This window comes from Hibiscus syriacus, unplaced genomic scaffold (assembly GCF_006381635.1).
Source record: "Hibiscus syriacus cultivar Baekdansim isolate YM2019G1 unplaced genomic scaffold, ASM638163v2 tig00112044_pilon, whole genome shotgun sequence".
NCBI classification, from domain to species: domain Eukaryota; kingdom Viridiplantae; phylum Streptophyta; class Magnoliopsida; order Malvales; family Malvaceae; genus Hibiscus; species Hibiscus syriacus.
This window is the reverse complement of record NW_024063242.1, coordinates 761869-833957: the sequence shown is the minus strand read 5'-3', so window position 1 is coordinate 833957 and position 72089 is coordinate 761869. Positions and strand designations below refer to the sequence as shown.

Below are 72089 nucleotides of genomic sequence, written 5' to 3'. Positions count from 1 at the left end.
GAAACTAATGTCTAATCTCTCTTTTGATTATGATCTTAGCAGATTAATCTTATTTACTTATAATCAATTGGCTATGTTTTTCAAAACCTTGTTTAAAACATTTCAGAGTCTTTTTGATTTAACAAAAAGGGGGAGAAGTGTAAAAGTGTTAAAAGGGAAGAAGTGTTAGAGTAAGGGGGAGTAATTTCAAACTTGATTTCAAAATATATTTTCAAAATCTTAAATTTACACAAATGTTTTGTTATATCAAAAAGGGGAGATTGTTGAAAACATTTTGATATTTCGATATAACAAATTAATATAAATGAATTTTAAGATTTTACAAATGATTTTCTAAGTATATTCGATTTAATTACTCAAATATCAAATTATTACTCCAAGTCTTTCAAGATCAATTTCAAACCTTACTAAATGTGTAAAATTGTGTTTTATACTTAATATATTTTTAAAACAATTTTCACAAAGTATTTTGAACCAAAATCAAGCCTAAAATCAATTTTTCAAAGTGATGCACAGATGCACCAATCCATGCATCGATGCACCATGGAATAAATTGAACATCAAATGCATTTTATGCATCGATGCGCATATCATGCATCGATGCACTCAGGGTTTTATGAAAACATCGAATGCATTTGATGCATCGATGCACCAGCCATGCATCGATGCACTCAGGTTATTTTGAAACATCGAATGCATTTTATGCATCGGTGCACTCTTAGTGCACCGATGTACTAAGGGTCCAACGGTCAAAATATTTGAATTTTACACTTGATGCATCGATGCACCTTGGGTATGCATCGATGCACTGACGCTCCCAACTGATTTTATTAATTATTTTCACACTTAAATGGCTCTATTGACTCCACTAATCACCCCCAACATTCAGAATCAATTGAAGGAGTATTTAAACAAGCTTAGAAGCCATTGATTAACAACAAGAAACAAGAATCAAGTGAGAATCAAAGAGAAAGCATCAAACTCATTGTTTGAGCACTTCAAGCCTATTTTTCATTCAATATTCATTTTTCTTTCAAGAACACTACTTGTACTCAATTGTATTCATTCTTGAGTGTTCTTTTCTTTGTTCTAGAATTGTGCAAACAATCTACCTTGTGAGGTTTTTCTTGTAAGTTTGCAAATTTGTGTATTTCTCTTTGAGAAAGAGTGTTCTCAAGAATTGGGGTATATTCTTGAGGGAGTTGTAAGGTTATCTCTTTGGCCTCAAAAGAAAGAACAAATTAGTGAATTTGTTGGAAAATCCTTAGTGTGGATAGCTAAGGTAGTGGACGTAGACTTTGGTTGAGAAAGTTAAGCCACTCTAAATCGTTGTGCAACTTCTTTCAATTTTCTGCAAAAACTTCCAACAACTTTTTAATTGCCAATTCACCCCCTCTTGGCCGATTCCGTCAATCGATTAACTCAACACTAACCACTAGGACAAGTTCTTTTTTGGTTTAAGGCATAATACATATTGTATATATCTTGTTTCCTAGTATAATCTTAAACTCTTAACTATAATATATTTTTATCTTAACTTAAATATTTTAATTTTATTCTTATAATACTTTAAAATATATATTCAATAAATTAATAAAAAATAAAATAAATATTTTTATAGTTAAGAATTTAAACATATATTTTAAATATATATTATTAACTTAAATAATAAATTTGGCATACTTTAAACAAATATATATATATATATATATATATATATATATATTTGAAAAATTAAGAAAAGTAATAAAATATATATTTTTATAGTTAAGAATGTAAATATTTTAAATATATATTCTTAACTTTAATAATAAACTTGGCCTACTTTAAATCAAAATATATATTCTATAAACTAAAAAAATAAAATATATATTTTTTATATTTGAGAATTTAAATATTTTAAATATATACTCTTACCTCAAATAATAAACTTGGCCTATTTTAAACTAAAATATATATATTCGATAAATTAAAAATAATAATAAAATATATATTTTTATAGTTAAGAATTTAAGATTATACTAGAAAACAAGATATACACAATATGTAGTCTTCTTTAAACCAAAAAATGAACTTTGCCTAGTGGTTAGGTTTTTCCCTTCTCACTTAATGGTTGTTGGTTTAAATCCGTTGTGCCCCCTTTAGTACTTTTAATTTTCTTTCCACCACCAGAGGGAGACAAATATATTAAATCATTCAATCGAGTGGCGACATATGTCATGATATTTGATATTAGTGACATGATTTGATTTGAAGATTAAATTTAGGACCAAATGAGATAATATATAAGTAACAATGACCAAATATATAATTATACCAATTTTATTAACTACCACATCAGGACTTCCGTTAAATGTTAACGGCAAGTGGCCAATTTGACAAGAATTCAAAAATGGTAGTCAAAATGAAAAGGGGCTATAGTTGGGTGGTCTCTGGTATAGTTTACCCATAATTAAAATATTTTTTTTTTACAATTTCATGACCGAAAGTAAACACCTATGGATTTAAAGTGACCATTTCGATAATTTACCTAATTAATAAATAACTGGCCTGAAATCTTTTAAATTTTGAAAAAGAATTCTCCAAAAAGTAAAACTATTATTAAATTTGAACTCTTACGAGTAAATAATTTATCCATATATAAAAAAAAAGTAGTCCACTTTCGACTTTCGCTCTCACCTGCGGATTCAACTCTCAAATGGAGGTCTCAATTAATTTATTTTATTGATTAAAAAATTATTGTTATTCTAAAAGATTATAAATTTAAGTATTGGTGGTCGCGACTATAGTAACTATAACACAGATATTGAACATCAATAATTATAATAGAGTGATTAAATATTTATTATCAAATGATTAATAATATTTAAAATATATATCATTTTAAAATCACTTACCTTAATTTACAAAAAAACTCTCAAAAAGAGAAATTGTCTTTCATCTTCGCATCCTTTAACCTCGCATCTAAAGATAAATGTTATTCTTTTTAGTTTTCTGTCAAAATTAGGGTTTTGTTCCGATCATTTGTTTTGATGATCATCAAATATGATTATGTGTCGATTAACCTTCGCTTATTTTCTCTCAAGTTTCAAATTTTTGCTTTATTTTTTTGCAGTTTTCGGTTATATTTTGTTATTGATTATTTTTCGGTTTACGTTAATCGTAAACGATGCCTTCAGTCGTATCACATCAGTGGCAAGAGAAGGCGACTAGGTTTTTTTTCTTCCTCAAGTTCCTTTTACAGACAAATCTTCTTTATATTATTTTTTATTTTCTGTGTTTTTACGACATTAGCATTTTTTATTTTGAATTTCGATTGCAGGGTGAAACTAAAGGAAGCTATCCAAACAGCCGGGACGTTTGTCGGAGAAGTCACTAAGGATGCCAAAGGCAATGTCACTAACGTGGCGGAACGATTTGGTTCCATGGTCAAAACCTGATGGATGATTCTCCGTCAGCCGACGACGAGACATGTCGTGCAAGAGAGCCTTATATCCGCTGCCGCAACGACCGAAACCTTTATGAGAAAAGGCATCACTGGGACTAAAGACAAGGTTGTTCATGTTCGACCTAGTCGAGTCAAGCTGAGTCAATTTTTTTTACTAAAAACAATTAGGGGTGAGAGTTCTTGAGGCATCACTAGGACTAAAGACAAGGTTGTTCGAGTCATTTTATATCAAAGATGAACTACAAGCTTTGAAGGTTTTCAATATGCCTAAATCTGATAAAATACGATGCAAAGCTCAAACGCTCGCAGGAGTTGGGCAACTTGAACATGGACTAGATTTTCACTTCCTCAGTGTACCAAGACATTGTCGGTAAAGGTGGGTATAAGGGCTAAGGCCCGCGAGCTACCCGTTTAACCCGCAGGTTTAATGGGTATAACTGCGGGTAACCCGCGAAGCCCGCAATAGCCCTCTTAATTTAAAATTTATAAAATTTTAGAGAAAATAAACTTAAAGAAATTTATAGAAAAAGAAAATAAATTACCTATAAATATGATGTTACTTATAACCATTGTAGTGCTTAGATTTATTAGGGCATTTGTCATAATTTTATCGCTGTTTGATTTTTTTTCATTTATAATGTATTAAATTATTCTTCATTTTAAAAAATAAAAAGTAAAAGATTTATATAGTATTTTAGTTTTATAAAATTTACATTATTATCACTTTGGTATTTAAAGATTTTTTTATTTAATTTTGACCTTTATTTTTTTCATGAAGTATGCTATCCATTTCGTTCTTTAATTATAAAAAGTAATGTGATATTCTAATAATATATCACATGACACGTAATATTTGGATTAAAAATAAAAAAGAAAAGTAAAAGAAAAAATTGAAAACATACTTTTAAACTTTTAAAAGCTTTTACAAAAGAAAATTTGTTAGATTTGTATAATGTTTAACTTTGTTGAATTTTTTTGTTTGAATTTCAGTTTGCAGACATTTTTGTGTCTTCATATTATAGCATTGAATAATCGTGTTTTATAAAAGTATAATGTGGTTATTGTTTTATTTGTTTTTCAATTTGGTGATATAAGTGAATATTGTTTTTTTAATTTGAGTTTAAGTAATTATATCATTATATATATATATATATATATGTATATGTATATATTAATGATTAAAAAAGTAAAAAAAATATTATTTTATAATCATTTCCGGCTATTTAAAATAAAATTTAAATATTATTTATTTTTTTACGGTGCTACCTTCCTTTTTCAAGTTACTGGATCATTTTTAAAGGTGTAGCAAGTTAGAACCTTATTTTTTTTATTGCATTTAAAGCATTTAAAATTATTTTTTAACGGGCCGCGGGTAAACCTGTTTAACCCGCAAGTTAAATGGACGGGCCGCTGGCCTTAGCATTCAACACTGTTTATGATTGCGAGCTTTTTAAACTGCTCAGTTTAATCCCGCACCGTCAAAACTCGCGGGCTAAACGGATGGGTAGCCCGTATACCCACCTCTAATTGTCGGTTTCTCAAGAATTGTTCAAGGAACAATTACTTTTGACAGCAATTCCTTTGTTACATTTGCATCTAGCATTTTGCATTCCCATTTCTGTATTTTTGCATTCATATGTACATCTTTGCATTCGCATCTATACATCATACATTGCATCTCAACGTGCATTAATCCTGAGAGTAACTCACGAAGAATCTTGTGATAGAAGTTTTTGAGGTAAATTGATGTCACCCCATTCGTACCTAGAAAAGAATTGAGAGCTATGGATGTGATGTTAGCACCGTTTGAAGTTTGAGGCACATCAGTCAGATCTGTGGGGCATCGAAGAGCAAGGCCCAGAATTTGTTTGACCCAGGGGCATTGACCTTTAACGTGTAATGAGACATTCTGGTGTCAATCAGGAAAAGTTCTCACATCCACCATGAAGCCTTATTGCACTAACATTGCCCTGTTTGAACGTGTTCCCTTATTGCGCTAACATTGTTCTTTCTTTATTTTCTTAAAATAGTTGAACTTATGTCATTTTCTAAGGTTATGAGCAATAAATCAAGTTTTAATCGTGTAATTCTTTGAATATCAAATAGATTAAAGATTATTTTACTACTTCATTAATTATAGATCTTTGACAAGTGACAAGGTTAGACCTTTCGTGTTCTCTCCACAACCAAACACCCTTACTCATTTCCTTACATGGCGTGTGCTCATTACCAAAAAAATCTAACCTCGACATCACCTCCATTTGAAGTTATGAAGTCATACCCTTATCCTCCTTGGGCCACCAAACATGTACTTTTACTTTTCTAGACATAGTTGATCTTTCTTTAAGACTACATTTTCCAAGATAGATGGCTTCAGATTCACACATTTCCCTTCCTAGACACAGAACTGACATTTATCTCCAACCTTGATAGAACCTGGAGGTATAAAGTAAAAGGTGTTTGTGTGTACTAGAACCATTTCTACAAGAGAATGAGATAGGGTATTTTAGATCAAGTTTTTAAAAGAAAAAAAATCTCAAATAATTGGGGAATACTTGTAGCCGGAAGAAGAAGTAGAAAATAATTCTATCATGCATTAATGACATTGTTTTCATGTTAATAAAGTTATTCCTGAATACTCGTCCCCTGAGGATACTTCTTTCATAAGGACCTCTGTGTGTGAAATGATGAAAGACTTTCTTTCATTTATCCTTCTATATATGTATACATCCCTTGTTGTCCCCACTTGAGCCTATAGTATTTTTCTTTTGATTCAACCTTAACCAATGATCACCCTCCACACTGGGGGCAAGGTGAAAGAAATCTGCTTGCTAGAATGAAAGCCATCAATCCAGATTTTGTTACAGAGACAAATAATGGTGAAATAAAGTGAGAAATAACAAGATATCGCAAGGTGGACCAAATACAAAGTGCTCGAAAATCAAATCAAGCTGACAACACATAGATAAAAAAGAGAAGATATAGTAAAAAGAAGAAAAAAACATAAAAAAAGAAAGAAAGAAGAGAGAGGAAAGAAACCAAAGAGAGATAGAGAAAAGAAAGCAAAAAAGAAAAGAATAAGAAAGAAAAACATATAAAATACTTCAAGACGAGTGGCTCAATAATCCTCAAACCATAAGGTTGATCAAGTTCGACTAGTTCGAAGATCCATATTCAATAAGAAGATCAAGAATGCAATGACATAACAAGATGGAGATGAACTCTAGAGTGAAACCCAAAAATGATTAGTCTAAAGGGATCCAGGAAAATGAAGAAAAAGAAATGGTTGTAAGCATATTCAAATCAGGCAAAGCAAGATTGAAGATGTTAGCACAAGTTGATCATTGGTTTGATCTCCCTTAAACACTTGTTTAGGCCTATTTATCCCTTTCTTTCATAACCGTGAGCCCTAGCCTATGTTACGTTCCCGAAAAGTCCCTTCTAATCATACATGGATTTCTAAGTGGAGAGACTATCTTCAGATTTCATTCCGCTCCTTAGGATTAATTTTATTTTCAAAAAATAGTTTTCTAAAATCTTTAATGCATGATAGAGAAAAATAACAAAAGGAGGGTTCAAGACGTAAAATTTTAGACAACATCTTGAAACCAAAGGAGAATTTGAGTTTAAAACCTAAAAAGGTAGCTCAAATTCGAGAAGTGAAAAGCAAAGATCTTTTACTCTTGAGAATTTGACCAAAGCAGGGTTTCGGAGCTGGGACAAGCTTATTCTAAGGTGATCATTATTAAGCTTTTGTTCGACAGTTGTGAATTCAGATATTTATTACTTATATGTCCTATTATGTGACATATGTTGGACTGTAATGGTATTTTTATCAGATTTTGCATAGAGATATTGCTGTTGGTACTATATGGAGTGGTCAATGTTACTAGTTTCTTTGTCACGATAGGCTAAAATTTTTCTTGCTGGACAACTTCTTTGGTCTACATGCTGTTGGTCTCAGATTATCCTTGTCGTAACCGGTTTTCGTCCGGGCACGAAATATTACTTGGCGAGAAAATTGATGTGAATAAATGGTTTTGAAAATAATTTGGGAGTCGCCATCGGCCTTTTGGGTCAGGTAGGTCGAATACCTAAAAATTATCTTTTAACAGAGTTTTAAAGAAAACATTAGTTAAAAGATGAACTGATCTGCGTTTATAATAAAAAATTCTTTCTTTTTAATAATAAAAAGGGATTCGTGGTCGGTTACGTTTAGGGAAGGATTATCACCCCTACAACGCCCAAAATTGGTACTTTTTAATTATAAATTGTCTCTATTATTAGAAATTCAAAATATATTTAATTTATTATCCTATTATTTCAAAATTATATTTATGAGAAAAAAATAATTTATATATATTTATAAATAAAATGTTTATTTATTGAGAAATATCAGAAAATGACTTCTAGGTGCCTTAAGACAGCTCTTTTCTTCGATATTAATAAATATTAATATAATAATTTAAATAAAATTAAATTATAATTTTTTATAATATTTAATTTTAAAATACCAGAATAGGACATCCAGTTGTATTAAGACTGCCCTTTTCTTCGATATTGAAAAATAAATATTAAAATAATTTATGTAAAAAAATATAAATTATTATTTATTATATTTATATGACTACATAAAATAATATTTAAATATATAAACAAATAAAATTAAAACAATAAAAATACAATTAGAACTATATATTTAAAAGCAGTAAAATAAAAGAAAATATTTAAAATTAGTGATTAAATTATAATAAAATTAAAATTAAATACCTAATTCATAATTAATTATTTAAAATTATAAGGATTAAACATGCTATTTTCCTTATTTATTAATTTAGTGACTAAAATAAAATTATATAAAATTCGAATATCATATTAAAATAAATTAAAAATATAAACTCAGGATTAAAATATTATTTATTAAAATTAAGGGACTAAATATGTTATTTATCCTAAATATTTATAAATACGTTTAAGGGCTAAAATATAAATAAATAAAATTTAGAGACCAAATTAAAAGGATTATAAATTTGATTTAGTGACTAAAATGTAAAGATTACATGTTAGGGTGGCTGCGGACGGGATTTAACCTTTAATTAATTACATAAATAGCCCTCCCCGAAACGACGTCGTTTGGGAAGGGCTATTTAATGCCCGAAACCGGCTGGCCCGAAGGGCCAGCTCTCATTTTTTTTCTTCTCTCTCTCTCTTCTCTGAGAGAATTCTAAAACAGAGAGAAGCACACCGGCCGGCAGCCGTTCGCCGGCGTTGACCTCGCCGCCGGCCACCGCATCCGGTGGCCGGGAAATTTTTTTTTACACCTAAAGATAGATCGGACCATCCCATTGATGGTTCCGATGACCGTTTTCCTTAAAATATTCCCGATCTGAGCAAATCTACAAAAATACCTTCGGTTTTCGAAGGTTTCCGATGACGTGTGAGGGCTTCGGTGATGTTGCAGTAAGTATCTCTCCGTCTTCTCCTTGCTTATTTTTGGGTTTGTGGTTGCTGGTTGTTGTGAGTTGGTCTCTATTTTTGTATCTTTGCTCTCGGGTTTGCTTCTCTGTGGCTGTTGTGGTTGCTTTTTTTTTGTTCTCCGTTCTTCCTCTCTCTCCTCTTTTGTTGGCAGGGGGCTCGGTGGCTTTTATAGCCACCACCGGTGATGGCTTCGGACCGGTCCAAAAGGGGTTCTTCGGTGAGTCACCGGACTTCCAGTGGTGACTCACCGTTTGGGGGAGACGTGTGCGGCTGGAGTGTCTCTTCTGGAAGCCTTCGACGAGATGTGGCAGCGGTGGAGATGGTGGGAGCAGCTGCGGCGGCCGCGTGGCCCTAGGGTAATCATACCCTAGGGTTTGCATCTGGAGGTGTGTGGGCCGTTGGATCTCTCAGATCCAACGGCTGAGATGATGAGGCGGCTAGGGTTACATCAAACCCTAATCTGTTAGGGTTTAGTTAGGCCATCTGAATTTGTAATTGGGCCAGATAATATGGGTCTGTTTGTAATTATTTTTTTAATAATAATAATATATATAATAATTATAATAATAATAATTATAATAATAATAAAATGGGTAAAAAATTTAGTATCTTCAGCTGCCCCTCTTTGCTCATTCTTGTATTAACAAGAATAGGGCAAAGACGAAAAGATAAAAATTTTTATCCATTTGGCTTCACTTGATTATGATGGAGATGTTGAATAAATTCTTCTCTTTCTTCATATGAGTTCTTCTCATTATGAACTTTTCGCTGGGGATGATGTTGACCTATTTCCTTTTGTGATATAGTCGTTCAAAAGGTTGAATAAGCTCTTCTCATTATGAACTTCTTCTTTCTCCTTGAGATGAGTTCTTCTCATTATGAACTTTCTCTGGAAAGGTTGATGCTAATATATCTGCTTCTGTGATAGAATTATGTAAAAGGTTGAACAAGCTCTTCTCATTGTGAACTTCTTCTTCCTCTTCAGATAAGTTCTTCTTATTATGAACTTTCTCTGGAAATGTTGATCCATCAAGTGATGAATTTGAACAAAAGGTTAAACAAATTCTTCTCATTATGAACTTCTTCTTCCTTCTTCAGATGAGTTCTTCTCATTATGAACTCGAACTGGAAAAGTTGATCCATCAAGTGATGGATTTGAGCAAAAGGTTAAACAAATTCTTCTCATTATGAATTTCTTCTTCTTTCTTCAGATGAGTTATTCTCATTATGAACTCGAACTGGAAAAGCTGATCCATCAAGTGATGGATTTGAGCAAAAGGTTGAACAAATTCTTCTCATTATGAATTTCTTCTTCCTTCTTCAGATGATGAGTTCTTCTACCTGGCAATGTTAATCCATAAAATAATGAATTTAAACAAAAGGTTGAACAAATTCTTCTCATTATGAACTTCTTCTTCCTTCTTCAGATGAGTTCTTCTTATTATGAACTCGAACTGGTAATACTGATCCATTGAATGATGAATTCAAGCAAAAAGTTGAACAAGTTCTTCTCATTATGAACTTTTTCTGGAAAAGCTAATCCATCAAATGATGAATTTGAATCTTTGCTAAAATCTTTGAAATTCCTGTCAAAATTCAACATGGATGAGAATGAATGAAAATGCACCTATTTTTGCAAATGCTTAAATATGATGCATGAATGTTAAGTTATTTGATTTCAGATTGGTGAAATGAGTATTTCTTCAGTTGTAGAAACCCAATAAATCTTTCTTCTTCAAATCAGAGAATCTATCATCTTTGATAAATGTAAATGTAGATATGCCTGAATTTTTGCATAATGTCATCAAACCACTTGAGAATAAAACTCAATAGTATAGGTTCTTGAAAAGCTCGCACTCATGCAACATTTTGATTCTGATGAGGAGAGTAAACTGTTATACTTGAAAAGAAATGGGATTCTCAGAGGCTGAGGCTTCAATAGCCATGAAGAGATGTGGTTCAGATTCATCAATTACAAAATTGACAGATTTTATATGTGCTGCTCAAATGGCTAATGCTGCTGACGCACTTCTTCCGGTAAAAGGTAGGAAGCCATTATGCAATGATCCCAATTACAAGAAAAGGCGAAACTTGGGCTATGATTTTTGGGAAAGAAATAAGTAGAAGAAGCTTGAAAAAAAGCTTCTTAATGAAGACGATCATGCAGTTCATCTTTTAATTCCAATGATTGGTTCTGTGGTTCCTACCAAACCAGATCAGATAACTCAAAGAACACTTCCAGAAGATGTTATCGGGTCTTTTTATTTGTACTATGAGCACATTCATCTTTCAAATCCAATGATTGGTTCTGTGGTTTCATACCAAACCAGATCAGATAACTCAAAGAACACTTCCAGAAGATGCTATTGGGTCTCTTTATTTGTACTATGAGCACATTCATCTTTCAAATTCAATGATTGGTTTTTCGGGGTTCATACCAAACCAGATCAGTTAACTCAAAGAACACTTCCAGAAGATGTTATTGGGTCTCTTTATTTGTACTATGAGCACATTCATCTTTCAAATTCAATGATTGGTTCTTCGGGGTTCATACCAAATCAGATCAGATAACTCAAAGAACACTTCCAGAAGATGCTATGAGCACATTCATCTTTAAAATCCAATGATGGGGTTTTGGGGTTCATACCAAACCAGATCAGATAACTCAAAGAACACTTCCAGAAGATGCTATGAGCACATTCATCTTTCAAATCCAATGATTGGTTCTTCAGGGTTCATACCAAACCAGATCAGATAACTCAAAGAACACTTCCAGAAGATGCTATGAGCATATTCATCTTTCAAGTCTAATGATGGGGTTTTTGGGTTCATACCAAACCAGATCAGATAACGCAAAGAATACTTCCAGAAGATGCTATGAGCACATTTATATTTCAAATCCATTGATTGGGTTTTAGGGTTCATACCAAACAAGATCAGATAACTCAAAGAACACTTCCAGAAGATGCTATGAGCACATTCATCTTTCAAATCCAATGATGGGGTTTTGGGTTTCATACCAAACCAGATCAGATAACTCAAAGAACACTTCCAGAAGATGCTATGAGCACACGGCACTTGTTCCACTTGAATCTGATGAGGTGGAAATGCTTCTAGGTTTCCCTAAAAAACATATACAAGGATCTGTATAGAGACATGTTCCATGGTGGTATCAAAGTTCTGTCTCTTTTCTCTGGGATTAATGATGCAGAGGTTGCCTTTTACTGTCTTGGCATACTTTTGAAAATAGATGTGCAAGAACTGAATGATGATCGCTTGGAGCAAATGATGAGTAGTTTTAACGGACTCGACCTTGTTATTGGTGGCATCCAGCATAACAACCTTACTGGAAAAATAAACATCATTCATGGGCTTGAAGATTTTTGTTGGTGCATTTACTTGCAATGATTGCTACAACAAACTGTCTCTTCTGCTGCTCCAATATATCCCACTCTTTTCGAATCATGGAACGGTTTAGTTGACAGTAAAACTTGTTATCTTCAACTTTTGGAATACTGTAACCAATGTTACCCTATATAACCAGAGTGCAGATAATGACTTGTTCATGGCTTTATGATGGTGATAATTTGCTTACTTTGTATTCCATGCTTTTAAAAGTATTAACATAAAGTGATATTCATAAATCTTTAACTTATTTCAAAATTATGTTAATCCATTTACAAAATAAAAGAATAAATTGAATTTTCGAAAATAAATTGAATCTCAAATAGATAGAATTGTATTCAAAGTTATGGCAAGCATAAGAATGATAAAAATTCAAATGACTCAACAAATTATTAGCATAAGTATTTCTAAATTAATCAAATTGACACAATTTAGAGTAATGATGTAAGCTTTTGTCTGGAAGATCTCAAACGTTGTTAAAATGCTTGTAGATGTGAAGTTTCTCCCAAACTGTCAAAATCTTAAGAGGGTTCAATTGCCAGATGCCTAATATTAATATGCATTTGAGCCGCCCATTCAGGTTTTCAACTCAAATCCTTCCTTTGGTTACAAGATGCCCTTTGCGGGTTTTCATCTTGACACCCTTTTTTTCCTTTTTTTCTTTTTCATCTTTTTTTTTTCTTTTTTTCAAGCATAATATTTCTTGACAGAATCTGAGTTTATTGGATTTCTCAGAATTTTTCCATCCATTTCTGCCAAGATCAATGCTCCTCCGGAAAAGGCCTTTTTCACAACGTATGGCCCTTCCCAATTAGGCATCCATTTCCCACGGAAATCTTTATGTATAGGCAAAATCTTTTTTAGTACTAGATCACCCTCTTGGAATTCTCTTGGATGTACTTTTTTGTCATGAGACTTCATCATCCGTTTCTGATACATCTGTCCATGACAAATAGCTTTCAATCTTTTCTCCTCAATAAGGTTCAATTGATCAAATCTAGCTTGGATCCATTCGGATTCATCCAATTTTGTTTCTCTCAATATTCGAAGCGATGGAATCTCAACTTCAATTGGTAAGACTGCTTCTATCCCGTAGACTAAAGAAAAAGGTGTTGCCCCAGTAGATGTTCGAACAGTAGTTCGGTATGTATATAAAGCAAAAGGTAACTTCTCATGCCAATCTTTGTAAGTTTCAATGGTCTTTGTAATAATTCTTTTGATGTTCTTATTTGCCGCTTCAACTGCCCCATTCATCTTTGGACGATATGCCACTGAATTTGCATGTTTGATCTTAAACTGTGCACAAAGTTCGGTCATCATTTTGTTGTTCAAGTTCAGAGCATTATCTGTAATGATCCTTTCTGGTAGGCCATACCGACAAACTATCTCTTTCTTTATAAATTTGCAGACTGTGGACCTCTTAATATTGGCATATGAAGCAGCTTCAACCCATTTGGTAAAATAATCAATTGCCACAAGGATGAAACAATGTCCATTCGATGCTTTTGGTATGATTGCCCCAATGACATCTATTCCCCACATAGAAAATGGCCAGGGTGATGTCATTACGTGTAAAGGAGATGGGGGTACATGAATCTTGTCTGCATATATCTGGCATTTATGACATTTCCTTGCATAATCAATGCAATATGTGTGCATGGTAGCCCAATAGTATCCATATCTCATTATTTTTCTGGCCATGGAAAGACCATTTGCATGTGTTCCACATATTCCACTGTGTACTTCTTCAATGATGCTTCTGGCTTCGCTGGTATTTAAACATCTCAATAGCATTTGATCATTGCTTCTTCTATACATAATCTCGCCATCAAGAAAATATCCAGCAGCCATTCTTCTCAAGGTTCTTTTATCAATTTCAGATGCATTTTGTGGATAACTTTGATTTTTGATATATTGCAGGATATCATGATACCATGGTTTACCATCTACCTCTTCTTCCACACTATAACAATGTGCAGGAATTTCATATACTTGCATTTTGATTGGCATCATATCAACTTTCTTAGTTGCCTGAAACATAGCAGCTAATGTAGCCAAAGCATCTGCCATTTGATTTTCTTCTCGAGGGAGATAATTGAAGGTGACTTTCTCAAATTCTTTCACTAATTTGAGGGTAAAATTTCGGTATTCCAACAATTTGGGATCTTTTGTTTCCCATTCTCCTCGTAATTGATACACCACTAACGATGAATCTCCATATATCTTGAGACATTTGATTTTTCTTTCTATAGCTGCTTTCAATCCCATGACACAAGCTTCGTATTCCGCCATGTTATTGGTGCAAAAGAACTCCAGTCTACTTGTAAAGGGATAGTAAATATTTTCTGGAGAAATTAACACTGCCCCGATTCCTCGTCCCAAGACGTTGGATGCTCCGTCAAAGTAAAGCTTCCAAGATGCAGATGCATCATTTGTTCTAACTTCTTCATTCATGGATATGCACAACAAATCTTCATCGGGAAAATTGAAACTCAAAGGCTGATAATCATTTGATACACGACTGGCCAGAAAATCAGCTATGACACTTCCTTTTATCGCTTTTTGGTTGACATATACAATATCAAACTCAGATAATAACATTTGCCATCTAGCCATTCTGCCTGTCAAAGCTGGTGATTCCATTAAGAATTTCAAAGGATCATGTTTGGATATCAGCCAAGTAGTATGATATAACATATATTGTCTGAGTCTTCTAGTAGCCCACACCAAAGCACAACATAATTTTTGTATTGGTGGATATCGAATTTCACAATCAGTAAATTTCTTGCTCAGATAATAAATAGCTTTTTCTTTTCTTCCAGATTCATCATGTTGTCCTAGTACACATCCCATCGAATTTTCAAAGACCGTCAAATAGAGAATTAACAGTCTATCAGGCATTGGTGATACTAAAATGGGGGCATTGGATAAATATTTCTTAATAATATCCAAAGTTTCTTGACATTCATCATTCCAGACTTCAGGATTGTTCTTTCGAAGTAATTTGAACATTGGATCACATTTGTCAGTTAATTGAGAAATGAACCGAGATATATAATTTAATCTTCCCAAAAAGCCTCGAACTTCTTTTTTTGTATTGGGTGGTGGAAGATCTTGAATTGCTTTTACTTTATCTGGATCAATCTCGATTCCTTTTTTGCTGACCACAAATCCCAAAAGTTTCCCGGAAGTTACCCCAAAAGTGCATTTAGCGGGGTTGAGCTTTAATTGATACTTCCTCAATCTCTGGAAAAGCTTTCTCAAATTTTGAATATGTTCTTCTTCCGTTCGGGATTTGGTAATCATGTCATCTACATATACTTCAATCTCTTTGTGCATCATGTCATGAAACAAAGTTACCATTGCTCTTTGATACGTTGCCCCTGCATTTTTCAATCCAAATGGCATCACTTTATAGCAGAATGTGCCCCACATGGTTACAAATGTTGTTTTTTCCATGTCTTCAGGATTCATTTTTATCTGATTATATCCTGAAAAACCATCCATGAATGAAAACCATGCGTGTCCTGCAGTATTATCCACCAAGGTGTCTATGTGGGGTAATGGAAAGCTATCTTTCGGACTAGCTTTGTTGAGATCTCTGTAATCCACACACATTCGAACTTTCCCATTTTTCTTTGGTACGGGAACAATGTTGGCTACCCATTCTGGGTATTTGGCTGCCTGTAAGAAACTTGCATTAATCTGTTTCATCACTTCCTCTTTGATCTGCAACAATATTTCTGGCCTCATTCGCCTGAGCTTTTGTTGGACCGGTTTATATTCTGGATTGATTGGAAGCTTGTGCATTACTATATCTGTACTCAAACCAGGCATATCTTGATAAGACCAGGCGAAAATATCTTTGAACTCTTGAAGAAGATTTATCAATTCTTGTTTTATATAGATTGTCAGAGTAGTACCAATTTTCACCTCTTTCATTTCTTCATCTGTTCTCAGATTCACAGTCTCAATCTCTTCTTTGTGAGGTAGAATTTGTTTATCTTCTTTTTCTACCAGCCTTAATAATTCAGTAGGAACATCACATTCAAATTCATCCTCACACCCATTGATTTCTTCCAGACATATGGGCTGCTCTAAATTTATCTCTTGATTAAATTTAGGAATAAACATGCTATTAACATGGTGACACCTGCAAATTTAAATCGGACATATTTCCGAAAGAATATAGTAAATTTATGAAATAAATAAATGTAAAAATGTAAGAAAATGTAAAAAATGATTGTCATCTGAAAATTTTAAAGAAAATTTCTTATATTTAATATTAGGTTAACATAATTTCCTTTACAATATAACAAAAAGTTTTCATACTTTTGGGCTAAACATAAAGATTAGTTCTGAATATTACTCTGCGTTAATATTAAAAACTATAGGAAGGTCTTCAGTGGTCCAATTGTTGAGTGTTTCTCCAGGAAAACATGGGTGAATCCTATCCAAGTATTTGCCAGTCTTGTTGTCATTCATGATCATATTGATAAATAATCCATTCATAGCTTTTTCAACTATGCTTTGATCTTTCGTCAACTTTTCTTCTTTAAAGGCCTCAACAAGTTGTTGTTCTACATTAATTGTTCCCCCTGATCTGAATGTGGTCTTCAATTGTGGGAAAGACATGTGTTCCCAAAGGATTTCTTCCCCTTTCAACCTTGTCTTTCTGTCTTCACACCTTCTTTTCATCTCTTTGTTCTTCTGAAAATTGGGCTTAAATCCAAGCCCAAAACGATCTTTCTTCATCTTTATACTTACAAGAACTGAAATCCCTTGAAGATTCTTTCCTAAACCTTTCCCAGCTTTAGCTCCGATGCCTAAAGTTTGTCGTACCGTCATCTTGGTGCAATCAGATAATATGGGATATGGAATTTTGCTTCCTTCTGCAATAAAGGTTGCATTGACAAATTCAAGAGCTCGGAAAGAGCATTCAAGAGCATCATCATTGATTTCAATATATGGAACATCACTTGTTATGGACGCAATGATTTCTTCTTCAGCTCCTACGCATATTAGTTGTCCATCAACAACAAATTTCAATTTTTGATGTAATGAAGAATGAACGGCTCCTGCTGAATGAATCCATGGCCTCCCTAATAAACAATTATATGTAGGGTGGATGTCCATCACCACAAAGTCAATATTGTAAACGACTGGTCCGATTAACAACGGTATTTCCATTTTCCCAAGCACCTTTTTTTGAGTACCATCAAAGGCTCGTACTACATTCTAATAACTCTTCATGTGTGATTTATCCATAGGCATTCTTTGAAGTGTGACTAGAGGCATCAAGTTGAGAGCAGATCCATTGTCAATCAATACTCCTGGCAAAACATGACCATGACAATGTGTAGTGATATTCAAAGCTTTTACTGACCCCATTCCGCCTTCAGGTATTTCATCATCCGTGAACGTTATGTAATTGTCAGCGGCTATATGTCCCACAATTCTGTCAAGTTTATTGAGGGATATGTCTTCAGGGATAAATGTTTGATTAAGCATTCTCATCAAAGCATTTATATGTGCTTCTGAATTCATCAATAGATCAAGAATAGAAATTATCGCTTGTTGTTTATGTAGTTGTTCAACCACACTATACTCACTATGTTTCAGGAATTTCAAAAATTCTTGCGCTTGTTTTTCTGTTACAGGCTCATTGAATGCTGGAGGGGTTCATCATCAAATACCTTTTGGGGTATTACCATGGCTTTTCCTTTTGCTTTCACTTGTTCTGAAGCATTGGATGTTTCGGGAGAGTAACATCTCCCACTTCTTGTAAAGAATCCGACTTCACTCACTGCTTCAGATGTCGAACCCAGACTCTGTATTTTCTCTTATGTTTTTTCTAGAGAAACAGATCCTCCTACTATTGAAACATTGGTAGTATAATTCCAAGGTACTCTGCGAGTATCCTTGTATGGAAATGGTAGAGGAGTGGTGATAACTACTTTCGGCTTTATTGGTGCAGGAATCACCGTAGATGATTTCACATTAATGATCACATGATCACTTGTTCTCTGACTAGGTTTAGAATCCTCTGATGAACAAACATCATCTTCTTTTTTCTCTGGTTCTTCTTCAAAGAATTCTATCTCTCCGCTATTCATCAATTCTTGCAACAAATCCCTAAACTCAGGACATAGTTGAATTTCATGCCCTTTCTCTTGATGATATTCACAATAATTCTTGCCTTCATTATGCTTTGGCCTGAATTGTTGTGGAATTATACCGGCTAAAGAGAGTTGTTGAAATACCCAAACAAAAGGAGATTTAATTTCAGAAATGTCAGTTTTTGCTTTCTTTCTGTTCTCTTCCTGAATTGCATTCACATTTTTATCTCCATGATTTGGCAATGGATGATTTGATGTAGATGGTGAATTGAATTCCAACTTTCCAGTGTTGATCAAATTTTGAACCACCCTTTTGAATGCCAAACAGTTTTCAATAGAATGACTCGTAATTCCTTCATGGTAAACACAGTGTGCCTTTACATCATACTATGGAGGGAATGGTGGTTGCATGGGAACCAAAGGATAGGGCCGTATGATATCTGCCTTTAACAGCGAATCATAGATCTCAGCATATGGTACTGGTAAAGGTGTAAAAGACAACCTTTCATTTTCCTTTCGAGATCCTCTGGACTCTGCTCGATTAGTGTTTATTTCCTCTTTCTTAACCCTTGGCTGGGTTATTGTAACACTTTTCGATGAATCCTTGTTGTAAGAGTTTGCATTGTTGATTTCATTCTCTTTTTTCCGGTACATAGGTCTTTTGGAACTAGACCCTTCATTTGATTCAATTTTGCCACTTTTCAAGACATTTTCAATGAGTTCTCCAGAAAATGACCAAATCTGTAAAATTTCTGGTTGCATTCCCCATTAGATGATTTAAATAAGGAGCTTTTAATGTATGGACAAATATTACTGTGGCCTCTTTTTCTGACAAAGGTGGTTGAACTTGGGCTGCTGTGTCACGCCATCTCTGAGCATATTGTCTGAACGTTTCGTTATTCTTTTTCTCTAAATTTTGGAGAGTCCATCTATCAGGGACCATGTCTGTTACGTGGCGGTACTGCTCTAGGAATGCTTTAGCCATATCTTTCCAAGATCTAATGTTGGTTTTGGTCAATTGAGTATACCATTTTAAGGCTGGTCCTGTCAAACTATCTTGAAAGCAGTGAATTAACAATTTCTCATCTTTCACATATCCTGCCATTCTGCGACAAAACATAGTAATGTGGGATGAAGGGCATGTGGTACCGTCATATCTATCAAATTCGGGAGCTTTGAACTTGATGGGGAGGGATTAGGTCTGGAACCAAACTCAACTCACTAGCGTCAAATCCATAGAATGATTCAGTTATTTCTACGGATTTCATTCATTCTTCTAAACTCTTGATCTGTCTGATCAATTCCTCATTTACTTTTACTTTTTCATTCAGCTCATTCAAATCTGGGATTAAATGCTCAGTATTAAAATCCCCTATTTTCACATCTGATATAAGTGGATTTTTGCTTGAAGATGCAGGATCCACTTGTCGATTTTCATGTGGTTTGGCTTCTTGAAATGCTGATGTGCGAGCATTGATTTGTATATGTGTAGTACCAGAGTGATAAATTGGTTCTGGTGGAAAACCTAGAGGATACATAGGTTCTTGGTCGAAAGATACAGGATTTTCATGCATTTTTCCAATGATAGCCTGCCTTTTAAACATGTCTTCTATTTTCTGCATCATGCTGTCTTGTGAATTTGCAATACTGGCTTCAATTTTCTCCAGCTTCATTCTCATTTCTGCTTGTTCTTTATTATGTTATTCCTCAATACGTTGTATTTTATCCTCCGTAATTCTCTTAGTAGCTTGTCTAGTACCGTAGTGATGTTGTATTTCTCTTTTGGCCAGAATAACTGCGATTGAAAAATATTTTGATATTATTTTTTCCAAATTTTAATTAATTTTTTATCTTAATAATAAAAAATTATACATAAAGAAAATCATGAAATGAATAATAAATGTATGCAAAATGTATGTATGCAAAAAGGTATTGATCCCAAAAAGTTAACTGTCATAGAACAACTTTCATTGGCATACAAACGTTTCTTTATAATAGTTCATAACTACAGATAAGGCGTAGCTTTCCTATTAAGCTCTATAATTTCTTTCATTAACCATGACACCTTCTTTCCGAACTTAGAAACTGGATCTACGTGATGCTCAATTATTTTAGCTTCAACAGCTAGTTCCCCAACATATCTAGCAACTTCGCTCATTTGTACCATGGCCTCGAATACCATATTACTTCTTTCTTCACTTCTTTCTACATAGAAATCAGTTGACTTTTGCCATTGTTCATTAGTTCCTTCAAGAGTTTGCTCTAACTCAGTGATTCTAACTTGACAATTGTGCAGAGTTTTTTCAAGATCTCTAATGCGTCTTTGCAGTGAAGCACTTTCTTCATTACTTTCTTTGAGATCATTAGGTCCTAGACGAACATTTTCTTGAAATAATGACTCTTCAAGTTGCAAAATGTAAGCGTTAAACTCTGAGTTTTTATTTCTAGACTGATCCAGATCTTTTTCAAGTTTTGCTCGTGCTTCTTGCGTTCTTTGATTAAGCTTCTGGATTTGAACATTCTTGTTTCTGCATCTTTGCATCCAATTGCTAGCCATTTCTTGCTCTACCTCAAGTTTGGTGTTGAAATTCTTTCTTTCCAGCTCCCATTTTTCTTTTTCAATATTGAACTCTTCAATCTTTTGGCCTCTGACTTCAAGTTCGGCAATCAGCTGGTTCATTTCAGATTCAAATCCCTTGAACATGATATTTTTCTCACCTTCAAATTTATCAAAGATTTCATTCTTCATCTCTTCTAAATATTTGGCTCGATCCCTTTCTCTTTGTATTTCATTCATGATCTCACGGTATTCAGCTTTGTGTTTTATAATTCGCTCTCTTATGTCAACCTCAAAATCTTCCATTTTTTGCTTTCCTTTCTCAAGGCTTTTGAGTAGACGGCTATTCTTTCCTTTCAGATCTTCAACTCGACTTTTCTCGATGTTCAATTCTCTGGTCATTTGTACTGTTGATTGGCTTGGTCCTGATGCTTTCCGGGATTTATATAACTCCTGGTAATTTTTCTTTAATGCTCTAAATTCACCATTAACTTTTTCTTTGTTTTCTCTCAACATTGCACATTGTGATGAATGAAAGTCAATGTCAACACCCAACATAGCTTTATCTCGTCTCATTTGCTCTAATTCTCTTGACCAATCTTCTCTTTCTGCTTCAAACTCAGCTCTCATGATTTCAATCTCTGATGAAACCACCTTAATGCGATCTTCCATAGAGATATCCTCATTTTGATCTGGTAGAGGAATATTTTCATTTTTCCTGACAGATCTCCATTCCTCATAATCAGGAGTTAGCATTTCTTTTGCTGCTTTAGCTCGGATACAAAAAGTTGTTTTCCAAGCTGTAAAGGCTTCCATGATATTTCTTTTATAATTTTTGCTGTGGAATGCGAACTCAGATGAATGTAATGCAGCGGTGACAGGTACAAATTGACGATCTTCATACTGTCTTATGACCAGAAGTGGTGCATATCCAATTCCTCCCCACAATCCGAGCAGTATTATCAAGCATTTAATGATATGAAAGTCTCTGCTAGAATTGCAGAAGCAGGATTAATCTTTTTTGGTAGCTGCTCAAACAAATCTACTACTGCAACTTCAATATATCCCAATACTTTTGGGAAGATGACCATACCATACATACCCAGAGCAAATAGATCGAATCGTACTTTAGTGTCTGGATGACTCTGAATAAGTTCTTTAATGTTAGTCCAAGCAATGCCTTCGCTTTCGCCTTTTTGTTTTGTACGGGATGCCACCCATTCTTCTCGTACTCCGGCAATCTTTGCTAATTTAACTCGAAAGGGTTGAGTTTTAATTGACTTTGAATAAATTCGATTCTCCAAAGCCCCTTCTATATGTAGCAAAGTTATGTACTCTTCAATAGTAGGGACCAAGTCCTCCTTATTGAGAGTGAAGCAATTGTACCCTGGATTCCAGAATTGAATTAGGGCTCGAAGTAAGTCATCATCAACTTCGACATAGAGTAAATATGGGATGTCTCCGTAAGTCTGATAAAACTGCAATTTTTTGTTTGAGTCCCAACTTTCCCAAATGCTTCGCAAATCTTGTATGTCATTTCTTTTTAGCGAAACTGGAGCATAACTGACCAAGTCCGATACATAGTCATCTTGCAGACTGTCTCCTTCTTGTCTTTGTAAGTCCTCAGCCCCACTGTCTTACTTCTGAGTTTAGAATTATTTGATTTGAACACTTTTTATCCATGAATGAAGGCTTTCCAATGAGACAATTAACACGAGGATCAATGCCTTTTATCATGTATGATGCTATGCAAACAAAAGAAATAAAGAACACACAAAAATAAATGAATTAGTTTACATAATAAAGAAATTTAATAATAATATCTAGCTAAATATCTTTATTTAAACATGCTTTTTCATAATTTAAATAATTTAAATTTACATGTAATTTAATCAGTAAGAAAATAAATAAATAAATTAAAAGGAAAGTTAGAATTCATTTCTCCTGTGTGTACACCTATTTTGGACAAAATTTCGGCATGGCTTCAGATCGGAAGAGTTTCTAGGGTTTATTATAAGCAAGGTTTCAGATCTAAGAATAAAGGTACCCGAATTGTCCTCGTTAGTGCCCCCTTGGGTTGCTAACCCTCAATCCTAGTCCATCACAGACTAAAGTGGATCGAGTTCAATTCGAGGGGATACATTTCTCTATGCCCGACACAGAGAATAAATTCTCACGAAGACATAGAGCATATGAACCCCGAAAGTTACTTGCTAGGTCTGACACAGAGAATAAATTCTCACGAAGACGTCGCTTTCACTCCCACTTAAAAGGGACAAACTCAATTATAGAGCTTTATGTTATGCAATGCAAGTGTTGTGTATGAGGAGAAATGTTCAAACCTCTGACAGAAAAATAAATAATGAAATAAAATACTTGTAAATAAAAATGAAATATTAATAAGAAAATATATAAATACTATGAAAATAATAAGTATATAAAAAATTTTGAAAAGAAAGAATTATAAATCAAATATATGAATTTTTTAATTTATAATTAATATAGACAATTTATAATTAATTTTAAAAGTTTGACCATCCCCAGCGGAGTCGCCAAGCTGTCGTAACCGGTTTTCGTCCGGGCACGAAATATTACTTGGCGAGAAAATTGATGTGAATAAATGGTTTTGAAAATAATTTGGGAGTCGCCATCGGCCTTTTGGGTCAGGTAGGTCGAATACCTAAAAATTATCTTTTAACAGAGTTTTTAAGAAAACATTAGTTAAAAGATGAACTGATTTGCGTTTTTAATCAAAAATTCTTTCTTTTTAATAATAAAAAGGGATTCGTGGTCGGTTACGTTTAGGGAATGATTATCACCCCTACAACGCCCAAAATTGGTACTTTTTAATTATAAATTGTCTCTATTATTAGAAATTCAAAATATATTTAATTTATTATCCTATTATTTCAAAATTATAATTATGAGAAAAAATAATTTATATATATTTATAAATAAAATGTTTATTTATTTAGAAATATCAGAAAATGACTTCTAGGTGCCTTAAGACATCTCTTTTCTTCGATATTTAATAAATATTAATATAATAATTTAAATAAAATTAAATTATAATTTTTTATAATATTTTATTTTAAAATACCAGAATAGGACATCCAGCTGTATTAAGACTGCCCTTTTCTTCGATATTGAAAAATAAATATTAAAATAATTTATGTAAAAATATAAATTATTATTTATTATTTTATAATACATAAAAAATATTTAAATATATAAACAATAAAATTAAAACAATAAAAATACAATTAGAACTATATATTTAAAAGCTGTAAAATAAAAGAAAATATTTAAAATTAGTGACTAAATTATAATAAAATTAAAATTAAATACCTAATTCATAATTAATTATTTAAAATTATAAGGATTAAACATGCTATTTTCCTTATTTATTAATTTAGTGACTAAAATAAAATTATATAAAATTCGAATATCAGATTAAAATAAATTAAAAATATAAACTCAGGATTAAAATATTATTTATTAAAATTAAGGGACTAAATATGTTATTTATCCTAAATATTTATAAATACGTTTAAGGGCTAAAATATAAATAAATAAAATTTAGAGACCAAATTAAAAGGATTATAAATTTGATTTAGTGACTAAAATGTAAAGATTACATGTTAGGGTGGCTGCGGACGGGATTTAACCTTTAATTAATTACACAAATAGCCCTCCCCGAAACGATGTCGTTTGGGAAGGGCTATTTAATGCCCAAAATCGGCTGGCCCGAAGGGCCATCTCTCATTTTCTTTCTTCCCTCTCTCTCTCTTCTCTAAGAGAATTCAGAATTCTCTCGCTTCTCTCTAAAACAGAGAGAAGCACACCGGTCGGCAGCCGTTCGCTGGCGTTGACCTCGCCGCCGGCCACCGCATCCGGTGGCCGGGAAAATTTTTTTTTAAACCTAAAGATAGATCGGACCATCCTATTGATGGTTCCGATGACTGTTTCCCTTAAAACATTCCCGATCAGAGCAAATCTACAAAAATACCTTCGGTTTTCGAAGGTTTCTGATGACGTGTGAGGGCTTCGGTGATGTTGCAGTAAGTATCTCTCCGTCTTCTCCTTGCTTATTTTTGGGTTTGTGGTTGCTGGTTGTTGTGAGTTGGTCTTTATTTTTGTATCTTTGCTCTCGGGTTTGTTTCTCTGTGGCTGTTGTGGTTGCTTTTTTTTTGTTCTCCGTTCTTCCTCTCTCTCCTCTTTTGTTGGCAGGGGGCTCGGTGGCTTTTATAGCCACCACCGGTGATGGCTTCGGACCGGTCCAAAAGGGGTTCTTCGGTGAGTCACCGGACTTCCAGTGGTGACTCACCGTTTGGGGGAGACGTGTGCGGCTGGAGTGTCTCTTTTGGAAGCCTTCGACGAGACGTGGTAGCGGTGGAGATGGTGGGAGCAGCTGCGGCGGCCGCGTGGCCCTAGGGTAATCATACCCTAGGGTTTGCATCTGGAGGTGTGTGGGCCGTTGGATCTCTCAGATCCAACGACTGAGATGATGAGGCGGCTAGGGTTAGATCAAACCCTAATCTGTTAGGGTTTAGTTGGGCCATCTGAATTTGTAATTAGGCCAGATAATATGGGCATGTTTGTAATTATTTTTTTAATAATAATAATATATATAATAATTATAATTATAATAATAATAATAATAATAAAATGGGTAAAAAATTTAGTATCTTCAATCCTAATTTTCTGTTCAATCTAAACTCGTCCTCGAAGGGGACTGTATTTCATTTATGCCTTCGGTGTAGACGTTACTTGTGTTGCGCTGATTGTGTGCTATCAAATTATGTGCTTTGCCTGTGGATCTTGAACTCTGATATGCACCTCTTTTCTTTCAGTTCATAACTACAGATAAGGCGTAGCTTTCCTATTAAGCTCTATAATTTCTTTCATTAACCATGACACCTTCTTTCCGAACTTAGAAACTGGATCTACGTGATGCTCAATTATTTTAGCTTCAACAGCTAGTTCCCCAACATATCTAGCAACTTCGCTCATTTGTACCATGGCCTCGAATACCATATTACTTCTTTCTTCACTTCTTTCTACATAGAAATCAGTTGACTTTTGCCATTGTTCATTAGTTCCTTCAAGAGTTTGCTCTAACTCAGTGATTCTAACTTGACAATTGTGCAGAGTTTTTTCAAGATCTCTAATGCGTCTTTGCAGTGAAGCACTTTCTTCATTACTTTCTTTGAGATCATTAGGTCCTAGACAAACATTTTCTTGAAATAATGACTCTTCAAGTTGCAAAATGTAAGCGTTAAACTCTGAGTTTTTGTTTCTAGACTGATCCAGATCTTTTTCAAGTTTTGCTCGTGCTTCTTGCGTTCTTTGCTTAAGCTTCTGGATTTGAACATTCTTGTTTCTGCATCTTTGCATCCAATTGCTAGCCATTTCTTGCTCTACCTCAAGTTTGGTGTTGAAATTCTTTCTTTCCAGCTCCCATTTTTCTTTTTCAATATTGAACTCTTCAATCTTTTGGCCTCTGACTTCAAGTTCGGCAATCAGCTGGTTCATTTCAGATTCAATCCCTTGAACATGATATTTTCTCACCTTCAAATTTATCAAAGATGTCATTCTTCATCTCTTCTAAATATTTGGCTCGATCCCTTTCTCTTTGCATTTCATTCATGATCTCACGGTATTCAGTTTTGTGTTTTATAATTCGCTCTCTTATGTCAACCTCAAAATCTTCCATTTTTTGCTTTCCTTTCTCAAGTCTTTTGAGTAGACGGCTATTCTTTCCTTTCAGATCTTCAACTCGACTTTTCTCGATGTTCAATTCTCTGGTCATTTGTACTGTTGATTGGCTTGGTCCTGATGCTTTCCGGGATTTATATAACTCCTGGTAATTTTTCTTTAATGCTCTAAATTCACCATTAACTTTTTCTTTGTTTTCTCTCAACATTGCACATTGTGATGAATGAAAGTCAATGTCAACACCCAACATAGCTTTATCTCATCTCATTTGCTCTAATTCTCTTGACCAATCTTCTCTTTCTGCTTCAAACTCAGCTCTCAGGATTTCAATCTCTGATGAAACCACCTTAATGCGATCTTCCATAGAGATATCCTCATTTTGATCTGGTAGAGGAATATTTTCATTTTTCCTGACAGATCTCCATTCCTCATAATCAGGAGTTAGCATTTCTTTTGCTGCTTTAGCTCGGATACAAAAAGTTGTTTTCCAAGCTGTAAAGGCTTCCATGATATTTCTTTTATAATTTTTGCTGTGGAATGCGAACTCAGATGAATGTAATGCAGCGGTGACAGGTACAAATTGACGACCTTCATACTGTCTTATGACCAGAAGTGGTGCATATCCAATTCCTCCTCACAATCCGAGCAGTATTATCCAGTTGTAATCACCACATTTGTAAAAGAATTCTCTTTGGATTTGCCATGGGGCTCGCCAAACAATGTCATTGCTTTGCAGATTTCGAAAGGCATTAATCCACATATCTTTCTTAATTTCTTTCGGCCATTCTTGCTCCAGAAATTCTTTTAATGGTGAGTAATACGTATTAAAGCGCCGGTATGAAACCTTTTCTGTCCTCCAGAAATGGCTACGGATCCAAACATATAACAATTGGGTACACCCTGAGAATCGTCCACCTCCTAGCTTTCTACAAGCATTTAATGATCTGAAAGTCTCTGCTAGAATTGCAGAAGCAGGATTAATCTTTTTTGGTAGCTGCTCAAACAAATCTACTACTGCAGCTTCAATATATCCTAATACTTTTGGGAAGATGACCATACCATACATACCCAGAGCAAATAGATCGAATCGTACTTTAGTGTCTGGATGACTCTGAATAAGTTCTTTAATGTTAGTCCAAGCAATGCCTTCGCTTTCGCCTTTTTGTTTTGTACGGGATGCCACCCATTCTTCTCGTACTCCGGCAATCTTTGCTAATTTAACTCGAAAGGGTTGAGTTTTAATTGACTTTGAATAAATTCGATTCTCCAAAGCCCCTTCTATATGTAGCAAGTTGTGTACTCTTCAATAGTAGGACCAAGTCCTCCTTATTGAGAGTGAAGCAATTGTACCCTGGATTCCAGAATTGAATTAGGGCTCGAAGTAAGTCATCATCAACTTCGACAAAGAGTAAATATGGGATGTCTCCGTAAGTCTGATAAAACTGCAATTTTTTGTTTGAGTCCCAACTTTCCCAAATGCTTCGCAAATCTTGTATTCATTTCTTTTTAGCGAACTGGAGCATAACTGACCAAGTCCGATACATAGTCATCTTGCAGACTGTCTCCTTCTCGTCTTTGTAAGTCCTCAGCCCACTGTCTTACTTCTGAGTTTAGAATTATTTGATTTGAACACTTTTTATCCATGAATGAAGGCTTTCCAATGAGACAATTAACACGAGGATCAATGCCTTTTATCATGTATGATGCTATGCAAACAGAAGAAATAAGAACACACAAAAGAAATGAATTAGTTTACATAATAAAGAATTTAATAATAATATCTACCTAAATATCTTTATTTAAACATGCTTTTTCATAATTTAAATAATTTAAATTTACATGTAATTTAATCAGTAAGAAAATAAATAAATAAATTAAAAGGAAAGTTAGAATTCATTTCTCCTGTGTGTACACCTATTTTGGACAAAATTTCGGCATGGCTTCAGATCGGAAGAGTTTCTAGGTTTATTATATGCAAGGTTTCAGATCTAAGAATAAAGGTACCCGAATTGTCCTTGTTTGCCCCCTTGGGTTGCTAACCCTCAATCCTAGTCCATCACAGACTAAAGTGGATCGAGTTCAATTCGAGGGGATACATTTCTCTATGCCCGACACGGAGAATAAATTCTCACGAAGACATAGAGCATATGAACCCCGAAAGTTACTTGCTAGGTCTGACACAGAGAATAAATTCTCACGAAGACGTCGCTTTCAGTCCCACTTAAAAGGGACAAACTCAATTATAGAGCTTTATGTTATGCAATGCAAGTGTTGTGTATGAGGAGAAATGTTCAAACCTCTGACAGAAAAATAAATAATGAAATAAATACTTGTAATAAATGAAATATTAATAAGAAATATATAAATACTATGAAAATAATAAGTATATAAAAAATTTTGAAAAGAAAGAATTATAAATCAAATATATGAATTTTTTAATTTATAATTAATATAGACAATTTATAATTAATTTTAAAAGTTTGACCATCCCCCGCGGAGTCGCCAACTGTCGTAATCGTTTTCGTCCGGGCACGAATATTACTTGGCGAGAAAATTGATGTGAATAAATGGTTTTGAAAATAATTTGGGAGTCGCCATCGGCCTTTTGGGTCAGGTAGGTCGAATACCTAAAAATTATCTTTTAACAGAGTTTTTAAGAAACATTAGTTAAAAGATGAACTGATCTGCGTTTATAATCAAAAATTCTTTCTTTTTAATAATAAAAAGGGATTCGTTGTCGGTTACGTTTAGGGAATGATTATCACCCCTACAACTCCCAAAATTGGTACTTTTTAATTATAAATTGTCTCTATTATTAGAAATTCAAAATATATTTAATTTATTATCCTATTATTTCAAAATTATAATTATGAGAAAAAATAATTTATATATATTTATAAATAAAATGTTTATTTATTTAGAAATATCAGAAAATGACTTCTAGGTGCCTTAAACAGCTCTTTTCTTCGATATTAATAAATATTAATATAATAATTTAAATAAAATTAAATTATAATTTTTTTATAAATTTAATTTTAAAATACCAGAATAGGACATCCAGTTGTATTAAGACTGCCCTTTTCTTCGATATTGAAAAATAAATATTAAAATAATTTATGTAAAAAAATATAAATTATTATTTATTATATTTATATGACTACATAAAATAATATTTAAATATATAAACAAATAAAATTAAAACAAATAAAATTAAAATAATAAAAATACAATTAGAACTATATATTTAAAAGCAGTAAAATAAAAGAAAATATTTAAAATTAGTGACTAAATTATAATAAAATTAAAATTAAATACCTAATTCATAATTAATTATTTAAAATTATAAGGATTAAACATGCTATTTTCCTTATTTATTAATTTAGTGACTAAAATAAAATTATATAAAATTCGAATATCAGAAAATAAATTAAAAATATAAACTCAGGATTAAATATTATTTATTAAAATTAAGGGACTAAATATGTTATTTATCCTAAATATTTATAAATACGTTAAGGGCTAAAATATAATAAATAAAATTTAGAGACCAAATTAAAAGGATTATAAATTTGATTTAGTGACTAAAATGTAAAGATTACATGTTTGGGTGGCTGCGGACGGGATTTAACCTTTAATTAATTACACAAATAGCCCTCCCCGAAACGACGTCGTTTGGGAAGGGCTATTTAATGCCCGAAACCGGCTGGCCCGAAGGGCCAGCTCTCATTTTCTTTCTTCCCTCTCTCTCTCTTCTCTGAGAGAATTCAGAATTCTCTCGCTTCTCTCTAAAACAGAGAGAAGCACACCGGCCGGCAGCCGTTCGCTGGCGTTGACCTCGCCGCCGGCCACCGTATCCGGTGGCCGGGAAAAAAATTTTTTACACCTAAAGATAGATCGGACCATCCTATTGATGGTTCCGATGACCGTTTCCCTTAAAACATTCCCGATCAGAGCAAATCTACAAAAATACCTTCGGTTTTCGAAGGTTTCCGATGACGTGTGAGGGCTTCGGTGATGTTGCAGTAAGTATCTCTCCGTCTTCTCCTTGCTTATTTTTGGGTTTGTGGTTGCTGGTTGTTGTGAGTTGGTCTTTATTTTTGTATCTTTGCTCTCGGGTTTGTTTCTCTGTGGCTGTTGTGGTTGCTTTTTTTTTTTGTTCTCCGTTCTTCCTCTCTCTCCTCTTTTGTTGGCAGGGGGCTCGGTGGCTTTTATAGCCACCACCGGTGATGGCTTCGGACCGGTCCAAAAGGGGTTCTTCGATGAGTCACCGGACTTCCAGTGGTGACTCACCGTTTGGGGGAGACGTGTGCGGTTGGAGTGTCTCTTTTGGAAGCCTTCGACGAGACGTGGTAGCGGTGGAGATGGTGGGAGCAGCTGCGGCGGCCGCGTGGCCCTAGGGTAATCATACCCTAGGGTTTGCATCTGGAGGTGTGTGGGCCGTTGGATCTCTCAGATCCAACGACTGATATGATGAGGCGGCTAGGGTTAGATCAAACCCTAATCTGTTAGGGTTTAGTTGGGCCATCTGAATTTGTAATTAGGCCAGATAATATGGGCATGTTTGTAATTATTTTTTTAATAATAATAATATATATAATAATTATAATAATTATAATTATAATACTAATAAAATGGGTAAAAAATTTAGTATCTTCAATCCTAATTTTCTGTTCAATCTAAACTCGTCCTCGAAGGGGACTGTATTTCATTTATGCCTTCGGTGTAGACGTTACTTGTGTTGCGCTGATTGTGTGCTATCAAATTATGTGCTTTGCCTGTGGACCTTGAACTCTGATATGCACCTCTTTTCTTTTAGTTCTTGTTTATACCTCCATGGTGTGAAATCAAAGGAGAAGAACGAAATTTTGTGTTTTTACAGGAGAATGTATTCGGTTTATCCATCATAGGCTTCTTTGCCAAATTATGAATGCATAAGTTTTATAGTTTCACCCGGGGTATACAATGTAAGCTTGCAGATCAACTTTGGTTGAGCTTGTAATATGCCACGAAACAGTTCTCTCAACACAAATGGCGTCTTCGATAGGAAACTTTCGAAAGTTACGAAATCGTGTTCTAAAGCAGGGAACACATGCTGCCGTGCACGACGTCAATGTCTTGCACAAAACTGGAACTTAAAATGCAATTGATCTTCCATGCCTCGGCTTCTGTGCCTGGAAACATGGATTTACCCTGATTCACCTTGCTCAGAAGGGACATCATTAGTTATTTTTAGCATCTGTGATGTGTATACAAACAATTCTTCGACTCATTTCGAGACATGGCCTGAACTCTGCTATACCTTTCCTACTTTTTCTTGCAGTAACTGATACTGGATTCTTAGACTTCGCTTTTCTGTTGTCCACTATATCTGCTCACAGAAATGTTTGATCTAGTCTTCTGGCTTTGCGGTAATTGGTTACTATGATTATGCAAACGATGTGATGTTTAATGGACCACCTGATAGGGTTGCTTCATTGGTCTTTACAGTTAGGCCAAGATCAAAACCGATCGATTAAATTAATATGATTTATTTTTCTATTTTTATTGAAAATAATGTTTTTGTTTCGAATTTTTAAATCTAATTATAAACTTTAGGTCTTTCTAGATTTACAAACCGAATGTGGTGTGTGTTCCATTTTCCGACATCAAAAGTAAAAAAAAAAAGAAATGAAAAACATGAGGAGTTCATGTGTAATTGTGCTGTTGATCGGACAAATATCAAAACAAAACAAATGAGTTGGATTTCACTGGATTATTCTCTCAATTTTTCATTTACACATCGTTGAAACATAGATTTATAATGTCCCTTATCACATGCCATGTGCTTTTAATTATTATTTTTAACCCTATGGTTTTCACTATCCTATCCACTTCACGAAAATCAACCCAATTTTTTTCTCAAAACAATTAGATTTAAATAAAATAAAACAGATTTATAATTAAATCATAATACGAGATAAACTAATTGATCAAGCATATATATAAACATACTTAAAGACTTAATGGAATCAAAATTATGGGACCCAACTGATAACAAAGTCTAGTCCCCAAAAAGTCACCAATCACCATTGGTTCTCGTGGGTCCCAAAACAACTCATCAATCTGCGCCACTAATTTACATTCTGATTTGTTTTTCTCACAACTGTATAATAGTTATGATATAAGGTTAAAAAAATATGTTATGAAAAATAATAAATTTTTTTTAATATTTTTGGTATAGTGTTACTTAAAATATTATTTTTTTACTGAAAATATTAATTTTTTTACTTAAAATGAATATTTTTGATATTAACATTTCTGGTAGAAAAAATAATATTTTAAATAACGTTCTACCAGAAATGTAAAAAAATATTAACATTTCATATTAGACTGTTTTTCCTAGACATCCTCCAACTATCTATCTTTATACCATATGAGAAATTATTTAATGAATATAGCTCATCACGTTATTTATGATTATAGTTATTGAGAATTATAAATTTTAAAATAAATTTTAAATAACTATTTATTTCTTATTTATATATAAAAATAATATAAACAAATATTATTAATCGAAATCACAAAACACACGACTGAGTAGAACAATCTAATAATTTTTCTCACAATACATCACCAATTCTTCATTGTCTTAGTATTTCCAATGCTTTTACTTACACGTGTTCCTTTCCAATTTATGTCAGAAATTTTGATATTCCAAAATTATATTAAATCTTGATATAAAAAAAAGGACAGGTAGGATCCTAATTGAGGTTGGACCCACATGTCACTTTTCTGAAATTATAATCCACAACCACTTTCCTATCTATCTTTATTTTGCTTTATGTGTATTTACTTTATGAAATGTAACGCATTTATTTATTAATTTATTTTGTTATTGACATGATTTTTATAGGATTAAAATAATACTTTTCTTATTTTATAATTAGATTTAAATAAAATTAGTTTTTTTATTAAACTAATTAATAGCTTCAACTGAATTGAATTAACTTCGTAACTAATTTACAACAACTTCATTTGTGACCAAGTCCACAATACAGATATGGATGACTCTGCATTCATGATGCAAATGGGCCACCAATGGAATAAAAAACATTCTAGGACTGATTTTTGCACAAAATAAAAAAAAAATATTTAAAAAACAGAAAAACGAATATACAAAACCTAGAAATTAGAAAGAAAAAAAAAACAGGCCTTGTTTTTCATTTTTTTTAAATGGAAAAAAAAAGTTTGACTTTTAAAATAAAAGTAAAATAAAATTATACATTTTTAGCATATCATTATCAATCAAAGGTGCACCTGGTGGGTAAGGTATTGTCCGCCATTTACAATCCTGGTCATTTATGCTGAAAATGATTATGTGCGGCAGATTTAATAAAAAATATTATTGGTTTTGTTATTATTTAAATGATAAAATTAATAAAATATTATCGAAAATATTATTATTTAAATAATAACAAAACTAATAATATATTTTTTATTGTATATTAAAGATGTTGCACTGTAAAAATTCTCTATTTATGTTTCTTTTCAGTTTTGTAGGGTAAAGTTAGAGACAATTATTAAATACATATATATATATATATAATATTAAATCTAGAAATATTTAATAAATTATGTCGATGTCTATAATATTTAACATAATTAGTCTATAATTAATAATATCTTTTTAAGTGAGTTTTAAAATTTAAATATTTTTAGTTTATTTATTTATTTTATATAGTTTATTTCAATTAATTAAATTGATTCAAAGTGTAAATGTATATATAGTATACTAAAGCTATTGTTATCTCAGTTAAAAGTGAGTCACCAAAATTTCATTAATACTACTACAATTATTTAAAATTTAAAAATTGGTGACTTAATTAACATCAAAGTATATTAATAGCTTAATTTCAATCCACTCTGTAATTTAGTGATTAGATTGATAGTTTGTCCAAATAAAAATACCGAGGAGCAACGAAGACAATCGAGGCGGTTGAGACGGTTTAAATAAGAAATGAGTCGAACAAGATAGAAAAGCTTTCACATGGCAGATCCGAGTAAACTCTTACAACTTAAAATTTTTGTCCTAAAAATTTAGTAGTTGGCTAGAATCTGTTGGGTTCCGACATCCCCTCCCAACTCAAAAAACCCAACTTTCTATTCTCAATATCTGAAACACTACATCACCCTGATCTTCATTCTCTTACAAGCTGCAATCTTTCTTTGTCGAACCGACAGTTTTCGAGAAATGAAAAACACCCACATGTTAAAACTCCTCCTTTTATTATCATCATTAGCTTTCTTGTTCATTCTCCTGCTCGTCGTCTTCTTCTGTCGGAAGAGGGCGGCGAGAAACGACCAGCTTGGTGACGTGGAAAACAAAGAGCAGCAGAAACGTGATGGTGACGGTGAAGAAGAAGATGAGTCAGAAATGGAGGATATGATCACTTTCAGCGGCGGAGAAGACCTCACAATAGGCGACATTCTCGACGCTCCCGGTGAAGTGATCGGGAAATCCAACTACGGCACCTTGTATAAGGCCCTGTTGCAGAGGAGCAGCTTGGTCCGATTGCTTCGGTTTTTGAGGCCGGTGTGTGCCTTGAGAGGCGGAGAATTTTCCGATGTGGTTCAGCTGTTGGCGTGCATCAGACATCCCAATTTGGTTCCTCTTCTGGGATTTTATGCTGGCCCTCGAGGAGAGAAGCTTCTTGTTCATCCTTTCTACTGGCATGGCAATTTGTCTCAGTTAATCAGAGGTATGATTTTGTTATGAAAATTGTTAAAGTTTTGTCCATAAGTTTTTGTCATTCAGCTTCATTTCCCAGACTTTTTTTATGCAAAGAAAAGGTCAAACATTTATTGATTGTGGGTTAGATTTGTTTTGTGTGTCAAAATTTCTCCCTTTGCTTCATAATTTGATCTGTCGGCACCTACCTCTGTCCTTTTCCCACTGGTTTGAGTTTTATGGCTGTGTTTTCATCTTGTGGATCAACACCCAAAATCACATCTTTTTCTCTTTAATTTCTCATATGAATATGCAATTAAAAGTTAGAATCTTGTTTTTGTTTGATGACTTTGAATGGACTGTTTCATTTGAGCAGATGGGAGTGTGGAGTCTCGTAGATGGGCAGTAATTTACAATATTTCCATCGGTATGGCCAGAGGATTAGATCATCTACATACTGGGTTGCAGAAGCCAATAGTCCATGGAAATCTCAAGTCGAAAAACGTTCTTTTAAACCGAAATTACGAGCCGTATCTTTCGGATTTTGGTATATACTTGCTCTTGAATCCTACTGCTGGTCAAGAAATACTTGAAGCTTCAGCAGTTGAAGGGTATAAAGCTCCTGAGCTAATCAAAATGAGGGATGCAAGTATGGAGACTGATGTATACAGTCTTGGTGTGATCTTTCTCGAACTACTTTCGGGTAAGGAACCGATAAACGAAAAGCCGACACCCGATGAGGATTTCTATCTGCCAAACTTCATGAGGAATGCTGTTCTTGATCATAGAATCAGTGATCTGTATCATCCGGATTTACTTCTAAGGGACAACTATGATAAGGGAAATCCTGTTACAGAAGAATCCATTCTTAAGTTCTTTCAGCTTGCCATGGCTTGTTGTTCTCCTTCACCTTCTCTTAGACCGAATATCAGGCAAGTGCTCGTGAAGCTCGAAGCAATCGGGAAGTAGGAACCAGTGCATTTTGTAGAAGCATGAGTCAACAATGGTGATCTTTCAAGCATCAAAGGAGGATTGTAGGAAAACCGAATTTCCTTGTCATCCAATCCGGTTCATTTACGAGGCACAAAGGCAACGAAATCCGAAATATTTTTCTGCCGGTCGACGTGCTGCTGAGACCGAGCGCGTACCGGAATAAAGCTAGGGCATGCTTATCAGCTACCATAGGTGATTTCTGGTCGTTCTGTGCGGGTAAGTTTCCTACCATATTCCCAGAATTTGTGATTGTTTGGTGGCTTGTTCATTCTTTGCTTTCTTGAACAGCAGCACCGTTGTCATTGTTATAGTTGATTTTATTTTGCCTTTGAAGAAAAAGAAAAAAAAGCATGCTCCCAATGAACTCAAAATCATGGTAAATCCTTAATTGTATATTCAACTAGCTTTATAGGTCAATTTATTACATTCAATCAAATCTCTGTTGAATATTTGTGTGCGTTGTAGTGTTCCAATCGTTTAAATGACAGGTGAGAATGATATATCCTAACTGGTAAGAAACTAAATAACTAATCATTTACTCATATAATTGACTTTATATTATATATATATATGTTGGACTTTGATGGGAAGACCCACTTTTTTCATTTCCATCTAAAGCTTGACAATTGATATCCATTGCAACATGAGTGCCTCAATCACCGTTAACATTGTCTCGAGCTTCTCTCGCCTTACGGGTCTCGAGTTTCTCTCGTTGTACGGGTGGAGATGTCTCATTTAGAGGCATCCAATGATGTCGAAAACTTTAGGCAATGGCTAAAGTTGTAACATAGGGATAAGCATCGTCACATTCAAATGTCGTGCAACCCTCGATGTCGATGCAACCAGGAGCAAAGTCATGGAGCAATGTGGAAGTTTTGTCTTTGAAACTGTAGGCAATGGCCTTACCGGGTATGTGCAACACGATGAATGACGATGGCGATCGCCCTGGTTTGCTTTCTTTGCGAACAACAATGGCTAGCACTCTAAATGCATGATAATCCCAGTCTGATGGGTGAGAGTGGCTTCGGGTCATCTCTGGATATGTTGATATAAGTGCATTGAGGTCGACTTGATACTTCGCAAACCACCCAGAAAAGTCGTTTTTCATCTCGTAAACGTCGAACTGCCTAGTACTATGCTTGCAACTTGTTAAGATGAGATGCAGACGACCTCCGGATTCCCCGAAGTATCTGCACTTGGGCTGTTGGTCCGAATCATTTGGAATATTAGGCAATGGAATCTCTCGAAATCTCTCCTGATGAACATCGAAACATAGCAAGGACCTGGAGTTGTTCATGATCCAATGAACAGCACCGCAACAATAGACCCCTTGACCGAAATTTTTAACCTTTGGAATATCGCTTGAGAAGCTCCAAAGATGAGTTTCAGATGAGTATATCTCCAACCGATAAAGATGAGAAGATGTCTCTGAACTTCGAACAAAAACGACTTTGTAATGTTCTGATTTCGAGGGATCAAAAGCTAAAATAACACCGAAAATAGTGTTTGGGCTTGGAGTTCTGTTACCTGGCTTGGGGAGGGTAGTGTATTGGTTGGTTGTAGGATTGTAAATGTAGTAGTTCCGGTCATATTCTCCGATCCGGTTGTTGCTACAGCACAATAACAAGCCATTGCAGGATTGGAGAAGCTTAATGCCTGCAGGGTCATCAACGAAAGTGAAAGATGTAATTGTTGACCCGCTAACCGGATTCGTATCGAGTGAAAGGAAGTGATACTTGGGCTTGTTTCTCATCCTCAAGAAGATGGCGGATGGAAATATTGAGCTTTGGTTAAGGCAACGAGTGAAGTAGGGGCTAGAAATTAGAGAAAACCACTGCTTCGATACGTTTCGGAATCTCAGGAGAGATTTTCCGGGGAGACGAACGAGAATGTTTATGAGAATATCATCGTTGTAACCTATCAACTCGGCTGATCCGGAGCTCGAGTTCAAAAACTCTAGTTCTCCCATGGGGATGATTTTTGTATACAGTCTGTTGAGGTAGATACTGAATTCCTGGCAAAACTACTCCTTCCTTCCCCCTTTATATGAGCTGGATCCTTGTGTTATTTAGAAGATGAATACGAGAAAAGTCTTTGCAAATTGTTCTGCAATTTCCAAGCAATTCTTGGAAGATTTCATAGCAGCTTGGTTTGTTCCTTTTCAAAAAGGAAAACTCAGCATTCATGCATCAGCAACTTTGATTCTTTGACCATTAGATTCTTGCACGAAAAACAATTCAGCATTAGATCAGAATTTTAAAAGCAGTATTTGACTTCAAATCTGAAATTCTTGTGCGGTTTCATGCCAAGAAACTTTGAAATTTCAGCACAAAGTTTTACTAATCAAACCCATTTACATTTTTTTCCATGAATGGATTCACATCAAACACTGAGAAAAAAACATGTAGCAGAAAACAACTTGTGAGAATTTTCCAACATGAAGATAAGTCATACACAAGCAAAGCTTTCAATGAATTGATGAGCATCAGAACATCCAAACTCCAATGAATTATTGCCCACAAGAGCGAAATCATGAAGCTTCCTAAAACTATTGTCCTTGAAATTAAACCTTATTGCTTTGCCAGGCAAATGCAGCACCATGAATGATCCCTCGTCTGATTCTTCACGAACGACGCAGAGTATTGAAAACGCATAAAACCGCAAGTCTGTTGGATCGACATATCCCCGAACCGTCTCCGGAAAAGCTGCCACGACCGGATTTAGATCGACTCGGTATTCACGAACCAACCGGAGTTGTCTCTCTCCATCTCGAATACGTCAAAGAGTAAATTGTCCGAACCATAAATTTCAACAAGATGCAAATGGCCTCCGGATTCTCCCAAGTACCGGTGCGACCTTACGTCTCCGGTGACGACGGAGGGCATCGGGATATCTCTCATTTTCTCTTCTTCAACGTCGAAACCCAGAGAATCTCCCCAGTCACTAAGCCAGCAAATAGCACCATTCCAGAAAACGCCATTCTTGAAATGCACGTTCCTTGGTGCTACAAAAAGACGACCCGAAGGCCTCCAGGGGCCAGTTTCCGGCGAGTAAATCTCTACCCGGCAATGATCAGGCAAATCAGGGTCTGGATTCGTAATGCAAATTACTTTGTAATGAGGTGATTTTGAAGGATCAAAAGCTAAACAGACACCAAAAGCGTTGTTCCTGTAAAAACCATGTGTTGGACATGGAAGCACCGTGTAATGCTTCGTAGTAGGATTGTAAATGTAATTGGTTGTCTCCAGAGGATTGGCACGAAAGCTACAACAAAGCAACAAGCCATTACAAGATTGCAGAATTTTGATCCCTGATGCGTCGTTAACAAAAGTGAGGGACCGGAAGGGAGCACGAGAGGGACGGTGACCAAGGTTGACCATGTCGTATTTCGGATTGGTTCGACCAGAAATACGTCGTATAAAGAGACCTGAAACGGCGGTGGAATCGTGTTTGGGACGAAACCTGGGATCGGTGATGAGAGAAAGCCAGTGTTTGGAGACTGTCTTGAATTTGAGAAGGGATTTTAGAGGCAGACAGTGAAGGATTAGAGTTAAGATATCGTCATTGCTGACTATCGTATCGGCTGATGAAGAAGATGAAATTAGGTAAGCATTTGAAGAGGATGCTTTTGTTTTCTTGGTGGGAAGCATCTTTGGTTGTGAAATTCTTGAGCTTCTGCAGTTTGGGTTTTATTGACCCTGGGAAGATTGCGATGCAAGATGAATGAAGACGAGTCCTTAGCACGCTTGAGAGTTGACGTTTTGGAATCGGCCCTGCATTGTAATTTGGCTTCCAAAATAAGTCTCAAAACTATTTTTTTTTAACTCATCCAAAACGCTACAAATATTATTTATTTAAATGTTCGAGCCATTAATGACTTTAATTTTTCCGTTAAGACACATATCATAATCGGGTGCTTTTAAAAATTTTATTTAAAATTAAAATTATATATATTTTTAAATAAAAATATATATTTTTAAATAACCTCAAAACTTTGAAAACCTTCATTTCAACCCCTAAACCAACGCCAACCATCACCCTTTGCCGTTGATAAAACTCCACCCGACCTCATCTCCCCTCAACAACCAAAACCCCCCATGAAATCATGATCGATCAATAGTCAATCGATGATGAATCGACATTTTATACCCTGAAAACCCTAGGATGAAAATCGTAATCTCAAGTGATCTATACGACCAATCGACCGCAACTACAACGGTGTATAACTAGGAGGATGACAGAGACTACGTCGACGACGGTGGTCGAAGCCGAAAATGGGGGCGACGACGAGTTAAGGATAGGATTTTAGGTATTTAGGGTCTTTTTTATAATTTATGAGAAATTAGATTTTTTTATAAATATAATAATATTTTTAAAAAGATAAATTTCAAAATCACCAAATTGTGACATGTGTCACTTAACGGGGGGAATTAACTTCGTTGACGTCTCATGCAACTAAATGGGTAACGTTTGTAGCATTAGACAGCTGAATATGTCAAAAAATAACTTATGCACCTATTCAGAACTTTAGCTATAGTTTGGACAATTATTTTAATATTAAGCCTTATAATTTTATTAGAAAAATACTGATTCAACATGTGTATATAATCTAAATAATGATATTAGTCTAATATTAACATTCAAGGGATTTGGCCTCGTGCTTAGGCGATAAGCCTTTCTCCCTATGGACTCAAGTTTGAATTTTATACTTGCCATCATATGTTGGGTTTCTCTCTTTTCTTAAATCAATTAGATAGTATCATTTGATAAGTTGCTATTAATTTAATAAAAATAATTATTTATTATTAATTAATTTTAAAATATTTTTTATTTACGTGACATCACACGTAGATATATCACATCAGTATTTTAGTCTACATAGACCTATCACGTCAACATCTACTATGACCTAGATAAGTCACGTTTGTATCTCCCTCTACATGTTTTTGCTGAGAAACTCACAACTTTAAACGTTAATTAACTAATGATTTTCATCCAATGAAGGGAATTTTTTAACCAAAATGAAACATTGAGAGTAATATGCTCCCAAAAAAATTAGGACCAAATTGACACTATTGTCAAATGTTATGAGTGTTTTATTGAATTATACCTTAAAAATAATACATTAATTATTTTATTGTATGAAGATTAGATTTGATGTTTATGATTGAATGATTATTTTATTATAAATCAATAATATTACTTATAATATTATTATGGAAATAAAATGGTATAATATCAAAAATACTTTTAATGTTTTATTGCATAATAATTTAATATTTTTAAAAAATATTTTAATTTCTAACGTTTTATTTTGGAGTAAAATGATCTCTAATTGAATGAAAATTATTAATTAAATAATAGTTAATATTTGTCTTTCACATAATGAATCTTACTTTACATGTCTAAAGTGATGACATAATAAATATCATATGCACATAAATGATGACATATCATATATTTAAAATAATGATATGATACATATTATGTATATATAAATGATGACATGATATATATTACGTACACATAAATAAAGACATGAAACATTATATATTCAAATCGATAAAATGTAAATGTAAAATGTCACATGTTCATGAATAATGATATAAAATATAACACGTTATTAATTTAAGTATATAAAACTTATCACCTGAACGTTAAATATTGATTATTAGTGGATGGTCACTCACCCAACTTGAATGGACATGCAAAACAGATGATGGCCTCTTTATTGTAGTGGATGCATGAAAAGATCAAATCAAAGGATAATGAAATATAACGACGGTAGTATGTTTGAATCAAAGATCAAATCAAAGGATAATGAAATATAAGGACGGTAGTATGTTTACTATCTCATCCAGATGAAGTTATGCAATACGACAGTCTAATATACGGTTAAAGAAATATATTATTGAAAATGTTATTTTTTTAATATTTTCGATAAAAATTTACCGAAAATATTATTATTTCTACTAAAAATATTATTATTAGACGCTTTATCGGATTTGTTAATATATCTGATAAAGCGCTACCTAAAACATTATTTTTTATACTGAAAATGTTAATATTAGATACTTTACTGAAAATATTAAAAAAAATATTAATATTTTTGATAAAAAATAATTTAAGTAATTTTTTACCGAAAATATTAAAAAAAATAATAACAAAGTGTTGAGAGTGCCTTAAGAAAAATAGTGGGATGATTTATGTAACACATTAAAGTTAAGGAAAAGCAGAAGTTGAGAAGGAAAATGGGAAATTTATAGTGGGGGCTTTCACTTTGCTTGAATGCAATTCCTCATAAGGTTAGTGGGGTTGATAGCTACATAATTAGGCCCAACACTAAGGATCGTATGACTCGGTAATAAAATCGAAAAAATTAAAAAATCGATTAGAATTAAATTATTTGATTAGGATTTTTTAATTTCTGATTCGGTTTCGGTTTGATTTCAAAATATAAATATGTAATTCTGTTCGGTTTCAATTTTTTTCCAAATAGGAATTGCTTGAATCGAATTAAATTGAATTAAAAAAATAAAATATAATAAGTATCCAAAACACAATCATTTTGAATTTATTATAAGAAAATTTTAAATAAATAAAATATCAAAACTAATAATTCTTTTATAAATTTAAATTTATATATTTGCACTCGATTTAAGTTTTAAATTTGCTTCTTTTTATTTGTTGAATTTGAAAAAATAATGAACAATCAAAAACCGTTGAACTGAACCAAACCGAAAATCGTGGTTTTTATCTCATTTAGTTTCGGTTCCCATTTTTAAAAACTCAAAAAGTACAACTCAATTCATATTTTAATAAAAAAAAACCGAACCGAATACACTCCTAGAGAATCAATCTCTTGGGTAATCCCATTCGTTTGGACATTTAAGGACTAACTACCAAAAACATTAAAATCTAAATCGAAAAAATTCAAGTACCAAAATGTTGCTTTCGAAAAATCAAATATCTATTCTTTTTGTTGTCCTCTCGGTTTCAAGACTTCCTCTTGATCAATCTAGATCAACCCACACATAACTTTGGTAGCTGAGTCTCCCAGCTGAGATTTTCTACATACACAAGGACCCAAACTTAAGATCTTGTTTAAACGATATTAAACTGCTTACCACTTGAAACAACCCCTATTGGTAATCAAATATCTATTTTCAGATTTTTTAATTTTCAAATTAAATATTTAAATTCGAAAATAAAATTTAATTTGATCAAAATTTAAAACTTAAAATTTTTATTATGCAAGTTTATGCAACATCTTCTGTTCCTCTGCTATATATATATATATATATAAGATCCTAAATTTTATTTAGTCTTAGTAGGTTAGTGCATACTCACTTATTAGGTTAAAGACCGTCTAAACTCTGAAAGTTCGATTTTTAATCAAATTTTCGGATAATTTAAAAGTAGAATTTAGATAATCCGTATTCGATCCAATTATCCACTTTTTTTTAGATATCTTATCCAAATTATCCAAAAATTAAAAACATATCAAATATCAGATTTTTTTTTATCAAATTAACTTTTTACACGCCCCTAATAATTCTCACAACATAAACATGTATTTGTTGAGATTGTTGGTCATACTCCACTACTTTTATTCCTTACCTTCCAAGTCTAATTATAATCATCAACAAATCGTTGCTTGTTTCATTACTTTCTTCTATTACCATAACACATTGTTGGAATAGGAGATTGTGTTTCCATTGCATCTCATAATTTTAATACGCATCCTATTTGTGTTTTAGATTTCAAAGCATATAAATAATTTGGAAAAACAACTTATTTAGCCAGCTAATTGTTCGAGCGGTTCTGATATGGTCAATTATTTTTTGTTTTAAAATCATGCCTGACGTTACATTTTAATTTTGATCGTCCACCGCTAAAAAATTAACAAAATTATTGACGTGATTTATTTTTATTTTTCAACAATGACGTGAAATTACCTTATGATGACACATCAACATCACCGTTAATTTTTTAACGACAGACGACCCAAATATGACATTAGATATAATTATAAAAAGAAAATAATTGAATGACCAAAATAGAATTATCCAAATAGTTGGATGACTAAATACATAATTTATCATAAATAATTTGTATAAAAAATACGGTATACGAAAATCATTCACGCATCGAGAACAATAATTTCAACTTTATCCATTTAAGCTAGAGAATAAAAGAAAATACAGGAGTCAGCCAAGACAGGCAAAGGCAAGAGATAAATGTGTAACATGGTCGGACTTGGGGGTTGGTAGTGTTTGGTCATTTTAAATTTGTAAAATTATATACAAGTCCCTTTAAATATTTTTTAAATTTTAAATTAATATTATATGATAATATTAATATTACATTTGGTAAAATTACGTATTTTGACACCTTAAATTTCAAAATTTTCCTATTGGTAGGCTCTCTCGCCACGCCTTCATATGTTTCCTTCGCTTTCGGGTTTTCCTTTTTCAACTTTTTTTTAAATAAATACTCCAATATTTTTTCTTTCTTCTCTCTTCTTAACTCCAACTAACTCTCACTTCTCTCGTTCTCATCTGATTTTTTTTCCTCGCGCTTTCTCTCTCTTTCCTCAATTTTTTTTTCTCTCGAGAATCTTCGAATGCGTGATTTTCTGTTGCTCCTCTAATTACTTATTATTAGGCTTCGTTGGACGGGACTGAGAATATACAATATAAAGTGATTAAGGATGCAAGACGGCGTCGCGGTCAACGGAGTTTGCTCATCGGAGTCGGTGAATGGAAGTCGAGATGTTTTCAGTTGTAAAGATTATGATTCTTTATCAGCTGGTCATCTTGTTGTCATGGTCCACGGAATTCTCGGCTGGTGCCTTTTTCCCCCTTCCCTTTTTTTGAATATTTCTGTTGAATTTTGAGATGTTCTTTTGAGTTGGATTTTGGATGCTTGAATTAGTTTATTTGTAAGTTAACTTTGTATTATGATTAATTACTTATTAGTTGTACTCTATTTTTTGGAGTGAATTTTGGTGAACTTATTAGTTGTACTTGTATCATGATTATACACATTTTATGCTTGGTTTGATTGTAATTGGTTTAACCTGAAGTGATTAAAATTTAAATTTCTTGGTTTTTACATGAACTCAACAAATGTTGAATCGGAATTGAAATTTTGTCTGGTTTTGACTTTTTGCTTGTACCACCAATATCTTTGTTTTTAATTCTGTGATGTTAAATTTTGTCAAGTTCTATACGAGATTTTCTAGGATTAATATGATTAAAAGTTCTCCTAAATTGGTTTTGGCCCTGGTTTTATTGTTTCTTGTGCAGTTCTTCGGATTGGAAGTTTGGAGCCGAACAATTTGTTAAAAGGCTACCGGATAAAGTATTTGTCCATTGTAAGTACGATTTTCTTAGGCACCTTTTTTAATAGAAAAAAAAAAGGTTCCTTCTCCTTGTTCTTATCTTGTTATTGATAGTCCATTAATGAATTCATAGTGATATCGATAACCATTAATTTTATTTTATTTATCCCCCAAAACTCACACTTTTCAACATGTATTTTTAGTAAGCTTTTAAGTATTGAAGTATTTGAGATCAGCAGTGTTTATGTTTAAGTTTTTGGCTGGAGTACATCAGCTTGATTTTTGGTTGAATAACGTGTTTGCAGGCAGTGAACGGAATATGTCTAAGCTGACTTTAGATGGTGTGGATATAATGGGTGAACGATTGGCGAAGGAGGTGAGCGTATATTTCATAATGTCCTATTTAGGTTGTCAAAATTGGTGAAATTTAACATTTAAAATAAGACTATCAATTTCATATTATAATATGTTATCAAGAAAAATGTTTGAATGCTAGGTCCTTGAGATTATTCAAGAAAAGCCAAATTTATGCAAAATCTCTTTTGTTGCGCATTCTATTGGAGGATTGGTGGTTAGATATGCAATCGGGAGACTCTATAGACCACCTAAGGGAGAAGTTAAAGAGGATACATCAGGTGATGGATGCAAGGAGGAAGTGAGGGGAACAATTGGTGGCTTGGAGGCTATCAACTTCATCACTGTTGCATCTCCTCATCTTGGTTCAAGGGGTAATAAGCAGGTAGGCTTTTTACATTAACAAATGTATATGCATGTAATATGTAAAACAAGTTACTCATTCATTCTAAGATTGGTGTGTTGAAGGTGTTTATTCCAACATTACTGACTTTCCTATTTCCCATATGGTGATTTCATAGCTTTTTAGTTGCTTCTGAAATTATGTTCCATAAGTAGATGGTTTTGGTTTACTGTAGTAGTTTCTTTGTTGTAAAGCAACATGCCTATTTTTGTATTAATTTTGCTTCCAAATATATTCTCTCTCATCAATGTTGCTATGTAAGGATATTAGCCATCGTTGGGTTATTTTTGCTTATTGGTGTAGTAAAATATTTGTTTCCAGGTACCATTTCTTTTGGGGTAACTGCTTTTGAGAAAGCTGCAAGTTGCATTATTCATTGGATATTTAGGAGAACAGGTCGGCACCTTTTTCTTACCGATGTTGATGAAGGAAAGCCACCGCTGCTTAAGCGGATGCTGGATGATTCTGATGAGTTATATTTCATGTATGCAATTTTCCCCTTTGTCTAGATTTCTTTCTATATGAAATTACTTGAAATATCTTGCATTTTTGTTTTGGAACTGTAAAAGTGGCTGAGTAGTAGCGAATTCATCTATGCAGGTCTGCTTTATGTATATTCAAACGCCGTGTTCTGTATTCCAATGTGGCCTACGACCGTATCCGATTTACATTTTGTCTGACTTTAATTTTAACTTTTCCTGATCTTTGTCAATTTGATTTTATTTGTTTCTCTTAACGAAAGATTCTATAGATATTGTGGGCTGGAGAACCTCATCAATAAGACGGAATGGTGAACTGCCAAAGGTATCATCTTTGTGAAGGTTTTTCATTTGACTTCCAGTTTACTACTCTTTTGGATTGAAGCTGATGAGCAGAAACCTGTTTTGTTATCAGTGGGAGGAGTCTCTAATTGAAACATATCCTCATATCGTCTATGAAGAACACTGCAAGGCGTGTGACATTGATCAGGATGAAACTGTTTCAGCAGAGGATTATGGGTCATCTGACCAGCTAGAAGGTATACAAATTACGTACTAAAGAACATAGAAAGTAGAAACTACACTTTTGCTAATCTTAGTTTCCTTTTGCTGGTTGCCTCCAGCATCCCAAGTTCACTACTTTGCTTTCCCAACTCCATTAATCGATAATGTTGTGCAGAGGAACTGATCAGAGGCCTATCCCGAGTTTCGTGGGAAAAAGTAGATGTTAGTTTTATCAAAAGTAAACAGAGAAGTGCTGCTCATAGTGTTATACAGGTCTCTCTCTCTCTCTCTCTCTCTCTCTCTCGCCGGAGTTAATAAAAATTCATATATCATGCCCGAGATCAATGTATACCTTCAAAAGCAACTTTCTTTATTTCTTCTGAAGGAGCATGCTCCCATTCTGCGTATTTTTTTACAGGTCAAAGATCAAGTATTGCATATTGAAGGTGCAGATGTCATCCAACATATGATCGATAAGTTTTTTACATGATGCAATCTTCTGTTATGTAAGACAAGATCGATTCACTACCGAGCTTCCCGTATTTGTCGACTGTTAAGTCATCGCTTGCCGGTTGAATGGATCAATACGCACGCTGGTTGATACGGATGATTATGACAACTATGATTAATTCAGCAGTCATTTAGAAACTCTGTTCATTCATTAATCATGTTTAGTTTGCTTGCTAAGAAAGATGGAAAGGGTAAAAATGCAAAACCCATTAGTCTAATGTTACGATATGTAATTCTTTTTTATTCTTTGGTTTTTATCCTTATAGTATTACCAAGTAATTATGTCGTATACACGAGAAAATTCAACACTGAATGCCAGGAGAATATGTGTGTGTATATTTGCACTATTACATTTTTTGGTCCGTGTTATGCAAATTAAGATATTATTTTTTGGGACCAAATAGTGTATGTCATTCTAAAATGGTATATAGCTTTAAAATAGTGTATGTCATTCCTCAAATTATGACATCACTTTGAGTTGATCTCTAAATTTTAAAATATTTTACATCATCTTTCAAACTATCAATATCATTTCATTTTGATCATTTTGTTAATGTGTCGTTATCTCGATTAGTTTTTTAAGGTATTGAGTATTAAGTTTGTGATCTTTAAAAATAATTTTTTTTAAGATCTTGAGATTTTATTGTTAGGTCACCAATTTAATTCTCGGAATCTTAAAAAACAAATTATTTTTTAACTAGTAGTCAAAGGCACAATAATTCCCAGGTATATATGATATCCTCTGAATAAGTATCTCTTGGTTGGTTAACTCATTTTGCGGCCTGTCGCCATCCGATCGTTTCAACTAGACCTCGACAACCAACGATGATCATGTGGTGACCTCCCATTGATGTTTCGAGTTATCTCAATGTTGATGCATCGGTCGATACCAACACTGGCCTTGGTTTAATTGGCGAAATGATCCGTACGAGTGTGTGTGATTGATTCGTTGGCTTTCATAGATCTCCAGGAATAACATCACCTTTTATGGTTGAACTATGGGAAATCAATATTAGACTTCATAATGCTTGTAAATTCAATCTGACGATTACCAGGCGGTCCAATTACTCTTTAATCCTAATGCAGGTCATGCCACTCTCCCTTTGGTTCGTGCTATCAACATCTTTCATTCTCGTAACTGGTATACAGGGTTTCTCTGGGTTTTCCGTGAGGAAAACATGGTTCCTGATGGAATGACCAAATTTGATATCCTTAAGATTATCTGACGAGCACTTTTTTTTAAGGAATGACAAACGGGTAGTACGGGTGGAGATATCTTATCCTCCATCCCCATACTTACATAATATTTTTGTATTCATCACCATCCACGATGAATAAAAATTTTAAATCTACACCCCGCCACGTGAGTATATTCTCAAATCTATTCCCACATCCTCTACTTAATTGGATACCCATCACTCATCCTGTATTCACTCGTACCCGTCTGGCAGCAACCTCACAGATTACATAAGCAACAAAATATAAAACAAACGCATCTATTAAGAAAGCATAGTAAGATAAAGGCTTATATCATAAGTAAGTATATAAAGTATGCTCAATTTTTTCGTTTAAGTACCTAAAGTATTTTTTGGTCAAAATAAATACTTAAAATTATTTTTTTAGTCAAAATAGGTACCTAAAGTATTTTATGTCAAAATAGGTACCTAAACTATTCAAACATTTTCATCTAAGTTCTAAAAAAATTAACATGTGACATTAATTAAAGAATATTTTAGATACTTGAATGAAAAATTAAATACTTTAAGTACATATTTTGACCAAAAAAATACTTTTGATATCTATTTTGTCCAAAAAGAAAATAACTTTAAATATTTATTTTGACCAAAAAATTATGTAAGTACCTAAATAAAAAGATGGTATATTTAAGTATTTATTGCTATATAAACCTAAATAAATCAATTATTAATTTAGTTTATACCTTAACATTTGATTAAATTAAAAGTCATGTCCTATAAAATCTTAAGATTTATAAATAGTCTTTAAAATTATACTTAAATTTATAATGATCCAAAATTTATATTGTGGTATAATTAGTAGTCATCAGATGTGGAGCGGGCGGATGAAGAGTGGTTAAGGTTTTAAACTTATCACCTACCCACTATCCACGACGGGTATGACTTTATACATCCAACCTTACTTACCACTCACTAAACTTACATTCATCTCCACCCTAACTAAAATGAGTGTAGCATGAAATCCACGAAATTATATTCGTATACCAACCCTAACCTTTTTAGTTGCTCCGAATTCCATCCTCCCAATAGTTGAAAGAGATACTAAGAGTCCTCCTTATGTTAAACTTGTTTGTCGGTGCCTCTTATCCCGTTTAAAAAATAAAGTTCAAAATGAAATGATCTTGAAACTAATTTAAAATGGGATCATTTGATAACATCTTATACAATTATCTTTTACATGACAAATATTTGATATAATGATAATTTATATTATAATCTCAAAAGAAAATATAAATTTAAATATTAAAGTGAAACATAAAAAATTGGGCTTTAGGCATCCTTTTGAATGCTGTGCTCTACCCCTCTACCCTATATTTACACTAAACAAAGCCTTATGAACTTATATAACCTCAAGTGTAGAACACCCAAACCATGGATGTGGAGATAACGGAGATAACAAAGGCCCGCCAAACAATTCATTCATATCTTCAGTGTCCCAAAACTCCGTCCAATTCGACGACGTTACGCTTTCCGCCACCGTGACCGGCACCGCATCCTTGGGGGCGTCCGCCATCAACTCCTCCCTTTTCACTACTTACACTCCAACTTCACCCTCTTTCTTCTCCTCCCTCCTCTTCACTTCTCCTCCTTTTCCTCGAAATCGAATTACCCTCTGATAAGGAGGAATCCGATTTCCCAGCTTCAAGAGGGAAATTCAATATGGCTTTGCTCCCACGCAGCTTAAACGCAGCTCTGTCGTACGCTTTTGCAGCTTCGATGGCGGTGTCGAAGGTTCCGAGCCAAACCCGTGCGCCTTTCTTGTTGGGGTTTCTGATTTCAGCGGCGAACTTGCCCCACGACCGTCTTCTAACGCCCCTGTAATGCCTCTCCTCGCAAATCTCGGCCGTGCAAACATCTGCCGGAGGGATCGTGAGCGAGGATTTGTTTGGGGTATAAACAAGCGATGGGTCGGAAACTATGAAGGTTTCAATGGAAGCAACATCAGCAAGGAGATGCTGCCTTATGAGTTCCAACTGGGCTGATGTTTCTTCTGAAAATCCCATTTGGACGCAAAGAGATTGTAGTAGGAAAATATGAGAGGTGGAAGCTGGAGAATAAAGAAAGAAAATTGATGGATTTTGAGTGGAGAAGAGAGTGTGGTGAGTTAGTATTTATGGGAAGAAGATGGTCAGCTTCCAGGAAGTATCTGCCAGTCATTGTGTTTTTGAAAAGAGTTCCAGGGTGCTTCGTCCGCCCCCATAGTTAAACAACCAATAAACGCATTACATTCTAACCTTATCATTGCAAAATCTTCAAAATAATCATATAAAAGGTAATACATATTAAGAATTTTATTGATAATGTGTACATATATTCATAAATATAATTATTTATAAGTTTAATTAAAATATATGATATTTTTTTTATCACTAAACTCATTCAATAAACATTCTATATATTAACTATCATTTTAGTGATATCAACTTAGGCGGCGTTTAGTTTGTTGAAATGTTTTTGAGTGAATTAGAATATGTGAAGGAATTGAAATCTATAGGAATTGGAATCTAAATCTGAAACCTGTTTAATTGGCAGGAAATTGAATTGGAATCCAATTACATATTCTGTTTGGTTCGTAAACATGTCAGATGAATTTGATTTCAGTAATGTAAAATGACATAATTGTCCTTCTTATTTTTTTGCTTAATTTTAGTTTGTTTTATAACTTACATATAGTAATATATTATAAAATTTTAAAAAATATTAAAATTTTATTTTATTGATTGATTATTCATTTAAAAAATATTCATTTCAATTATATATTTTTTCGGGTTGGGCATTTTTCACCCTAAACCCGAACCGACTCGAATATCACACTTAAAAAAACATTACCCGAATATCACACTTAAAAAAACCCGACCCGAATATCAAACTTAAAAAACTTGACCCGAACTCGATTTTTTTTAAATCCGACCCAATCTCGAAATTTTGTAAAAAAAACCCGACCCTAATATCACACTTAAAAAACCCGACCAGACTCGAATATCAAACTTAAAAAAAACCGACCCGACCCAAACCCAATTTTTTTTTATAAAAAATCCGACCTGAATACCAAAAGAATGATTAGGGTAGTATGATCAAATTTCACATTCCCTCCTCCAAAGGATTTCAATTCCATCATGTTATGGATGGAATTTACTTTCTCTCCCTTGATGGAATTTACTTTTCAATTCTCCCTTTAAAAATTTGAACCAAACATGGAAAGTGGTGAAATTAGATTCCAATTCCCTCTAATTCCAAGAGATTCCAGTGAATCAAACGCCACATGTTTTACCGTACCATTAGTTGTAGCTGAAGATAGTGAAATAGCTTGCAATTTTGAACTAGGCATATAATTAATGAACATATTTTATTAAAACAAACAAATGAGTTTCAAATTTTTATATTGGATTAATATAAAAAATAATTGCTCAAATAATATCTCGAAAAACGTTTTAATATTTAAATATTTTTTTTATTAAAAATAGGTGTCTAACTTTTTCTCTGTTATTATTTTAGGCGTCTAACGTTTTCTCCGTTACCATTTTAGATTCTCAGACGTTAACCGCCGTTAAAAAAACTCTGTTAAGCGACACATATCACGTTATAGTATTTTTAAGAGTTTTTATTTAAATAAAAAAAGTATAATTTTAAAAATATATAAAAATTCAAATCTTAAAAAAACTCAGAACTTTTAAAATCTTAATTTTAATCTATTTGTCACCGTTGTTCGCCACTAACATCATCAATCGACCGAACATTCAATTACATGTGACCAACCAACCACCCACAACCAAAACCCTTATACTTTCGTAACTGATCGAACACCCAAAAACGATATAAATGAAAGATTTAATTTTAGGGCATCGAATCCTTAAGAACCCCTCATCACAAACCCTAATTTCCAAATTATAAAATGTTTACTTTATAAATCAAGGGTGGGATACATTTGATTCAAAGGTGTCGTCCTTCCTAGTATTTCATCGTAATTTTCTGGTGCAATTGCATCCCAATTCTTGGGAGCATTCAACGAGGATGAAGGTTGGGGGAGGAGAAGGGGTTCTACTATGCGGTTGAGGACGCAGTGGTGGGATTTGGGAAACTTTTTTTTCTATTTTAAAAATATAAAAAATGTAATATGTGTCATTTAACGGATATTTTTAATGACGGTTAATATCTAATCACTTAAAAATATAATAGAGAAAACATTAGACACTTATAGTTATCAAAAAAAATTTTAAATACTAAAATGTTTTTCGAGATATAATTTAAATATTTGTTTTTATATTAAATTTTTTATATTTATTTATTTTTGGGTGATGTCATATAAATGAAAACGCAGTAAAAGTTGAAAAGACTGGTGAGTGCGTGCACGTGCCGTCGACTTTCAAAGTTTAAGATTTTGAAAACCTAATCGTAATTTTTAATTTTACTATTTAACAATCTGTCGACTTTTAGACTTTTAATTACCACGTGCTCTTTTGTTTTAACTTAATATATCTTTGCTACCTAATTTTAATATATATGTATAATATAGTATTTAATTTGTTATATAATCAAATATTATTTTTTAATCTATTCGAGTTTAATTTTAGTCTATAATATGACATAAGTAATATTTATTTATTTAATTTACAAATTTCAATCAAAATAACAGTTATAGTTTAAAATAAATCAAGGTCACGTTATCCTTCTTAATATCTATCAAATGGCGAGAGAAATAGAAATATAAACTAAATGAAATTATTAAACCGAGAGGATTTCGAAAAACATTTGAATCTTATCTCTCTTTGACGGACCAAAGAGCCTGAATTCAAAATCCATGTGCTTTGAATTGTTGACTATTGGACCTAAAGACTTTGGAAAGTGAATTTCTTTTATATAAAAAAACAGACACTTTTATTAAAAATAAAAAATATCTAAAATTATAATGAATATTTAAATACATAAATTAAATTATAATTAGAATATTTTATTATAATCATTGATATAAAAAACTAGCTGCCTAGATCACACATAAAGACAAAAAAAGATTAAAAATCTAATCAATGTTAGAACAAAATAAAGATACGAACAAATCTGATTGTATCGATAAACGAACCACAAAAGGGGATGGAGTTACTGAAGATCACTGACAAATCGTAAATCGAAGTCAAGCGACGTGAGAAAACTATTTATGAAAGCAAACCACATATTCAAATCAATCCGAGGGTCAAAAGCATGTAAGATCAGATAACAAATAAGTGACATCTTGATCAGTCGTGGCGATGTCAAATCGAACCCTGAGAAAAATAAACGAAAACATCGGCAAAAAAATTGTAAGCTACTAAAGACAGAAATATCATAAAGACAAAGATAAATGTGATAAGAAAATAATGTAACAAAGATATAAGTATTTAATTAAAAAATAAAAAATAAAGGAAAAAAAGATAACCGACGGACGATAACTAACATCAAAATCGATGTCGTTGTCAATTAAATAAAATTAAAGAAAAAATTGAATTCATCAATAAAATTTATAAGAGTGAGAGATGGGAGTAGGAAAAAAGGTAAGGTTTTTTCAAATATTAATTTTTTTTGAAAAAATTAAAGTTAAAACTATTATTTAAATGTATAATCTGGTAGGTATGGGATTAGGGTTACAGTTGATTATTTATGTTTGATTGATTAAATTGTTTACATATGCATACATTTAATTATATGTTTAACCTTTTTTATTTATGCTCCAAACTAAAAACTTCCGGCACTAAATAAATGTCAGTACAATCAATTTATAATTCATAGTAAATTTTAAGTGGACTAAAATAACGAATCAAATTCAACTGTTTTTAACAAATTTGAATAATTTTACATTTAATTATATGTTTAAACCTTTTTTATTTATGCTCCAAACTAAAAACTTCCGGCACTAAATAAATGTCAGTACAATCAATTTATTCAATAATTCATAGTAAATTTTAAGTGGACTAAAATAACGAAATCAAATTCAACTGTTTTTAACAAATTTGAATAATTTTATAAATCAATCGAACTCAATAATTAAAAGGATATTTGTTATTTTTAGAGACCTTAAATTTAAACATCAATAACAATTATTAAATTATTTAAATGTTAATTATTAAATAATTAAAAATTCTTAAAATAAATACTATCACTTGATATTATCATATATTAATAAAAATAAAATAAAAACCTTGAGGAAGTCACCATAAAAATTATGGTGTTCAACGCATGCAATAATATAGGTCTCCATTTTCTAATATCTTTTCGTACAAACAAATGAATATGTAGCCAAGTAGCCCACAGGGTTTTAGATGTTAGACTGATGGGTATGTAAAAATTATATTATTTTTTTCTAAAGACATTAAATTAAATTTAATTATTTTTTCAAAATAATGAGATGTAATTGATCTCTATAGGAACTTAATGCATCTGCCACTTTTATATATATATATATTTCTTCTAAATTAAATTGATTATAAAGTAGTATTGATAGTCAATAAATATGTATCATTCTAGTGTGTGGTTTTTATGCAACCAAGGATGAAATTATCATATTTATATTGTATTTTAGTATAAATTTTAAATCCAAACATTTAGAGAGAAAAAAAAAACTTGCAAGTTGCCGGCTTGCTTCTTCGGTATTTTCATAGAAACTACAAAGAAAGAAAAACCCAATTAATCTTCCACCTCGTTACAATATACCCATTTTTTTTAATAATTATTTCAATTCCTCAGTTATTATGAGTTAACTTTTATCATTACTATTTATACTTTATATGAATTATGAATTTAGTCCTTCTATATTAATTTGATAAGTTTTATTCCTTTTTTTCAAGTTTAATTTTTTAATCATGACTCAAACACTAAAAGGTCAAATCAAATCAAGTTTATATGTAATGGGATAAGGGAGAGATAGGATAGTAGGCTACCCCCAACGCCAGATTGAGAGCAGCTTCCATGGGATACCTCCAAATTATGAAATGCCCTCTATGAAACTCGATCCCACAACCTTAAAATTATAAACATTGCGCTCTACCAACTGAACTGGATGGTCATTTCAATCAAATCAAATTACATATATTTAAAATGATTAAATTTGAAAGTAAAATTAAATCTATAATTTACATAAAATATTAGAATTAATAATATAATTTAACTCAATGAGTATTATTTGAATCAAGAGTTCAAGACTAAAACTTCAATTTCTTTAAATAAATATATATATAAATTAAAAATGATTAAAATATAATTTATTAATTAAATAGTAACGTGCATATACCATATGAACTAAGAGAAAATTTGAATATATATCATCTCTTCTTTAAATTGAAAAAAGAATTAACGCGGACTTAACAAATCTGTTACTTTTTTCGTCGGTTGGTATAATTTGACAAAAGAAAATTAAAAGATTAAGACGAAAAGAGAAAAATTAAGGACTAAAATAACTTTTCCTGAAACGATGAGGGTCAAAGTTGTTATTAGGCCAAAAATAATAGTGTTGGATCTTTGAAAGCAAGGGCCAAAATAAGTCCGTGATTCTATTGGAGTTTGATGGGACTCTTACAACTGGTTTCCCCCCCCCCCCCCCCGGTACCCAAGGCGTCAACATCGACGCTTATTTAGTAGAATACAATAAATGTTACAATACAAAGTAATCTCGTCACATTGATGTGAGAAATAAATTTATTTTAATTATTTTTAATAGTCTCATATAAGTGAATCGTATATAGGTCAATATTATAATATATTTTAAGAGATTCATCATATCGACGTGAGGAATCTCATGGAAAATAAATTTTTTAATACAATAATTAATTTAAAAAAACCCTCTGAACTCATCACACCGAGATGACGAGTTACCAAGAAATTTAAACTGAAGTAGTAGTTGGAAAACGGGCAACTTTTGAATTTAAAAAATTTAACCGTTAAAACTTATCACGCCTACATGACGAGTTTCATCGAATTTAATTTTAAAAATATTGTTTAATATAAAATAATAATAATAAAAGTTATTACAAACTAATACAACACATGATAAAATTTATTTATATTTTTGTAATTATTGATGATGAAGAGGAGTGATCGAATGATAATGGCGTGGGGCAAATTGATTACGTCTTGGTCGTCCTCCTTGATCGTCTTTATCTTCGTTTGCTTCTTCAACAATAGGTATACTGAATATCACTTCACTTTCAGATCCACCTTCGAAATAATGCGATAGAGTACTTAAGGTTTTTAACGCCATCAATGACTCAAATTGACCACTAAAATCAGTACCTTGTTGTTGACCATATATAATATGATCCCATTCACCCAAATGTTATGTCGAAGATGCATAAGTATTTTGCATTGCATCGTATGAATCTCCAACCCAATTCGATTGACTCTCCATTGAAGCATGATATGGAGGATAAAAACCATAACTCGACTGAGAAGCAAAATACTCAGTAGAAGCATAAGCATAAGACGAAGATGCCGATGATGATGTTTTCTTGCCCTTTACGAATTTAACCTTCATTTCTTCCTATTGTTCTCTCTTCGATGGTGTTGTTAAATATGATTTCACATTTTCTCCATAATTTATGAGGTAGGGAGAAATGTCGATATCAAGGCACTACAGCAAAATTGTTCTACAACGGCGTTTTTAGCGGCGTTTTAGGAGTAAACGCCACTAATTTTAAACATATAGCGGCGTTTACATAGCAAACGCCACAAAATGGTAACTTTAGCAGCGTTTTTATAAAAACGCCGCAATAGGTTCATATATAGTGGCGTTTTTTCAACAAACGCCGCAAAAGAGTAGTACTTTAGTGGCGTTTTTATACAAACGCCGCTAAAGACTCATAATTTAGTGATATTTTTATACAAACGCCGCTATAGAATTGTACTTTAGTGGCATTTTTATACAAACGCCGTTATACACATGTACTATAGTGGCGTTTGTGTTTACAAACTCCGCTAAAGACGCGTACTTTAGTGGCATTTTTATTTAAACGCCGTTATACACTTGTACTATAGTGGCGTTTGTGTTTACAAACGTCGCTAAAGACTCGTAATTTAGTGGCATTTTTATACAAACGCCGCTAAAGACTCGTACTTTAGTGGCGTTTTTATTCAAACGCCGCTATACACTTGTACTATAGTGGCGTTTGTGTTTACAAATGCCGCAAGTTTACAAATTTTAAGTGTCACGCCCTTTAAACTACACTGCTTATGCTTTACCAGATTTCTGCTGTTTAAAGGCTACCTGCTTCAACGAGTTTGATGGATTTTAAGTTAAAAATGAAACCTAACCCTAACGACTATGGTAAAAAGGCCCAAATTGTTGATCTTGGAAACGGAAGTAGTGTAGTTTACGTTCCCAAGTTTTTAGCATACGATGTCTCATGGGAATTCTTCAGTTACCTCGACAATCACATTCCTTGGACCAGACCCACCATTCACGTCTTTGGTCGATCTTGCATGCAGGTTCTCTTTTCCCCCTTATAATTCCCTGTATTTTACTCGAAACTATGATTTATGGGTTGTGGAAAGAAGCAATTTTTATATCTTATGTTTGCCACTAATCCAGGATCACTCTTTTAGTGTATTTGAAACTATGGGCAGCTTGTTTAGGATATAATCATGAACTAGTATCATTGAAGATTCGAGATTAAGTCCATTGTCTCTATCCATGGTTTAATCGACACACGATTTGAATGTTTAACTTGGTTAATGGTTTCTTAGTTTGGTATTTGTTTTGTAGTGGCAGTTGAAGAGTAATGTGGTATGCACTTTTTTGTGTTGGTTATGACCCTGTTTTGCCTTCTGTTGCATTTCTCTATGTTCCGTTGAAATTGTTTGCTTTTCGACAAATCACCGATTTGGTATCTTCCCTTTTGATCTATTCTATACTCGATGATGGTCGCTGCAATTTCCAATTTTGTTGTTAGTGATGGATTTATAAACAATATGATATTGATTTGCCTTGGAGAAAAAACATGTGTTTTAAGCAAGAATGGTTGATAATGCTACCTTTTGACATGGAGAAAAATAATCTGATATGGTCACCACAATTTTTTATTTTGTTGTAGTGATGGACATATAAATGAACAGATATCGATTTGTCTTAGATATCGATTTGTCTTAGATAAAAAAGCATGTTTTTAAGCATGAATGGTTGGTGATTCTACCTTTTGACAATCATAGATCACTGCAATTTTCAATTTTGTTGTATTGAATTACTGATGGATATATAACAAATGAATACTTCTTTAATTTCAGTTCCACTAATCATTAATTCTGCATTTGCCTATGTTTGCAGCCAAGGGACACATGTTATGTAGCTAGTGTTGGATTGCCTGACTTGATTTACAGTGGATATCAGCCTCGTGCTTATTCTTGGGATGAATTCCCCCCGCTTAAGGACATCTTGGATGCGGTTAGTAGGCAGTCACCAGTGTTTACTATGCCTTTCTCTGGTTCCATCTAATGTGGTTGCTTATTTCTTTAAGGTCCATAAAATTCTTCCCGGGAGTATGTTTAATAGTTTGCTTTTGAATCGGTACAAAGGGGGTAATGACTACATAGGCTGGCATAGTGATGATGAGAAGCTCTATGGCGCCGTTTTTCATTTTTTTCCCTTTCAAGCATTTTTCAATCCCGTCGTTTATTGAAGTAATGTTACTTTGAAATCCAAGGTCCACAAATTTAACATTAAATCAATTGATATTTCAATTTCTTTAATTCTATACAAGTAGTGCATTTGCAAGCTCAGTTCCTGAAATTCTATTCAAAATTAGATTTATCACAGGTAAAGTGCCTACAATTTAGGTTCAAGTTTGGATGCATAATTGTCAAGTGATCCATCTAACTAAAGGGTCTTAATCTTCATGTAGAACTAATTAATATGGAACTGTTCCTTAAGATCATTTTATAAAGTGTATTCATGTTGAACTCTCTCTTGCATACTCATCATTCAATTGTGACTGGAGTGGTACATCATAATTCTCTGAGTTTGGAGTTTTATAAAGTTTTGAAACTATGAAGCTGCTTTTCTTTTGCAGGGACAAGCTCTGGCATACTTATATAATGTTTTTTTGGTTGGTTTTGATAGTCCTTACTAGGGTATTTGTACCTTCATTTGGACTAGAATATAAATCTCCCATTCTATTTATAAATTTTTTATTTCAAATTACCAATTTAAGAGTTCATGGTCCTTGATTGTTACTAGCCTTCCAATTACTTCAATTGGAGAAGAAATTCAGTATAAGCAATGAGTAGCTTTTGGTGCAAATACTTAAAAGAGATTTTTTTTGTTTATATCAAAACAACTTCATGGTGAAGTGTTATAGTAAGATGATCTATTCAAGCTTTAAACTCGTACCAATAAACATGCTAGTAACAAATACAGGTAAGTCCTTGAATATATTATTCTTTTTATTCTTTTCTTTTTGTTTATATTATACCGTACTCTCGAAAGTTTTATGGTCCATATTTTTCTTTGAAAGCTTCACTCTAATAATTTGATACTTTTCTAGGAGTTGCGAAGCTCAAACTCAGATATAATATATTTTCTTTGTTATCTCTTTGTTTTCTGTATATGTACAGTCCTTATGGGTTTGAAGTAATGATATAATTCTTCGTTTTAAGGAATTCAGAAGAATCAAGCAATGAGGGAACATGCTTGTTAGCACAGTGTTCGGGGACTTAGAGGACTTGTCTTGAGACCAAATATTCTTTCTTGTTGTAGTACAATGGTTCTACCCTTATTTATATTTTTCAACTGTATTTAGCAGTGCTAATTTGACATTTCTTATTCATTCACTTGCCCCTTTTTTGCAATAGGCACTTGATGATAATGTCAAGTTAAAGCTCTCTCCGTTTTGCCATGTTCCGGTAATGAAACATGAATTCTATTTGGCTGCTTATCTTCCATCTCCTAAATCAGTAACTACTGTTATTAAGAAATATGACTTCTTTTTAGGCCGAAAATACTGTCACTCTCTATGACGTTCCAAATATTAGGCACATTCCTTTACTACTAAGAGTAAGTAGTTCACTTTTTGAGTTCTTTTTATCGTCTAAAATTCTTATAGTACAAAGTTATAACTAGAAATATATGTTCCTTGATTCATTTGTTTATTTTACTGATCATGAATAGGATCAAAAGGCACATGAAGCAATCTTGAAATGATTGAACCTACTAGGGTTTTCCCTATGAATTTTGAGGGACTTAGACATGCATGCTTTCTTGATCCAAAATTATAAGATTTCATTGCTTATCCCTCTTTTGTATTTCCTTAACTTTTCTAAGAATACAAACTTGCTCAGATTCTTGGGGTAAGAATTCTAACTTCTAAAAGTAAGATGGCAACCAATACATTATTAAAATTTTTTTCTTTATGATGACATTTTTTACATTCTTATGTAGAATATATTTTAGTTTTCATGGTTCCTGACTTCCTGTTTTTGTTGTTTTATTGCAACATCTTTTTTCAGTTCTCAATCACTTACATGTATGTTATGAATGTAAGTTCTGCTGGTTGTTTCCTTCTCTTCTTAGTCTCATCTAAATTATTGTAATTGCAGTAATCTTGAAGAACAAACTTCAACAAAAAGCGGCTTCTTCAATAGACTGGCACAATGTTTCCCATTTGTTTTTAATCTATTGAGGAGAAATCATTCACTATCAAATGATACTTTCAAATAAGATGTCAAGACGATGAATATGACAAATTCCAATAAAGTGGGAAACAAAGTAGCTTTAGAAGGCATATCTGGAGGTTATGATGATGACGCTAGTGAAATTGAGGATGTATCAAACAACAAATCCATGTATATCTACACTTTGAGGTTCAGTTGTAACTCATTTGTACTTTAATGTCTTTTAAGGTTCTCTCTCCATAAAAAAAACTTTAATTTATTTTGTTTGTTAAGAATTTTTCTTTATGTTTTTTTGTCTTAATTAAAATGTATGGTTGTTGTTAATTAGATATAAATTTAGGTGATGTATAGCAGAAATGAAATATGCAAAATCAATTAATATTAGCTAAATAAAGGTAATTAGCGGCGTTTGTATCCAAAAACGCCGCTATATGTCTGACTTTTTGCGGCGTTTGTGTTCAAAAACGCCGTTATATGTCTGATATTTTGCGACGTTTGTGTCCAAAAATACCACTATAGGTCTGACCTTTTACGGCGTTTGTTCTAAAAACGCCAGTATAAGTCTTATCTTTTGCGGCGTTTGTATACAAAAACGCCGCTATAGATCTGACCTTTTGCGGCGTTTTTTTCTAGAAACGCCGCTATATATCATAACTTTTTGCGGCGTTTATTCCAAAAACGCCGCTATAGATATCGACCTTTTGCGGCGTTTGTTCAAAAAACGCCGTAATAGATATTGACCTATTGTGGCGTTTTTTGTTCTCAAACGCCGCTAACTTTAGCGGCGCTGGTATTGCCGGCGCTTCTTGCGGCGTTTTTCCTATCGCCACAAATACTTTTAGCGGCGCTTAAAAACGCCGCTATAAGACTAAAAAACGCCGCTAAAACTCTGTTTTGCTGTAGTGAGGTTAACAGCTGTAATTTCGAAACACATAGGAACAAATAAATGTTGCTCATTCCATTGTTGAACATATACAATATACTTCCTCAACCAATTCTATAGAGCGCGTCCATATCAAATATTTGCGTAGGAAATGGTTGATGGGACGTAAACTGTCGCAACACTCTATATGTGGCGTGCATCTCAACAAATCACAAAGTGAAGCTAAGGCGTAGCAACACACCACAACTTTGAGGCTTCAAAAAATTCAGTGGTAGTAACAGGTAGATCTCATCGTCACAATACAGAATCCAAGAAAACTATAAACATTAATTATAAAAGTTAGTATAGATATAAAAAATTAAAAATAAATAAAAATAAATTTAAAATTTTACTAAAAATAAAATAAAAAATTACTAAAATAAGATTTACCTAATGTCAAATAGCGATTTTGATCCTCATTCGTACATCATATTTATTTATACTTGACAAGTTTGTCTCGGTAATTTTATGCCATCATCTAAATAATATAATAAATAAAATTAAAAATGATAAAAAGTAAATTTGAAAATTTACTAAAAAAATAAAGTTAAAAAATTACCTTATAATAAGAGAAAACTCAACGGGACTACTGTAATTGGCATAAAAAATGAAACATTAACCGGAACACCGAGTTTGTAAGCGACATCTTACAACGTAATTGTCGCTTCACCACTCGGAAAATAGAAAGTATGTGTTTCGGGATTCCAACTTTCAATCAACGTCAAAATCAATGACGGGTTCACCTTAAAACCATTTGGAAATGCAGCTGGATACAACCTGAATTATTGCAGATATATAATAATCTGATGATGTAGATCTCTAAGTGTCATTCCTCGTTACTAAATGCCCCGTTCTTCTTTCAGAGTGAATTTAAGCGAAGAAATATGAATATCATCAAGGCGTAAGATTTCATCTCAGGTAGACATTTTCATGAATTCTTCAAAAAGAAATACAAAATTTTCTTAATTTTTTTTCTTAGTAATACACAATAAAAATCTTAAACCCAAACTCATATTTATAACCCTAAATCCAAATACTATAATTTTCAAAAATCTTATAGAACTCGTCACATCTATTAAAACTCTCGTTGCCTAACAATTATAAACGATTAGTTTTTTTCAGTGATAAATTTAATTTTTTTAATTTTAAATTAATTACTAAATTAAAAAATTAATTTCCACGTGATAAATCTCTTAAAATATATTATAATATTAACACAACAAACTAAAAAGAAGATGCAAATGATTTCAACTTAAAAAGGAAATTACTCAAATTCCAACAAAAACCTTACATAAAACAGCACACTCTACACATACATACGTATATACATTTCAGCTTTATATATAAAGCCTTGCATGGGGTTTATTTGAGCAGCTTCGAAATCCAGTCAAAATGTGACAAATACGAATCCGCCATCTCAACTCCGCCGCTAAAGAAACTATTATTATTGTTGTTGTTGCTTTTGTTCGTCGCTCTTGCCTCGGCTTCCCTCATCTTCAATGTCCTCAAGCTCTTGAGCAAACTTGAAAACCCTTCCAACTGCAGTGGTGATGGGTCGACAAAATGTGCCTGCATTGGCCTGGAACCTTCTCCGCTGCCCGATAGAGACCCAACCACCATCATCAGCTTATGATTATCACCACCGCCGTTCATCATCGTCATCTTTCCCTTGCTTTTTGGGTTAGGGCTGTTGAATTTTGGCTTGGAGGACCTCAGCTGGTCAGGTGAGTGGGCAAAGAAGCAAACCCTACGTGTGCAGAACTTACCTGCACTGCATGGATGGGTGCGGTATTTGGCGGGGTGCAGCCAGAACTCGAACACTCCGTGAGCCAATTGGCAGTTGTCTCCATTTGGGCATATTCCGTCGCGGAAGGCGGGGCAGACAACAGGGATGTAAGGGTACTTGAGAGGGTCACGGCGTTGAGCCTTCTCGCCGCGGTGGGCGAATGGGCACTGGGTCCAGTCGTGGCTGCGCATCCTGGTGCAGCGCTTGATCTTTAAACCGTACATCCGGAATTCATCAGACTCATAGATTGCTTTATCAATGGCTTCGTTGTTTTTAGTAGCCTCAGCTTCAGCTTGTGCTTTGACATGCGCCTGGGCAAGGTTAAAGTTGGAGATGAACTGTTTCTCTGCAAAATCGTTGAAATTTTGGTTCACCAGATAGAATCAGTGGCAAATGAACAGATAATGCAAAACCAAATACAGCTACAAAAAATATTTATCAGTGCAACACAGATGAAAACTAAAGGAAACCCTTGCAAGAAATTAACGATATTTAGAGGAGGAGAAGCTGAAGCACTTGAGGAGGTTAGATTGGGTGGAGAAGTAAAAAAGTAAAAGTTAAGTCATGGAAAAGTTACGTTTCAACTCCATAACCATTAACCTGATTTTAACCTAAGGAATGACACGAACGAGATTTTATATTAAAGAAATATATATATAATATTTTAAATGATATAAATTTATAAAATTTTAAAATAAAATAAATTATTAATAAAAAATTTCAAAATTTTTAAGAAAATGGATAACTCTAACTAGACTCTCGGACCATCGCAGCTAGAAAGTCTTCTCTCTTTTCTATCTCATTTCTCAACTGAAAATAGGGGTACATATTTTCTTTAAGAATGGTAACGACTTCGATATTTACTATTTTCGTAAAATTCAATTATAGGTGTGAATTTATAAATCTGTTTTAAAATTTAGTTTCTCTTGTCATCTATATTATATTTAAATTTAAATTTTTATAAAGAATAATATTATGGCAGGGGATTAGTATTATCTAATAATAAAATATGCTTAATACAAAAATAAGTGATTAAACTTTACTTCGAAAAACGTTTTATTACCTAAAGAATTATTTACTAAAAATAGATGTCTAATGTTTTCTCTGTTATATTTTTAGGTGTCTGGACGTCAACCGACGTTAAAATCTAACCGTTAAATGACACTTGTCATGTTATGATATTTTTAATTTTAAAAAATATTTTATATTAAAAAAACAGTTATCGGTTTTGTTATTTTTTTTACCGATTTTGTTATTGTTGGACACTTTATCAGAAATATTAAAAATAATAATGTTTTAAGTAAAAATAATTATATTTTAAGTAATTTTTTACCAATTTTATTAATAAATAATAATTAAATTAATAACATATTTCTTTAACCATATATTAAAACGGCCTCACTTTATTGCTGATTTCATTTTCTTTTCTTTTAAAAATATTATTAAAATATTGCCTCCCTTTTAACGCCTTTTGGTTGAGCCCAACTTATATAAGTAAATATTTATATTCATTTTAAGGGTTGTTTATATGATTAATCGTTCTTGTTTATATTTTGTTAATTCTTTTCTTATTGGTTTAAAAAAAAATATAATATATGATCACTTTTATTTTGATTTGATTAAGATGTAGTCACTGAAGATTAGTTGCCATTAGATTTTGAACGAAGTGTTAATGTGTCATAGTAAATATATAAAATTAAAAATGGTAAATTACACAAATGATCACTAATCGTTTAATAAATTTTATTTTTCTACTGAAGTTTTGAATATAATAAATTGGTTAGTACCATTTTTTGATATATGTCTCCCTAAGCGGTTTCTTCATCCCCTTACTCCACACCTTTAGATTGAAAATTTCTCGAACTTTTCCGCCCTTGAATTCTCGTCTTCATTGGTATGAAATACTTCATCAAATTTTTGTAGCCCACTTTTCTGTGTTAATAGATGACGGAGAGGGAGAATAGAAGAATCATAAGGAACTATTTGATGGTTTAGTGACCAATTTGTTTGTTTTGAAATTTCAGTGAAGGAAACAAAAACTTACTCAAACATTAGTGGCATCTGTGTAGTTTACGCTTTTTAATCTGCTAAAAATTTAACGACAGATAACTCTCAGTGACCACATCTTAATTAAATAAAAATGAAAGTGACCAAATATTATATTTTTTGAAAAAAGGTGGACAAAACATAAACGAAAATGACCAATCATGTAGCTAACCCTAATTTTAATTATAGAGTTAAATATTTAAATTCATAAATTTTTGGTATGGTATAACATGTAAATAATTCTTCAATTATGAAATGTTTTTTGTTGAATTTTTTATTACGGAACATTATAAATGATTATTCAGATTAAAAATAATAATAAATTAATCGTTTTTCGTTAAAATGTGATATGAGATGACGTGTCATATAATAAAATTAATTTTATAATAATTTTAATTTTTAAATATATACTTTATTTTAATTTAATCCTAATTAAAAAATAATTTTTATAATTAATCATAAATACCTGTGGCAATTTTTATAATTTGGCGCAAGAATAGTTATTGGGGCCTTTATAATTAATCATAAATAACTCATAATTGGACTTTGTTTGTATAATATCTTCAACTTAATTATTCATTTTCTTATCCAATTGGACTAAGCAATTATGAATATGTGACTCTTCCTTAATTAATTAAAAATGGTTATCATCATTTTCACCAAAGAATCGCAACTTCATCATCGCCAAAAGTATCGTAATCCAAACCCTCGCACGAACGTAATGGATTCTATGATATGTCCATTATACTTATACTAAGCTTAACATCAAAAGATATATTTATTTTAGCTTACCATGACATAAACTTGCCTTACTTACCGAGTAGCATAGGTGAGCTTAAAGCTCTTTATCGTACATATCATAACATATCTTGTTTTATACTTACATATCACAGTTTAATTTGTTTCGTACTCATATGAGGCTTACGAAGATGAATACTTGGATTTACGTGACATATAACATAATTGAAACACAACACAAAAGATATTTATTAAACTTTTCTTAGATGCCGAATTTTTATCTTTCATTGCTCTAATTAATTGAATTACTCAAATTACTATAATGCAGATTTTCTTTAATTAAGAAAATAACCTAAATTAGCATTATAAGATACCTAGGCCCTAGGTTTTTACATGCACATGAAAGAGTTATAAAGCCTTACTTACAATTCAAATTATTAAATTCACCATTTCTTACGTTTAGTCCTTAATTGTATACCTTTAAGATTAAATCTTAGTGATTCAAAATTATTATGAATTTAATCTTAATGATTCGAAACTTAATTTGAATATTGAAAAGTAAATTTTGATCCCCGGCAATTAAAAAAATTATTAGATTGATTTTAGGTGTATTACATTTAGCATGGACATAAACCTCAACATGGGTTTTGGATTTAGTTAGAACAACAACCCATGGATACACCTAAGTCTATTTTAGCATCAAGTAAGGGGCTGTTTGTTTGCCTCTTAATGGAACCATTCAGCGCTGAATGCTGAACCGTTCAACATTCAGCGTGTTTGTTTCGCACCTCTGAATGATTTAGTGCTAACTGATTCAGCAAAACAGTGCTGAATGATTCAGCACAGAAGTACATTCTGAATGATTCAGAGCCATTATCAAACAACACGTCACATTCAGAGCTAATTCATACAGAGCCTCTGAATCATTCAGCATTTGAATCGTTCGGCGCTTAATCATTCTGAAGTAAACAAACAATCCCTAAGTCTATTTAAGAACTGTTCGAAGTTGAAGGAACAACAATAACAACTCATAAATATTGGGAAAAAATATCGAAGAAGAAATTTTAATTATAATTAAGGAGTCAAACGAAATGTTTCATATTTAATTTATCATGCAATGTTATCCCCTTTGCGATCGTGAATAACTCGATATATTTTACTCAATTTTTAACTAAAAATAAATAATTGATGTTGGACTTCTAAAGTCTAAATATGGTTAACGATCTAAAGTCTAAATATGGAATAATATATGAAAATTTATTTTAAAGAGATTTTTTTTGAATTTAAAAGAAGGAAATACCTTAAGCTCTCAAATATGGCAGACAGTGTAAGTCGCGAATAACTCATCTCTGAAAAAAGATGGAGGAATTGCGTGTAAGACGATGCCACCGAAAGGTGAATATACAACTTTTATGAGTGTGTCCGCAGCTAGGTTTGCTTCACGGGGGATCCATTGGAGTTGTGTTTCCCACTGTCTTTGCTGAAAAAGAATAATCATACGGACCAAGGGTTGGACATTAGACGCATTAGCATCGGCCTGCTCAATAATCTTGATAGCTTCGAGACTGTCGGACTGGATGATAACCTTGCTGTAGTGATGATTTCAGGCGAGATTCAAACCAATTGCAATGCCCCAAAGCTCAGCTTGAAGTGGCGTACAGTGGCTAGTGAATCAAGTGTAGCCTAGAATCTATCCTTCATTGTTGTCGCGCAACACCCCACCGATAATGCTATCTCCTGTGACTTTAGATACTGCCCCCATCACTTTACACAAATCCAACCTGGGGGACCTCTCCCATTGAATGAATCGGGGCAAAGCTTGGGTTCGTGGCAGTTTTGGTGTAAAAGCTGCTGTGAAATGTCTTGCCCAAAAAAGAGCAGCATGGAAAGTGGAATCCTTTGAGCTGCAATCCTGATTAAAAATAAAGGAGTTCCTCCTTTTCCAAAGCTGCCAAAGGATAGAGGGGAAGAGATGATGCCTGGAGTAGTTCAAGTCATCCAAAATAATGGTTCGTGTCAGGTTCCTATACTTCCACTCTTCAAGGTCTTGGTTGAAAAAGAAACCACGCCAATTCGATAGAACGATACGTCGCCAGAGCTGTTTAATTTCGCAACAATCACGCAAAACATGGAGAATCGATTAAGTTTTTCCACAAACACAGTAGATTGGGTCCGAAGTGAGGTGTCCCCTTGATTGTTCAAGATTTGTCATGATTCGTTGATGGACTGTGAGCCATATAAAGATTCGTATACGTTGTGGGAGAGAGAGCTTCCATATGAATACCCAAAGGAAGTTACGATTGGACTATGAGGAGGATGTTATAACTTCGTAAGCCGTGACAGAAAACTTGTTTCTCGGCCCCATTTCCACATACAAACATCATTACCATCCGAGGCTTGTGGCGGCAAGAGCCCAACAACGTGGTTAACTGCCTGTGTAAAAAGTAAGGAATTTAATAGAGAGACATTCCATTCGCCATCGGGTCCTACTAAATCAGTAAGGGTATAACAAGGGAGAACGTGGACAGAGTCGTGTTTGAAGTCGCGAAGAGGGCCTAGGCTGGGAAGCCAAATGTAACTTATTCGAAAATCAATAAAATTTTGTTTTTTTTTTAAATAATTCAATTATTATCTAAGGTCTTAAAATATTTCATTTCGATGGTAATTAAAATCACTTAACTAAATACTAATCAGCAAAGCATTATTCATAAATAGTAATATTTATTTATCATCTAAATAAACCTGATTCAAACACAACTATTTTTAAGTATCATAACCATTTAGTATAAATACAAACTAGTACTACAAACATTAAAAAAGATGCTATATTGATTCTGGAGCGGATCTGATGTTCAAAGGTTGATGTTGGGCCTACTTCCTTATTCCAAATGCTCTTATTTTTTTACGTGTAAAAATCATCACACGCTAAATATATACTTAATGAGGCATTAATTTACTACAAAAATATTAATATCATTAAAATAAAAATAAAAACAGTAATAAAACATATTTATAACAAAATATAATGCATATAAAATTAAATTAAACGTCATTTAAAATCTGTCTATGATTCAAAGAATCATCATAAAACATCTAAAGTCAAATCAGAGTTTCCAAAGCAACATCATTTTCAATTCACGTTATTTAGACTTTCAATTTTAACTTTATTTAAAATAAGCTTTTTTTTCATTCACGTCACATCATAGCATGTTCTAGTAATTTCATTAATTTCATAGCATATATCAATCATTTAATTCAATTCATAGCTTGTATCATTCACTTTCATCTCATATCATGTACTTTTCTTTTTTTTTTTCATTTCATAGCATATATTATTTACTTTTTCATTTTATAGCCCAATGTAAACCATTAAGAATACAAGGTATGCGAGTCAAGCGAACATTCACTTATAATGCACAAGTGATGTAGAACACAACATCAATGTCCCACTTTAAAGAATACATCACACCATCATCTAATACGTGCATGACCATTTCCGTATGCGCGTCATAAAATATATTCCCGGTACTTTAGCACCATTATCACACAAACGTTAGAGACGTGCTAAGTACCAATGCACCATCGTCACACATACATCAGATTCATGCTTAGTATCATATAATGACACCGCCGTCACATAGACGTCAGACTCGTGCCACATAGAATTGCACATATAGTGCCACGTAGAATTGTACATATAATACCCCATAGATTTTCACATAAAATGCCACATAGATTTGCACATATAGTGCCACGTAGAAGTTGCACATAAAGTACTACGTAGAATTTCACATAAAGTGTCACGTAGAATTACACATATAATGCTCTAACTCTGTATATATGACTCTCTATGCATTTACAATGGACATTTTCTTTAAATCACTTATCTTTCACTTATCAGAAACTTTTCTAACATCATCACAATCAAGTATTATACATTATTCACTCATCATAATCTTTTTAAATATTAACAAAATCAAGTATCACACAATAAAAATCTCAATACATAGAAAATGGGCTTTTCCATCACATTCACATATCATTTTAACTTCAAAGTATTCCTAAATACGAATATATCAAAATATAATATAAAAATGCATTGGACAATTCATACTCGAAATCATTCATAAGAAATCATTAAACATAATAGTATGAATTATAATAAAACAAATTGACATATATCTCTTCAAATCATTCGAGGTTGACTCATCACAAGTCTTCCTCGTGTCATACTTATAATAAACAAGTAAATTGTACTCACCTGGAAATGCCTCACTAGTAACCTTACTTATCGATTCTAGCTTTTGTTTGATCTCAATCTTCATGTTCATTATTTTTTCATCACATACATTCCAAAGCATATATATTAGTATCTTACCAACATAGGCACAATATAGTAATAAAAATCATAAAATTTATGTCTATATTTATTCGATACTAAATCCATTTCAAAACGTTAATGCTAACCATAATAAATAAATTCTTTTAGAATTTATTCTCAACATTTCCAATTTATTCCAAATGGTACTTTGAAATTTAACTTCAATTAAAAACATCCAAAAATATACTCAAGCATTCTAATTATACATTTAAACATTATTCTTCAACTTCTAATCAATTTCGATTTAAATTCTAAAATTTTCATATTCTGACAACTTGTACTACTTTTAAAGAATCAATATTATGTATTAATATG

At 32.9% G+C, this 72089-nt stretch overlaps 6 protein-coding genes and 1 pseudogene across 7 annotated transcripts; 3 read left to right on the top strand and 4 right to left on the bottom strand.

The window, feature by feature from the left end:
- Positions 1-26074: 26074 nt before the first annotated feature.
- On the top strand, positions 26075-36913 carry LOC120174296 (putative kinase-like protein TMKL1). Of its 2 annotated transcripts, XM_039181195.1 has the most exons (3): positions 26075-26081; positions 35092-35463; positions 35809-36913. In XM_039181195.1, the coding sequence occupies exons 2-3, from the start codon at positions 35139-35141 to the stop codon at positions 36399-36401; spliced, it is 918 nt and encodes a 305-aa protein (XP_039037126.1). In that variant the 5' UTR covers positions 26075-26081; positions 35092-35138; the 3' UTR covers positions 36402-36913. The 2 variants fall into 2 exon arrangements, with proteins under 2 accessions (XP_039037126.1, XP_039037124.1); XM_039181193.1 differs by lacking the exon at positions 26075-26081 and having other exon boundaries at positions 34760-35463.
- A 241-nt stretch (positions 36914-37154) lies between these two features.
- On the bottom strand, positions 37155-38676 carry LOC120174282 (F-box protein At5g07610-like). Its single transcript, XM_039181183.1, has one exon. The coding sequence runs from the start codon at positions 38392-38394 to the stop codon at positions 37189-37191; it is 1206 nt and encodes a 401-aa protein (XP_039037114.1). The 5' UTR covers positions 38395-38676; the 3' UTR covers positions 37155-37188.
- Positions 38677-38873: 197 nt separating this feature from the next.
- LOC120174280 (F-box protein At5g07610-like) lies at positions 38874-40075 on the bottom strand. The gene is given in 2 exon segments (XM_039181181.1): positions 38874-39163; positions 39166-40075. Coding segments are annotated over 2 exon segments (1200 nt in total).
- A 5063-nt stretch (positions 40076-45138) lies between these two features.
- On the top strand, positions 45139-48323 carry LOC120174264 (putative lipase C4A8.10). Its single transcript, XM_039181170.1, has 10 exons — positions 45139-45271; positions 45691-45804; positions 46077-46147; positions 46268-46522; positions 46861-47012; positions 47129-47184; positions 47280-47332; positions 47423-47546; positions 47687-47784; positions 47930-48323. The coding sequence occupies exons 1-10, from the start codon at positions 45139-45141 to the stop codon at positions 47999-48001; spliced, it is 1128 nt and encodes a 375-aa protein (XP_039037101.1). The 3' UTR covers positions 48002-48323.
- Positions 48324-50464: 2141 nt separating this feature from the next.
- LOC120174289 lies at positions 50465-51369 on the bottom strand (annotated as a pseudogene).
- A 5979-nt stretch (positions 51370-57348) lies between these two features.
- On the top strand, positions 57349-59911 carry LOC120174262 (DNA oxidative demethylase ALKBH2-like). Its single transcript, XM_039181169.1, has 4 exons — positions 57349-57425; positions 58499-58724; positions 59560-59676; positions 59750-59911. Exons 1-4 carry the CDS (start codon positions 57349-57351, stop codon positions 59909-59911), a joined length of 582 nt encoding a protein of 193 aa, XP_039037100.1.
- A 4274-nt stretch (positions 59912-64185) lies between these two features.
- Positions 64186-65205, bottom strand: LOC120174261 (zinc finger CCCH domain-containing protein 54-like). The gene is made up of 2 exons (XM_039181168.1): positions 65187-65205; positions 64186-64955 (listed from the first exon to the last, which is right to left on the bottom strand). The coding sequence occupies exons 1-2, from the start codon at positions 65203-65205 to the stop codon at positions 64186-64188; spliced, it is 789 nt and encodes a 262-aa protein (XP_039037099.1).
- Positions 65206-72089: the final 6884 nt, after the last annotated feature.

Excerpts from the sequence above, each read along its gene's own strand:
- LOC120174296 (XM_039181193.1), top strand. The coding sequence starts at position 34,956 with ATGAAAAACACCCACATGTTAAAACTCCTCCTTTTATTATCATCATTA. Across the intron at positions 35,464-35,808 it reads TTTGTCTCAGTTAATCAGAG|ATGGGAGTGTGGAGTCTCGT; the intron begins GTATGATTTTGT and ends TCATTTGAGCAG.
- LOC120174282 (XM_039181183.1), bottom strand. The coding sequence starts at position 38,394 with ATGGGAGAACTAGAGTTTTTGAACTCGAGCTCCGGATCAGCCGAGTTG.
- LOC120174264 (XM_039181170.1), top strand. The coding sequence starts at position 45,139 with ATGCAAGACGGCGTCGCGGTCAACGGAGTTTGCTCATCGGAGTCGGTG. Across the intron at positions 46,148-46,267 it reads GTGAACGATTGGCGAAGGAG|GTCCTTGAGATTATTCAAGA; the intron begins GTGAGCGTATAT and ends TTTGAATGCTAG. Across the intron at positions 46,523-46,860 it reads ATAAGCAGGTAGGCTTTTTA|TTTGGGGTAACTGCTTTTGA; the intron begins CATTAACAAATG and ends GGTACCATTTCT.
- LOC120174262 (XM_039181169.1), top strand. The coding sequence starts at position 57,349 with ATGGCGTGGGGCAAATTGATTACGTCTTGGTCGTCCTCCTTGATCGTC. Across the intron at positions 57,426-58,498 it reads GTTTGCTTCTTCAACAATAG|GCTACCTGCTTCAACGAGTT; the intron begins GTATACTGAATA and ends TGCTGTTTAAAG. Across the intron at positions 59,677-59,749 it reads TTAAGGACATCTTGGATGCG|GTCCATAAAATTCTTCCCGG; the intron begins GTTAGTAGGCAG and ends TATTTCTTTAAG.